The 72,089-nt window shown below is 43.6% G+C and overlaps 2 protein-coding genes across 2 annotated transcripts; one reads left to right on the top strand and one right to left on the bottom strand.

Moving 5' to 3' along the window:
- The first annotated feature begins 33,236 nt into the window (after positions 1–33,236).
- LOC123452448 (malate dehydrogenase, glyoxysomal-like) lies at positions 33,237–36,987 on the top strand. Its single transcript, XM_045129096.1, has 9 exons — positions 33,237–33,550; positions 33,619–33,837; positions 34,841–35,155; positions 35,316–35,405; positions 35,511–35,594; positions 36,200–36,235; positions 36,315–36,404; positions 36,490–36,584; positions 36,670–36,987. Exons 1-9 carry the CDS (start codon positions 33,476–33,478, stop codon positions 36,740–36,742), a joined length of 1,077 nt encoding a protein of 358 aa, XP_044985031.1. The 5' UTR covers positions 33,237–33,475; the 3' UTR covers positions 36,743–36,987.
- Positions 36,988–48,827: 11,840 nt separating this feature from the next.
- LOC123452447 (leucine-rich repeat receptor-like serine/threonine-protein kinase BAM1) lies at positions 48,828–53,081 on the bottom strand. The gene is made up of 2 exons (XM_045129095.1): positions 50,223–53,081; positions 48,828–49,679 (listed from the first exon to the last, which is right to left on the bottom strand). The coding sequence occupies exons 1-2, from the start codon at positions 52,822–52,824 to the stop codon at positions 49,189–49,191; spliced, it is 3,093 nt and encodes a 1,030-aa protein (XP_044985030.1). The 5' UTR covers positions 52,825–53,081; the 3' UTR covers positions 48,828–49,188.
- Between the last annotated feature and the right edge of the window lie 19,008 nt (positions 53,082–72,089).

Raw genomic sequence — 72,089 nt, 5'->3', positions numbered from 1 at the left:
TCCTCAGCTGGATTCCCGTTCGAGACGGGAGAATGCCAGTTGGTCCACTCCTGCACAAAATATAGTCGACAACGCCAGACGTCAGGCGGCGGTACAAGAAAAGCAATAAATCTAAGAAGATTGAAAGCACTCGACAAGTTGCACTCACCTCATTCGGAGGAGGATTGTCGGCGCGGAAGGGCCTCACTCGCCGGGCTCCTTGGGGGTTGTCGCATGCGCCTGTGATGCCGCGGACCCACGCTGTCACCGTCTCCCCGGTCACGCACTCTGGGTGAGTCCGAGTGGAATCCTCAGGCCCCATGTAGTGCCACATGGCGTGGTGTCGGGCTTGCAGCGGCTGGATGCGCCGACCCAGAAAAGTCTCCAGCAAGTCCGTGCCGGTGACTCCCTTGCGGACGACGGCTATCAGCGCGTCGACCAGAGGCTGGATCTGGATCTTTTCCAACTTTGAGAGCGCAAGCTACCTGGGAGGGGCCGGATGGTCCAGGCTAAAGGGTGGCAACCCAGTCGCGGCATTCGGACAAGCTATGTCCTGGCAGTAGAACCAGGTCGACTGCCAGTTCCTAACTGACTCGGACAACTGGAGAGGAGGGTAGCTACTCTTCGTTTTCTTTCGGAAGCCTAAGCCCCCGCAGAGCTGGAGGATATGGGTTTTATCGTCCGACTGGCTAAGCTTTTTGACAGTCTGAGACCTAGCAGAGAAGATGTACTTAAAGAGCCCCCAATGGGGGGGACATCCAATAAAGCACTCGCAAAGAGTGACGAATGCGGCGAGATGGGCTATCGCGTTTGGAGGAAAATGATGGAGCTGCGCCCCGAAGTGGTTCATAATACCTCTAAAGAAGGGGTGGGGAGGCAAGGAGAAGCCCCTGTACACGTGGCTGAGCAGCAAGACGCGCTCTCCCTCCTGTGGCACCGGCTCCGTCTCGCCCTCCGCAGGCAGCCTCCACGACTTGTTGGCAATCATGCCCTGCTCCACCAGCTCCAGCAAGTCGTCCGCCGTCACCGTGGAGGGGAGGAAATCCCCCTGGATCCAACCCGCCGGCAGTGCCCGTTGTCGCCGCTGAGCAGGGGCCTTCTTCTTCTTCTTCTTCTTCTGCGACTCGAGCTTGCTCGTCTGCGCCTTCGTCATGGTGAAGGCAGCAGATCCGCAGGGGAGGAGAGGAAGGAGGAGGCTTGGAACGCGCAGGGAGCTACGGGAGAAGCGAGGCGAGTGCGAGTAACAAGGGCAGCGCAACAAGAAACCCCCGCCGGAGAGGTTTAAATAAGGTTCCGACTGGGTCACTAACAGGTGGCATCGAAATCTTATCCCCCGACCGGCTGCTGCGATATTAGTGGAAAAGATAAAGGTGCGGTAATCGAGGCGGCAAAAACTACTCGATGCCGATGTCGACATCCCCGCTGAGCGCGCGGCAACCGAAATTTGAAGATCCCAGAAAATCCGCCGCTGTCAGTTTGACCGGTCACATCGAAAGATTTCGCGGAAGCACTCGGTCCCTGACGGTTCGTTTCACTGGTATATTCACTCGGATCACTGGTCGAAAGGATAAAATGGATCAAGGCAAACAACGCCAAAGTCACATCCATACCAGTCGGATCCGTACTCCACGCACCACTTCGTCATTCCAACCCCGATCTATTCGGGGACTAATGATGGGGTTATAGTCCCAGGGTAGGGTCATAGGCCTGCCCTATAGGTCCTACCCAAGGACTACCCTTCATAGAGGGCAAGGCCCTTAGACAGTTCCGACTGAACTAAGGACCCCCATCATATAGTCGGTGACGAGCATTCGGAGCATATTTATCGTACCGACTGAATTCCACTCTATACATCATAACCTCCCAGGAGGGCAACGGTCGTACGTTTTCATACACCATTATTAGCATTTAAGGCATACGTTACCTGTAACGTAGGCATTTAATCGCCACTATTCCACCCGTGTCCACCGGGCCGTTGTGGAGGGCAGCGCACTCTATATAAGCCGCTCTTCCCCACTGGTGCAGGGGTTGGCATTTACTGTAATCCCATATTCCACTCGACACTAAGCTCCCAAGAGCACTGATACGTAGGGCTTTTACCTCCACCGTAGAGGGGCCTGAACTCATACAACCTCGCCGTAGCTAAGGCTCTGCCCATCCTTTCGTACCCTACACATCTACTGTCAGACTTATACCCACGACAATGGTTGTCATCCTCGGAAGACCCTTTTTAAACACTGCAGGGGCTTTTATAGATTGCAACAAAGGCAATGTCACTTTCCATGTCAACCGTAATGAGCACACCGTGCACTTTCCGAAGAAACGATATCAAGTACATTGCATCAATGCTATCGAAAAGACTTCATCGATTCTCATTGGGAGTTTTGAATGCCCTATTCCTCGTGTTAAGATGAAGTATGATTTTCTTGTTGGGGAGATACATATCCCCATTGAGGTGACTTGGTGGCTATTAGAAAATTCTCCGTTGAATCGGATTTGACCGAGGAGGTCCTTGGATGAGGTTAAATAGCAATTCATATATCTCCGTTGTGGTGTTTGCGTAAGTAAGATGCGATCCTACTAGATACCCATGGTCACCACGTAAAACATGCAACAACAATTAGAGGACGTCTAACTTGTTTTTGCAGGGTATGCTTGTGATGTGATATGGCCAACGATGTGATGTGATATATTGGATGTATGAGATGATCATGTTGTAATAGTTAATATCGACTTGCACGTCGATGGTACGGCAACCGGCAGGAGCCATAGGGTTGTCTTTAAACTAACGTTTGTGCTTGCAGATGTGTTTACTATATTGCTAGGACGTAACTTTAGTAGTAATAGCATGAGTAGCACGACAACCCCGATGGCGACACATTGATGGAGATCATGATGATGGAGATCATGGTGTGACGCCGGTGACAAGAAGATCGTGCCGGTGCTTTGGTGATGGAGATCAAGAAGCACATGATGATGGCCATATCATGTCACTTATGAATTGCATGTGATGTTAATCCTTTATGCACCTTATCTTGCTTAGAACGACGGTAGCATTATGAGGTGATCTCTCACTAAAATTTCAAGACGAAATTGTGTTCTCCCCGACTGTGCACCGTTGCGACAGTTCTTCGTTTCGAGACACCACGTGATGATCGGGTGTAATAGACTCAACGTTCACATACAACGGGTGCAAAACAGTTGCACACGCGGAACACTCGGGTTAAGCTTGACGAGCCTAGCATGTGCAGACATGGCCTCAGAACACATGAGACCGAAAGGTCGAGCATGAATTGTATAGTTGATATGATTAGCATAGAGATGCTTACCACTGAAACTATTCTCGACTCACGTGATGATCGGAATTGACATAGTGGATTTGGATCATGTACCACTCAAATGACTAGAGAGATGTACTTTTTGAGTGGGAGTTCTTAAGTAATATGATTAATTGAACTAATTGTCATGAACATAGTCTAATGGTCTTTGCGAATTACGATGTAGCTTGCGCTATAGCTCTACTATTTTTTATATGTTCCTAGAGAAAATTTAGTTGAAAGTTGATAGTAGCAAACTTTGCAGAGGATTGTCCTCGTTGCTGCGCAGAAGGCTTATGTCCTTAATGCACCACCCGGTGTGCTGCACCTCGAGTGTCGTCTGTGGATGCTGTGAACATCCGACATACACGTTTCTGATGACTACACGATAGTTCAGTGCAAAATACTTAATGGCTTAGAAGCAAGGCGCCGGACACGTTTTGAAACATCACGGAACATAAGTGATGTTCTAAAGAGATGAAATTGTGATTTCATGCTTGTGCCCTTGTTAAGAGGTACGGGACCTCCGACAATATTCTTTGTCCACAAAGTAAAGGAGAAAAGCTCAATCGTTGAGCGTGTGCTCAGATTGTCTGAGTACGACAATCGCTTGAATCAAGTGGGAGTTAATCTTCCAGATGAGATAGTGATGGTTCTCCAAAGTCACTGCCACCAAGCTGTGAGAGCTTCGTGATGAACTATAACATATCAAGGATAGATACAATGATCCTTGAGCGATTCGTGATGTCTGACACTGCGAAAGTAGAAATCAAGAAGGAGCATCAATAGTTGATGGTTAGTAAAACCACTAAGTTTCAAGAAAGGCAAGGGCTAGAAGGGATACTTCGTGAAACAACAAAACAGTTGCTGCACTAATGAAGAGACCCAAGATTAAACCCAAACCCGAGACTAAGTGCTTCTGTAATGAGGGGAACAGTCACTGAGGCGGAGCAACTCTAGATACTTGGTAGATAAGAAGGCTGGCAAAAGTGGAAAGAAGTATATTTGATATACATGATGTTGATGTGTACTTTACTAGTACTCCTAGTAGCACGAGGGTATTGGATACCGGTTCGGTTGCTAAGTGATTAGTAACACGAAATGAAAGCTACGACATAAACGGAGACTAGCTAAAGGCGAGGTGACGATACGTGTTGGAAGTGTTTCCAAGGTTGATATGATCAAACATCGCACACTCCATCTACCATCGGGATTGGTGTTAAACCTAAATAATTGTTATTTGGTGCTTGCGTTAAGCATGAACATGATTGGATCGTGTTTATTGCAATACGATTATTCATTTAAAGAGAATAATGGTTACTCTATTTGCTTGAATAATCACCTTCAATGGTTTATTGAATCTCGGTCGTAGTGTTACACATGTTCATGATATTGGTGCCAAAAGATACGAGGTAATGATGATAGTACCACTTACTTGTGGCACTGCCGCTTGAGTCATGTTGGTATAAATTGCATGAAGAGGCTCCATGATGATGGATCTTTATACTCACCTGATTTTGAATCACTAGTGACATGCAAATCATACCACATGAGCAAGGCCTTGTTTTCATTGAGATGAAACAAGATAGTAACTTGTTGGAAGTGATACATTTTGATGTATGCAGTCCAATGGGTATTGAGGCACGCAGTGGATATCATTATGTTCTTACTTCAATGACGACTTGAGTGGATACAAGAGTATTTACTTAATGAGTCACAAGTCTGAAATATTGAAAAGTTCAATTCTGTTTCGGAGTGAAGTTCGTCGTAACAAGAGGATAAACTGTCTACGATATGATCATAGAAATGAATATCCGAGTTACGAGTTTTGGTACGCAGTTAAGACAATGTGGAAATTGTTTCGCAGTTCATGCCACCTGGAACATCATAGTGTGATGATGTGTGTGAACATCATAGACACGCACTATTTGGTATGGTGCATGCTATGATGTCTCTTATCGAACTACCACTATCGTTTCTGGGTTATGCATTAGAGACAACCGCATTCACTTTAAATAGGGCACCGCGTATTTTCGTTGAGATGACACAGTATACACTGAGGTTTAGAGAAATCTAAACTGTCGTTTCTTGAAAGTTTGGGGCTTCGACACTTATGTGAAATAGTTTCAGTCTGATAAGCTCGAACCCAAAGCGGATAAATGCATCTTCATAGGATATCCAAAACAGTTGGGTACATCTCCCATCTCAGATCCGAAAGCAAAGTGTTTGTTTCTAGAAACGGATCCTTTCTCGAGGAAAGGTTTCTCTCGAAAGAATTGAGTGGGAGGGTTGTAGAACTTGATAAGGTTAATGAACCATCACTTCAACCAATGTGTAGCAGGGCGCAGGAAGTCGTTCCTGTGGCGCCTACACCAATTGAAGTGAAAGCTGATGATGGTGATCATCGAGCATCGAATCAAGTTACTACAAATCTTGTAGGTTGACAAGGTCGCGTACTACTACAGAGTGGTACGGGAACCCTGTCTTGGAGGTCATGTTGTTGAGCAACAATAAACCTACGAGTTATGGAGAAAGCAATGGTGGGCCCGGATTCCGACAAATGGCTGGAAGCCATGAAAGCCGAGAGAGGATCCATGTATGAAAACAAAGTGTAGACTTTGGAAGAACTACTTGATGGTCATAGGACTATTGAGTAAAGATGGACCTTTAAAAGGAAGACAGACGATGATGGTGATAAGTCCCTATTAAGAAAAGCTCGACTTGTCGCAAAGACGTTTCCGACAAGATCAAACAGTTGACTATGATGAGACTTTCTCACTCGTAGCGATGGTAAAAGTCTGTTAGAATTATGTTAGTAGTTGCTGCATTATTTATGAAATATTGCACATAGGATGTCAAAACATTGTTTCCTCGACGGTTTCCTTGAGCAAACATTGTATGTGATACAACCAGGAGGTTTTGTCGATCCTAAAGATACTAACAAGTATGCAAGCTCCAGCGATCCTTCATTGGACTGGTGCAAGCATCTCGGAGTTGGAATATACACTTTGATGAGATGATCAAAGATTTTGGGTTTGTACAAGGTTTATGAGAAACTTGTATTTCCAAAGAAGTGAGTGGGAGCACTATAGAATTTCTGATAAGTATATGTGGTTGACATATTGTTGATCAGAAGTAATGTAGAATTTCTGTGAAGCATAAAAGGTTGTTTGAAAGGAGTTTTTCAAAGGAATACCTGGATTGAGCTACTTGAACGTTGAGCATAAAGATCTATGGAGATAGATCAAAACGCTTAATAGAAGTTTCAACAAGATGCATGCCTTGACAAGTTTTTGAAGGAATTCGAAATAGATCAGCAAAGAAGGAGTTCTTGACTGTGTTGTAAGGTGTGAATTTGAGTAAGACTCAAAACCCGACCACGGCAAAATAAAGAGAATAGACGAAGGTCGTCTTCTATGCCTTAGCCGTAGACTCTAAAGTATGCCATGCTGAGTACCGCACCTGATGTGTGCCTTGCAGCAAGTCTGTTAAGAGGTACACAGAGTGATCCAGGATTGAATCACTGATCAGCGGTCAAAGTTATCCTTAGTAACTAAATAGACTAAGGAATTTTTCTCGATTATGGAGGTGGTTAAAGAGTTCGTCGTAAAGGGTTACGTCGATGCAAGCTTTGACACTAATCCGAATAACTATGAATAGTGAAACGGATTCGTATAGTAGAGTAGATATTTGGAGCATTTCCGAATAGCACGTAGTAGCAGCATCTATAAGATGACATAAAGATTTCTAAAGAACGCACGGATCTGAAAGTTTCAGAACCGTTGACTAAAACCTCTCTCACGAGCAAGACGTGATCAGACCCGAGAACTATATGGGTGTTGGATTCGTTGAAATGCCCTAGAGGCAATAATAATTAGTTATTGTTATATTTCTTTGTTCATGATAATCGTTTATTATCCATGCTATAATTGTATTGATTGGAAACACAATACTTGTGTGGATACATAGACAAAACACTGTCCCTAGTAAGCCTCTAGTTGACTAGCTCGTTGATCAAAGATGGTCAAGGTTTCCTGGCCATATGCAAGTGTTGTTACTTGATAACGGGATCACATCATTAGGAGAATCATGTGATGGACTAGACCCAAACTAATAGATGTAGCATGTTGATCGTGTCATTTTGTTGCTACTGTTTTCTGCGTGTCAAGTATTTGTTCCTATGACCATGAGATCATATAACTCACTGACACCGGAGGAATGCTTTGTGTGTATCAAACGTCGCAACGTAACTGGGTGACTATAAAGATGCTCTACAGGTGTCTCCGAAGGTGTTCGTTGAGTTAGTATGGATCTTGTATTACGGAACGAGTAAAGAGACTTGCCGGTAAACGAGATTGAAATAGGTATGCGGATACCGACGATCGAATCTCAGGCAAGTAACATACCGAAGGACAAAGGGAATGACATACGAGATTATATGAATCCTTGGCACTGAGGTTCAAAGGATAAGATCTTCGTAGAATATGTAGGATCCAATATGGGCATCCAGGTCCCACTATTGGATATTGACCGAGGAGTCTCTCGGGTCATGTCTACATAGTTCTCGAACCCGCAGGGTCTGCACACTTAAGGTTCAACGTTGTTTTATGCGTATTTGAGTTATATGGTTGGTTACCGAATGTTGTTCGGAGTCCCGGATGAGATCACGGACGTCACGAGGGTTTCCGGAATGGTTCGGAAACAAAGATTGATATATAGGATGACCTCATTTGGTTACCGGAAGGTTTTCGTGCATTACCGGAAAAGTTTCGGGCTCATTGGTAGTGGACTGGGAGTGCCGGGAGGGGTGCCGGGGACCATCAGGAGGGGTGTCACACCCCAAGGGGTCTCGTGGGCTATGGGAAGAGATAAACCAGCCCCTAGTGGGCTGGAATAAGTTCCCACTAAGGCCCATAAGGTTTGAGAAGGAAAAAACACAAGGTGGAAAGAGTTTCCAAGTGGGAAGGTGGAATCCTACTCCAAGTAGGATTGGAGTAGGACTCCTCCACCTCCAATTTCGGCCAAACCTTTAGGTTTTGAGGCTGCCTCCTCCCCTCCCTCCCTCCTATATATAGTGGGGTTTTAGGGTTGATTTGATACGACTTTTGCCATGGTAGCCCGACCACATACCTCCACGGTTTTAACTCTAGATCGCGTTTCTGCGGAGCTCGGGCAGAGCCCTGCCGAGATTAGATCACCACCAACCTTCGGAGTGCCGTCACGCTGCCGGAGAACTCATCTACCTCTCCGTCTCTCTTGCTGGATCAAGAAGGCTGAGATCATCGTCGAGCTGTACGTGTGCTGAACGCGGAGGTGCCGTCCGTTTGGCACTAGATCGGAGCGGATCGTGGGACGGATCGCGGGACGGTTCGTGGGACGGTTCGCGGGGCGGATCGAGGGACGTGAGGACGTTCCACTACATCAACCGCGTTTCTTAACGTTTCTGCTGTGCGATCTTCAAGGGTACGTAGATCGGAAATCCCCTCTCGTAGATGGACATCACCATGATAGGTCTTCGTGCGCGTAGGAAATTTTTTGTTTCCCATGCGACGTTCCCCAACACATCGTCCTCAGGAATATCCAAGATAACAAAGTCTCTTAAGATAGTGGTGTTAGCAACCACAACAGGCACATCCTCGCAAATGCCGATAAGGAAAGCAGTTTATTTGTCGGCCATTTGCAGAGAAATGTTAGTGAGTGTCAACTTGTCCAATTCAAGTCTACGATAAAGAGAGAGCGGCATAACACTAACACCGGCTCCAAGGTCACATAAGGCAGTTCTTACGTAGTTTCCTTTAATAGAGCAAGGTATAGTGGGCACTCCGGGATCACCAAGTTTCTTAGGAGTTCCACCTTTGAAAGTGTAGTTGGCAAGCATGGTGGAGATCTCAAGATCTGGTATCTTTCGTTTATTAGTCACGATATCTTTCATGTACTTGGCATACACAAACATCTTGAGCATATCAGTTAACCGTATCTGCAGAAAGACATGTCTTATCATCTCAACGAAGCGCTCAAAATCCTGATCATCCTTTTTCTTGGATGGCTTAGGAGGAAAGGGCATAGGTCTTTGAACCCATGGCTCCCTTTCTTTACCATGCTTCCTAGCAGTGAAGTCATTCTTATCGTATTTCTTATGTTGGGGGTTATCAGGATTAACCGTAGGTTCAATCTCCACATCCTCATCATTGCTAGGTTGAGCATTATTATGAACATCACTGTCCATATTGTCACCAGGTTCATGTTCATCACCAGATTGTGTTTCTGCATCAGACGTAGAAATATCATTAGGTTCTTCAGGTGTGACAGTATTTGGTGAACTGGCATGCAGGCTTCTATCATCCTTCTTCTTCTTCTTAGGATGACTGGGTGTATCAGCATTGATCCCTTGAGAATCTTGATCAATTCTCTTAGGATGACCTTCAATATACAAAGGTTCCTGAGTCATTTTGCCTCCTCTAGTAATGATCTGATAGAGTTGTCATTTAATTCATTGAGCAAGTCATTCTGAGCTTTAAGTACTTGTTCTACCTGAGTAGTAATCATAGAGGCATGTTTACTCAGAAGCTTCGGATCATTGACATTTCTGTCTACACAAGCATTTAAATGGCTAAGCATATGAGTACTTTGTTCCAAATGTCTGCTAACATAATCATTGAAACTCTGTTGTTTGGCAACAAAGTTGTCAAATTCATCAAAGCATAGGCTAGCAGGTTTATCAAAAGGAATATCACTCTCATCAAACCTACGCAGAGAATTCACTTCTACTACCTGTATCAGGTTATCGAGACCATGGATCTCTTCGATAGGTGGTAGATTTTTGACATCTTTAGATCTAATGCCTTTCTCTTGCATAGATTTCTTGGCTTCTTGCATATCTTCGGGACTGAGGAATAGAATACCTCTTTTCTTTGGAGTTGGCTTAGGAGGTGGTTCGGGAATAGTCCAAGCATTATCGTTGATCAAGATGTTATTCACTAGAGTCTCAGCTTGTTCTACAGATAGTTCCCTAAAAACACAACCGGCACAACTATCTAGGTGGTCTCTAGAGGCATCGGTAAGTCCATTATAGAGGATATCAAGTATCTCGTTCTTCTTAAGAGGGTGATGAGGCAAAGTATTCTGTAGCTGGACGAGCCTCCCCAAGCTTGTGGAAAACTCTCTTCTTGGAGTTGAGCAAAGTTGTATATTTCTTGCAAGGCAGCTTGCTTCTTATGGGCACGGAAATATTTCTCACAGAAGTAATAGACCATCTCCTGGGGACCACTCACACATCCAGGAGGAAGAGAGGTGAACCAGGCTTTAGCATCATCCTTTAGAGAGAAAGGAAATAGCTTAAGGATATAGTAGTGGCGGATCTTCTCCTCATTAGTGAAAAGGTTGGCTATATCGTGTAGTTTGGCAAGATGGGCTATGACCGTCTCAGACTCATAACCGTGAAAAGGATCAGATTCGACTAGAGAGATTATCTCAGGGTTGACAGAGAATTCATAATCCTTATCGGTGATAAAGATAGGCGAAGTGGCAAAACTTCGGGTCATATTTCATCTTAGCTTACCAAGATTTTTCCTTCCACTTGAGAAGTAATTTCTCAGCGTCATAGGCATCCTTACACACAAGAAAATCCTCAGCTATCTCTCCCTCCATAACGTAACCCTCAGGTATATCAGGCAATTCATATCTAGGAGAGCTAGATCTAATAGGAGCAAAAGCAGGTTCTATCTCAATAGTATCGGTAGTTTCAGAAGCATCACGAGCATTGGCAGTAACTCTAGCAATATGAGCATCAAGGAACACTCCTAGTGGAACATCAGGCAAAGTAGTATCTCTAGCCGTATCAAGCATAGCACCATCAGGCAAAATAGCATCTCTAGCATCATCAGGCAAAGCAGTATCAAGCATAGCATCTCTAGCAGTATCAGGCATAGTATCAAGCATAGCATCATCAAGCATAGTATCAAGCATAGCATCTCTAGCAGTAGCATCATAAGCATCATCAAGCACACGCGACATATCAAGATTTCTAGCAGGAGGTGATGTCGCAAACTTACTCATAACTGAAGGTGAATCAAGTGCAGAGCTAGATGGCAATTCCTTACCTCCCCTCGTAGTTGAGGGCAAGACTTTGATCTTCGGATCCTTCAGATTCTTCATAGTAATCAGCAGATATAAATCCCAAGTGACTTAGAGAATATAGCAATACCTCCCTGGCAACGGCGCCATAAAAATGCTTGATGCCAACTGTTCTTCCCCTTTGCAACGGCACTAGAAGATTGCTGCTAGCACTCTCCGACAGTCGAAACTAGAAGAATGTTGTTGATGGCCCACAAGCGCATGGGATCGCAGCCGTTTTCGAGGGTAGAGTATTCAACCCAAATTTGTTGGTTCGCATGACGGGAGGTGAGAGAATACCCTCATGTATTAGCAGCTGAATATGTCAGATTCAACCACACCTGAAAGATTAGTATCTGCAAGCAAAGTAGTAGTAGCAAAGTAGCGAGTAACGGCAGTGGCAAGGAACAGCGGTAGTGACAGCAGTAGCAAGCAACAGTAGTAGCAACAGTAGCACGAGAGCAAGACAAGTAACAGCAGTAGCAACAGTAGTAGCAACAGTAGAGCAAGACAAGTAACAACAGTAGCAACAGTAGTAACAGCAGCAGTAGGACAAACTCGTAGGCAATGGGTCGGTGATTTGTTTGGATGATATTCATCATGCAACAGTTATAACACGGAGAGATATGTGGCTAGCTCCCGTTCGTCAATGTGATGTAGGCATGCATTCCGTGTGTCGTCATACGTGCTTAGGGAAAAGAACTTGCATGACATCTATTGTCCATCCCTCCCGTGGGAGCGGGGTCCAAAAGGAAACTACGGGATATTAAGGTTCTCCTTTTAATAAAGAACCGGACCAACACATTAGCACTTGGTGAACACATTAACTCCTCAAACTATGGTCATCACCGGGAGTGGTTCCGGTTATTGTCACTCCGGGGTTGCTGGATCATAACAGATAGTAGGTAACTACAACTTGCAAGATCGGATCTAAAACACACATATATTGGTGACAACATAATAATTTCAGATCTGAAATCATGGCACTCGGGCCCTAGTGGCAAGCATTAAGCATGGCAAAGTAGTAGCAACATCAATCTCAGAACATAGTGGATATTAGGATCAATCCACATCAAAACTAACTCGATTACATGATAGATCTCATCCTACTCATCACCGCCCAGCGAGCCTACGAATAGATTACTCATGAACGACGAAGAGCTTCATGGAATTGGAGAGGGAAGAAGGTTGATGATGACTGATACGTCTCAAACGTATCTATAATTTTGGATGGTTTCACGCTGTTATCTTGTCTTCTTTGTATGTTTTATGTACCTTTTTATATCTTTTTGGGACTAACTTATTAATTCAGTGCCAAGTGCCAGTTCCTGTTTTTTCCGTGTTTTTCACTCTTTTCAGATGTGATTTTGGAACGGAGTCCAAACAGAAGAAAACCCCTGAAATGATTTTTTCCCGAATGGAAGAAGTCTAGGGGGCTTTTGGGCCAAGCCAGGTGGGCTCCAAGGAGCCCACAAGCCCCCACTCCGCCACCAGGGGGAGGCGGCGGTGGGCAGGCTTGTGGCCTCCCTGGTCGCCCCCTGACCTAGGTCTTTGGCCTATAAATTCCCGAATATTCTGCAAAAAATCAGGGGAGACTCGAAAATACTTTTCCGCCGCCGCAAGCTTCCGTTTCCGCGAGATCTAATCCGGAGACCCTTCCCGGCACCCTGCCGGAGGGGACTTTGGAGTTGGAGGGCTTCTTCATCATCATCATCGCCCCTCCAATGACTCGTGAGTAGTTCACTTCACACCTACAAGTCCGTAGTTAATAGCTAGATGGCTTCTTCTCTCTCTTGGATCTTCAATACAAAGTTCTCCATGATCTTCATGGAGATCTATCCGATGTAATCTTCTTTGGCGGTGTGTTTGTCGAGATCCGATGAATTGTGGACTTGTGATCAGATTATCTATGATATATACTAGCAAAAGGACCCGTGCGTTGCAACGGGAGAAAACAATTATAATCTCCAATGATGCTGATCATATTATGTCTTTAAAATTTTAGGACATTTCTTGAAATGCATGAACATTTTTTGAATTAGCAAACATTTTTTTCAATTGCACTCAAAAAATAACACACAAACTTTTTTTCAAAATCATGGACTTTTATTGTTTTCACCAACATTGTTCTCAAAATTATGAACATTTTTCTGAATATGCGAATATTTTTACAAAAATCCTGAGCATTTTTTGAATTCAAACATTTTATATTTTCTTCAAACTTTTATTTCAAAATTCCCAGCTTCCTAAATTGCAAAAGTTTTTCGAAGTTCTAAATTATTTAAACTAAAAAATGGAACAGAAAAATGAAAATAAAAATGAGACTAAAAACAGAGGCACGAACTGTTTTTAAGATTTTTACACGGACTTTTGTTTTAAATTATTGACTTTTTTATTTTATGGACATTTTCTCAAAGTTTAAACATTTTTTATATGCTAACATTTTTCAAAACTCCTGAGTAGTTTTTGAATTCTCAAAAAAAATAATGTTTTTTTTGAATATTTTATTTCGAAATTCTCAGTTTCTTAAAATTGAGAAAAGTTGTTTGAAGTTCTAAATTATTTAAAGTAGAAAAACAAAATGGAACTAAAAAGAAAAATAAAGAAACTAAACTAAAAAAACAGGCGCCCACGCATGGGCCGGCCCAAACAGGTGTGATGCATCCTTTTCCAACGTCGAGACCGTAATATAGGAGGTGCCTACATGGGCCGGCCCAGTCCGGATATTTTCCTGTTTGAAACGTTTTTTATGACTTATAGGTGGCATTGATGGGTAATTTTAGTCAACTTTAAGGGTAATTTGGATGACGTATGGAAGAAGCACTATTTGCTTTATTAGTAGGTAAAGATTTGAGTCTTTGCTGATTTCTTATATGCACGATTTGATATCCTTGTAAGTCTCTCCGAGTCTTGGGTTTTGTTTGGCCAACTAGATCTGTGATTCTTGCAATGGGAGAAGTGCTTGGTTTTGGGTTCTGCCATGTGGTGACCTTTCCGAGTGACAGTAGGGGCAGCAAGGCACACATCAAGCAGTTGCCATCAAGGGTAAAAAGATGGGGGTTTCATCATTGGTTTGAGATTATCCCTCTACGTCATGTCATCTTGCTTAAGGCGTTACTCTGTTCTTATGGACCTAATACACTAGATGCATGCTGGATAGTGGTCGACGTGTGGAGTAATAGTAGTAGATGCAGAAAATATCGGTCTACTTGTTTCGGACGTGATGCCTATAGAAATAATCATTGCATAGATATCGTCACGACTCTGCACAGTTCTATCAATTGCTCGACAGTAATTTGTTCACCCACCGTCTACTTGCTTTCATGGGAGAAGCCACTAGTAAACACTAGGCCGACGGGTCTATTCACATCCATCGTTTACATCTCCGCTTTTACATTGCTTTGTTACTTTGTTGCTTTCAGTTCTCACTTGGCAAACAATCTATAAGGGATTGACAACCCCTTCATAGCGTTGGGTGCAAGCTTTTGTGTTTGTGCACGATCTTGAGATACTCTTCCGCCGGATTGATACCTTGGTTCTCAAACTGAGGGAAATACTTACCGTCGTTGTGCTACATCACCCTTTCCGCTTCGAGGGAACACCAACGCAAGGCTCCAAGGCCACGGGGGAAATCCTTTGCATACTTGCCTAAGAAGTCCCTTAAGGCGTAGCCGTAGCTGAAGGATTCCTGGTGCCGTCGACACAACTATTTCTGGTGCCGTTGCAAGGGATACACAACAAACATCAATGACGATGGCGACGATTTCCCCTCTCCGGAGCCCAAGACGGACTCGAGATCTGCCCTCCAGATGAAGAACAGGTGGTGGCGGCGCCTCCGTATCATAAACGCGGCGAAAACTTCTCTTTTTTTTCTCGGACGAAAGGGGACTTATAGACCTGAGGTTGGGGCGATAGAGCCGTGTGGGCCCCACAAGCATCTTTGGCCTCCTTTTTTATTACCTCACATGGGACAATGCTCAAATACTGATGATCATCACACTTTTATTTACTTACAACTCGATACTTAGAACAACAATGACTATATATGAAATGCCTCCGGCAGTGTACCGGGATGTGCAACGATCTAGCTTAGCGTATGACGTTGAAACATCTCGCTAGCTATCTTACGATCATGCAATGGCAATATGAAAGTGATGGCACATGTCATGAGACGGAACGGTGGAAGTTGCATGGCAATATATCTCGGAATGGCTATGAAAATGCTATAATAGGTAGGTATGGTGGCTGTTTTGAGGAAGGTATATGGTGGTTTTGTGCACCGGCGAAAGTTGCGCGGCACTAGAGAGGCTAGCAATGGTGGAAGGGTGAGAGTGCATCTATACCATGGACTCACATTAGTCATGAAGAACTCATATACTTATTGCGAAAGTTGTATTAGTAATCGAAACAAAGTGCTAAACACTTACTCCTAGGGGAAGGGTTGGTAGGAGTTAACCATCGCACGATCTCGACCACCACACAAAGGATGACAATCAGTAAATCAATTATGCTCCAACTTCATAACATAGCGGTTCACCATACGTGCTTGCTACAGGAATCACTAACCCCAACACAAGTATTTCTAGATTCACAACACCCTACTATCATAACTTTAATATTACCATATCCATATCTCAAAACTAATTGTGAGGAATCAAACTTCTATTACTAATCAATGCACTTGAATATGAAAGTTTTTATTATATCCTCTTCGGATGCCTATCATATTTAGGACTGATTTCATAATACACGCCAATTACCAAGTTACTTAGAGATAGCGCTCTCAAAATGATATAAGTGAAGATTGAGAGTTTTTATTTCTACAAAATATGAAACCGTCGTGCTCTACAAAGATTTAAGTGAAGCACTAGAGCAAAATTATCTACCTCAAAAGATATAAGTGAAGCTCATGGGAGCAAAATTATCTAGCTCAAAAGATATAAGTGAAGCACATGCTAGCTAAATTGCCTAACTCAAAAGATATAAGTGAAGCTCATTGAGTATTCTAACAAATTCATGATGAGTGCATGTCCCTCTCAAAAGGTGTGCAGAAAGGATGATTGTGATAAAAAAAAAGCAAATACTCCTATAATACACGACGCTCCAAGCAAAACACATATCATGTGGTAAATAAAAATATAGCTCCAAGTAACGTTACCAATGGATTGAAGACGAAAGAGGGGATGCCTTCCCGGGGCATCCCCAAGCTTAGGCTTTTTGGTGTCCTTGAATTTGGCTTGGTATGACTTGGGCATCCCCAAGCTTAGGCTCTTTCCACTCTTTATTCCATTGTCCATAAGAACATCACCCAAAACTTGAAAACTTCACAACATAAAACTTAAACTGAAACTCGTGATATCATTAGCATAAGAAAACAAACCACCAACTTTTTAGGTACTGTAGTAAACTTAATTTCCATTTAGATTGATGTTATATTACTGTATTCTCACTTGTCCATGGCTCGTACCCCCCGATACTAACCATAGTTTCATTAAAATAAGCAATCAACACAACAAAAAACAGAATATGTAAAAAACAGAACAGTCTCTAACAATATGTATATTTCGTATACCTATGCTATCCCAACAATTCTGAAAAAATTATGACAATTAGGTAAATTTGCATATCAATCAGCAGCAAAAATAATCAACTCATAATCTCTTTATGGATAGGAACTAAAAATCATTTCGTGACACAAAGTTTCTGTCTTTTTTCAGCATGATTAAACAACTATCACCAAAACTAATCATAAAGGTTCTACTTGACACAAACACTAATTAAAACATAAAAACACAATCATAACAGAATCATGATGGTGTGGACTCATAAAAATAGAAAGTAAAAAAGCAAAAATAAATTTATTCATTGGGTTGCCTGCCAACAAGCGCTATTGTTTAACGCCCTTAGCTAGGCGTAAGGCAATAGAATCAACTATTGTCATATTTAGTGCTCAAACCACTCATACCATCATCATTACTAGGGAGTTCTTTAATTTTATCAATAATTATACTCCTAGATAGGCAACAAATATAATCATTGGTGATGATAGGTTTTTTTAAGATATCAAGATAGGTAGGGTGAACACTGAGCATTTTAAGATCTTCATCTCTCTTACTAGATGGTTCACCATTGTTTTTAGGAACATAAACAAGATTAGTGGCCTTATTGTGGGCAAAATTTGGAGTGTTCTGAACAGCAACAAAAGCGGAACCCAAGTTGGTTATAACATCCTCTAGTTTGCCAATTCTAGCGGAATCATGATCTAGTTTTTCGTTAACTATGGGTTCCTTCTCCTTTAAATTTTTCAAAGTCATTCCCACCTTGGATCCATATTGAGTGATTTGATTGTGGATCTTTTTATCCAAATTTCCAATGAGTTCTATCGTAGAAACTTTATTTTCAATAATATCCAGCCTACGCATCACATGTTCCAAATTTAAAGTAGTTCCATTAACCATGAGTGGGGATGAGCCTACCAAATTTATTAAAGCACCATAAGAATCAACGGTATGGCTACCCAAGAAATTTCCGCCTACGATGGTGTCAAGAACATACCTATTCCAAGGGGAAATGCCCACATAAAAATTGTGAAGTAGAACGGTAGTAGATTGCTTACGAGTAGATCTATTCTGAGCATTGCAAATTCTATACCAAGCATCTTTTAAGTTTTCTCCCTCATTTTGTTTAAAGTTAAGAACCTCGCTCTCGGGAGTAATGATCATAGCGATAGGACTAGTCATAAGGATAAGTAGCCTAACCCACACAAGCAAACAGAAAGTAAGCGGAAGAAAGGGGCGAACGAAAAAGGCAAAATAAAGAAAGGCAAATATTTTTGTGAATTTTGTTTTAGAAGTGGGGGAGAGGCAAACGAGAGGCAAATGGCAAATAATGTAAATGCAAGAGATGAGTTTGCGATAGGTACTTGGTAGATATGCTTCACTTGAATACTCCCCGGCAACGGTGCCAGAAATTCTTCCTGCTACTTCTTGAGCTTGCGTTGGTTTTTCCCTTGAAGAGGAAAGGGTGATGCAGCAAAGTAGAGATAAGTATTTCCCTCAGTTTAAGAATCAAGGTATCAATCCAATAGGAGTATCAAGATGTGGCACCAAGGCACCTGCGCAAAGACAAACAAACTTGCACCCAACGCGATAAAGGGGTTGTCGATCCCTTTACGATTACTTGCAAAGTGAGGTCTGATAGTGATAATAGGTAAATATAAATAAATAAATAAAAGTGCAGCAAGGTATTTTTGGTATTTTTGTATGTAGATCTGAATGTATAATGTGTAAAATAGACCTGAGGGCCATAGTGTTCACTAGAGGCTTCTCTCATGATAACAAGTATTACGGTCGGTGAACGAATTACTGTCGAGCAATTGATAGAATCGCGCAAAGTCATGACGATATCTAAGGAAATGATCATACATATAGGCATCACGTCTGAGACAAGTAGACTGATACTTTCTGCATCTACTACTATTACTGCACACATCGACCACTATCCAGCATGCATCTAGTGTATTACGTTCATAACAAACAGAGTAACGCCTTAAGCAAGATGACATGATGTAGAGGGATAAATTCATGCAATATGATATAAACCCCATCTTTTTACCCTTGATGGCAACAACACGATGCGTGCCTCGCTACCCCCTTCTCTCACTAGGTGAGGACACCGCACGGTATGAACCCAAAACCAAGCACTTCTCCCATTGCAAGAATTATAGATCAAGTTGGCCAAACGAAACCCATAACTCGAAGAGTATTACAAGGATACAAAATCATGCATATAAGAAATCGGAGGAGACTCAAATAATATTCATAGATAATCTGATCATAAATCCACAATTCATCAGATCTCGACAAACACACCGCAAAAGAAAGTTACATCGGATAGATCTCCATGAAGATCATGGAGAACTTTGTATTGAAGATCCAAGAGAGAGAAGAAGCCATCTAGCTACTAGCTATGGACCCGAAGGTCTGTGGTGAACTACCCATGCATCATCGGAGAGGCAATGGTTTTGATGAAGAAGCCCTCCGTGTCTGAATCCCCCTCCGGCAGGGCACCAGAACGGTCCCCGGATGGGATCTCGCGGAAACAGAAGCTTGCGGCGGCGGAAAAGTATTTTCGTGGCTCTATCTGTTGGTTTGGGGATTTTAGGGAATTTATAGGCGAAAGAGGTAGGGCAAAGGAGGCACGGGGGGGCACGTGCCTGCTAGGCGCCCCCCCTGGGGTGCGCCTAGGGGGCTCGTGGCCTCCTCCGTGGCCCTCTACCTTGGTTCTCAAGTCTTTTGGATCCCTTCTGTTATGAAAAAAATAATGCCGAAGGTTTTATTCCATTTGGACTTCGTTTAATATTCTTATCTGAAAAACGTCAAAAACACGGAAAAAGCAGAAACTAGCACTGGGCACTGAGTTAATAAGTTAGTCACAAAAATGATATAAAATAGCATATAAATGCATATAAAACATCCCAAGTTGATAATATAGTAGCATGGAACAATCAAAAATTATAGATACGTTGGAGATGTATCACCCGACAACTCGACTCGAGAGAGTCGGCGTCATCGATGAGGTGGAAATTCCCGCGTCGGCTATTTTTAAGTCGGCGGGTTACCAACCGCTCCATCCTGGTAGAGATCCCTCCAAGATGACAACCTCCTTGTGCACATGCCCCACGGTGGGCGATGATGGACCACAATATAGGGGGAAATCGTAGTTCTTTCAAAAAGTAAGAGTGTCAAACCCAGCGGGCTAGGAATGGAAGGAAATGACAAACAGTTTTTAGCAAGGTATTCTCTGCAAGTGTTGTGTGTGACAATGATAGATAGGTTCGTCTCGTAGTAAGATAATTTGTAACACGCAACTAGTAAAAATAGTAGCAAAGGTGCAGCAAGGTAGCTCAATCCTTTCTATAGAAAATGATAAGCCTAAGAGTTCTCTTATATAAAGAAAAGTGCTCTCGAGGACACATGGGAATTGTCCTATAGTGACGTTCATCTTGTTGAGTTGACTCGCGTTCGTTATTTTCATAATTTTATGTGTGGATGGACCGTTGCTTGGGTGATATTCTTAACTGAACAAGCAACACACTTATGATTACCCCCTCTCACAAGCATCCACAACTACGAAAGAAAAATTAAAATAATTCTAACCATAGCATGAAACATGTGGATCCAAATTAACGTCTCACGGAATAACGCATAAACTAGGGTTTAAGCTTCTATCACTCTAGCAACCCATCGTCTACTTATTACTCCACAATGATTTCCCTTAGGCCCAAATATGGTGAAGTTTCATGTAGTCGACGTTCACATGGCAACACTAAAGGAAGCAACAACATACATATCACCAAAATATCAAACAAGTGCCAACTTCACATGATTACATATAACTAGACTTGTCCCGCGTCCTCAAGAATAAAAGTAACTACTCACAAATCATCAACATGTTCAAGATCGGAGGTATAATGAATATGATCAAGGATCTGAACATATTATATTCCACCAAGTAAGTCAACTAGCATCAACTACAAGATGTAATCAACACTACTAGCAAACCACATGTACCAATCTGAGGTTTTGACACAAAGATTGAATACAAGAGATGAACTAGGGTTTGAGATGATATGGTGCTGGTGAACATGTTGATGAAGATTGTTCCTCGCACGAAGGAGGAAGCATTGGTGATGACGATGGCTTCAATTTCCCCCTCCCGCGGGGATGTTTCCCGTGCAAAATCGCTCTGCTAGAGAGCAAAAGTGCTTCTGCCCAGGTTCCTGCCTCGAGACGACGACTCCTTGTCCCGAAAGTATCCTATTGATTTTTCTAGGTCAAAACCCTTCATATAGCACACGATGGGCATCGTAAGCCACCTATGGGACCCACAAGGCGTTAGGACGCGCCCTGTTCCCTTGTGGGAAATTGGTGGGCACCCTCGGTAGTTCTTGCTCCAATATTCATCATATATTCCATAAAAATTCTCTGTGAAGTTTTAGGTAATTTGGAGTCCACAAAATTTCCAACCTTTTCCGTAGCCTTACAGGTTGAGAATTCTAGTTTCGGTGATTTCCCTCATTGCGTAAACCTTGTAAAATAAGAGAGAAAAGATATAAGGATTGCATCAAAAAGTGAAATAATGCTTGAAAACACTATAAATATCAATATCAAATCATGATTCAAAATGGACGTATCAACTCCCCCAAGCTTGGACTTCGCCTGTCCTCAAGAAAAAGCCGAACTTGATAATAATGACCACATGATTAGAGAGGTAGAGGTGTCAATAAAACAAAATGCAAACATAACAACATCATGACCATTATCATAGATGCAATATAATATCATTGAACTTCTCATGAACAAGTCATAAGCTATTCACACGGTAAAGTATAAATCACAAACCTTATTGAAAACTAACAAATTATGTTCTTAGTCATTGTGGCAATTGCAATTCATCATGTTTCATAAAGAGTATATGTCGGAGCTTTGTTTAGCAAGTTCACATATTGAACTATCATTCGGTCTTCTTTTGCTCTTGCTTCATTCTGGCGCCTCCTATTGATTGTTTCTTCCTCCATTTTCCTTCATTGCCATTCCTCCACATGATTTCTTCCCTTTTTAACTCGTTTTATGTGTAAAAATATAAAAGAGAGGATTGGCGGAATCCTTTGCATTCATTAGTTATCAGTGGCAATATCAGAGCGGATATCTCTCTTTTAGTGAAATATTTTGATTTAAACAAAGGTGAAATGAGTGTAAAAATATCACTCATCATTGCCAAAACAAGTGTCCTCATGAGAGAACTTAGGTGTGAGGCCATAGCGCCGAAACGAAGCCTTGGATGGGGTTGATCGGGAACAAGAGGCGACTTTACCCATGTTCGGCCCTGCATATGAGGTAAAGGCATACTCCTTCTTGTTTTGCTTACTGGATGTTAAGATTTCGATTGCAAGGGTCCTATTTTGCTACCTAGGGCTTGAGAGCTTCTAACTTGATATGTCCCCTTGGATGAACCGGGAACTCCCTTGTGTTCTGAGTTGTTGGACACTCAAGGACTCTAATAACTGAATCGAGTATGCAGTGCGGTTCAACAAAGTCTTAGTAATCTTCTTTGCTTATGAGTTTGTATTTGGTAGGAGCTGGAGCCGGTTCTCGACAAATCAACCTTGATTGATTGCCCAATCTAAGTTCATTCAACTTACTTGCATTTGATCGGAGCATCTGATTCTAATACACCAACCTAAAATCATAAATTCCTTTGGTATTTAAGTATTGATATTATTCACATGTTCTATAGTCCTATGCCTTGCATTCTATCTTCCACTGATTGAGTACCGATACTCACCTCAGGTCCTTTGTGGACTATCACACCCATTGTTGGGTTATTATCCGACGACATCCTTTACATTCAAAATTTCTTGTGATATTCTTCCCCCGATACATGATGTCATTGGTAAATTGTGTCTTCTCCCTTTTATAAGTTGTATCATATGCTTTTGTCAGACATGTTGTGTTGTCAAGCATGTGTTAATTCCTCTTGAAGTTTGTGGTATATGTTCCTAAGATACCCCAATGGGTTGAACCTATGCCTTCCTAAATCCGTGTGAACCCAAGAGTTTTCACAAGTCTTACTCTTCTGTTGTTTTGCGAGATAATATTTTAAAGCAACAACTCATCAAATGCGAGGAGTAAATGGCAGGTGATGCATTGATGAAGTGGGAGTCAACCTTCAACTTTGTGTTCATGCCCATGGAAACGATGTATGTTTTATCATGCAAACTTCTCGTGACTTTAAAATTCCCTTGGTATAATTTGATGGGACAATTGTTTTTGTGCCCTTAGTTGGGTCTCACTCGACCGGTTTGCCCCTAATTTTTGGAAACACGTGGCCTTGCCCAACTCACGTCCTTCTTCTTGCATTTTTACCCTTCCGGCACGGTTCCGTCCAGTCAGCGTCGTTTGATAACAAACGACGCGGTACTTTGGACAAGTTTGACCCCGTGCTCGCTCACACTCTCTCATTCCCCACTCTTGCTCTCTCTCTCTCTCCCTCTCACGAACCCTAAATTGCGTCGGCGAGCGGCGAGCAGCGGCACAAGGTCCATTGCAAGGCGATGGCGGAGAGTGGAGAAAGAGTCGGCGGTGACGCATGCGGTGGTAGGGACAACACACCTCCATTGTAGCACGGAGAAGGCGACTGCAGCGGCACGAATGGTGACAAGGGAAACTTCTCTTGTACACTCGAGCGTGGAGGAGCAAGCGGTGGCGGATCTGCACGACAAATTCCCGCAGGGTGAGTATCGGACCTTATTTCCCAGATTTTTCACAGGATATTTTCTTGGATTTAGGGTTTACGCTAGATTTTGTGCGTTTTCTCACTGGATATTGTGTGCTGCGTGATAGGATGGATCCAACTACAAAGTTATTTCTTTGAATTAGGATGGAGACCACTGTTCTAGTTTTTGCTGGTACAAAAGGAAAAGACTGTGGATTCACATTTCCTTTAGTTGTGGACAACACTAGTTCACATACTAATTTTATGGCGACCATTTGTGCCAAGTATCCATGGGGATTGTTTGATTCTGTGGAGATCAGATATTGGGATAGTTCCAAACTTTGTTGGGTCCTTGTGCAGTGTGACGAAGAGTTAGGTCTCATGTTTGCAAGTAATGCAACAACTATGTCATGCAATTTGGAAATCACAGTTATAAAAATAACTAGAGTGAAAGATGTGACAAACCATCTAGTTCTAGTCCCTATGCATCTAGAACTAGGGCTAGCAGTAGAACACCAAGTGCTCCTAGAACACCAAGTGCTTATTGAACTGCAAGTGTCAATGAAAGCCAAGAACACCAAAAGAAGACACTTGGTCCTATAGTGGAGGGGGCATTGCCTGATGCACCTGGTGTGTAGGATGAGGTTCTATATCCTGGATATGTCCAGCACAATAATGATGAAGAAGATGCAGTAGATAAAGAGTGCATTCATGCAGAATTTTCAGATGCAAATGATGATGAGAAGCAAGAGGATGTTCATATGGGAGTTTTTGAAGATGCAGGAGAGGACAGACCTGTAAAGATGTATGACAGGTAAAATCCATGTATTGATGAAGGTGAGGTCTTCCCTAGTACAATTGACTACAAAAATACAGTTTCAAGCTTCTCAATCAAGGCTGAAACCGAATGTCTTACTGTGAAAAGTGACCCAACAAGGTTTACTGTCAAATGTGCTTATGAGAGATGCAAGTGGAGACTACATGCCTCTTTAATGAGGAAGAGAACACTATTTAAGGTATTGTATATTTGTTATAGTTTATTTCCATGTATTGTATTTACCTTACTAAGCTCATTGTTTCTTTTTTGGTTTGTTTCAGATTAAAGTCAACCCATACCAACATACATGTCGTACCGTGAATATATCTCAGAGACTGAGAGCTAGAAAAACAAGGTTGATAGCATATGCTTCTATGGCATAGATCAGAGCAAATCCAGGAATTGGACCTAAGGAAACCGAGAGGAAGTTGTTAGAGAAATATGGTGTGGAGGTTCCATATGACATATGCTACCATGGTAAAGAGATGGCACTTGAAAAACAGTATGGAAAGTATAGTGATAGCTTTCAGTTGCTTTATACTTTCAAAGCTAAAGTAGAGAGGGCATCACCAAGCAGTATTGTTGAAATTGACTAGCACACAGTTGAGTTCAAGATAAAAAAGCAAGATGTACTACAAGGAGTGCTTTAGAAGGGTGTTTGTGTGCTTCAAAACATGTCAAAAGGGTTTTCTCGAGGGGTGCAGGCCATACCTAGTTGTAGACGCTATTGCATTGAATGGTAGGTTTAGAGGGCAACTTGTGGTAGCATGTGCCCTATATGGACACAACTGGTTGTTTCCTGTTTGCATATGGTGTTCTAGAAGTGGAGTCAATTGAGAGTTGGGCTTGGTTTTTTAGAAACCTAAAGAAAGTAATAGGTCATCCTGAAGGTTTAATGATACATACTGATGCTTGCAAGGGATTGGAAAGTGTTGTTGAGGATGTTTACCCTGGAGTGGGTCACATAGAGTGCATGAGTCACTTGGCCCAAAAATCCAGCAAGAAATTCAAGGGGAAGTTCTATGATGATAATTTGTGGCCATGCTCAGTAACTTGTAGCATCAAGAAACACAACTACCATTTGAACCACTTGAAAAGCAAGCCCAAAGTAAAGGAATATCTAGAGGAACACCACACAAAAATATGGGCAAGAGCCGATTTCAATGAGATGAGCAAGGTTGACTATGTCAATAACAACCTAGCTGAATCATTCAACTCCAGAATCAAAAAATACAAAGAGCCTGCACATGCTTGATCTGCTAGACAAGTTCAGGAAGTATATCATGGAGAAATTTGACTTAAGAAATAGAACTGCCTCTGACCATTTCATTGGCCACTACATCATACCAGCAGTAATGAAGGTGTTAATGGAGAAATAAAAAGGTTTGCAAATGAGTATAGTGAGGAGAAACCCAACAAAGGTGAGGTGGCTGCTACTGAGAGTGAGAAAAGAGAATGGAGGTATCGTGTTGACTTAGAGCAGTGGTCTTGCAGTTGCTCACAATGGCAGTTCACTAGTAAGCCATGCATCCATGCACTTTTTCTTTTATCACTGCTCTAAGAGGTGAAGCAAGTGGAATAGATCAGTATGTCCATAAATATTACTCACTTGACATGTTTAGAGCTACTTATGCTGAGAACCTACCAGCTCTAGAAGGCAAGCAATAGTGGGACATTGTAGATCTTGGATTCAAACTGTGTGCTCCTATTCAGCACATATCACGAGGCAGACCAAGAAAGCAAAGGATTAGAAATAGCACTACAGAAAATGTTGGGGAACGTTGCATGGGAAACAAAAATTTCCTACGCTCACCAAGATCAATCTAGGAGATGCACATCTACGAGAGGAGAGATTGTATCTACATGCCCTTGTAGATCGCTAAGCAGAATCATAAAAGAAAGCGGTTGATGTAGTGGTACATCTTCGCGATCCAATCACGATCCGTCCCATGAACTCCCGATCGAGCACCGAATGGACGTCACCTCCATGTTTAGCACATGTGCAGCTTGAAGATGTCTCCGCCTCCTTGATCCAGCAACCGAGGGCGGAGTGGTAGATGAGTACCCCGGCATCACGACGGCGTGATGGTGGTGGTGGAGTAGTTGTCCCGGCAGAGCTTCGCCAAGCAATACCGAGAAAACTAGAGGAGGAGACGATCTAGATGGAGAGGGATGGGTTGCGACGTGGCGTGTGTATTGCAGCCCTCCCTCCCCTCTCATATATATAGGAGGATAGGAGGGGTGGCCGCCTTGGCCTAGGGTTCCCCCCTTGGGGGGCAGCGGCCAAGGGGTGGTGCGCGGCAGCCCCTAGGGTGCCTTGCCACCCTAGGCAAGGGTGGTCGGCCCCCTTTGTGGTCTTAGCCCCCACCTCGTGCCGCATGGGCCTTGGTGGGAGGGGTGGCCAACCCATGGGGCGCTCCGGGGGAGGTGGACCCCCCCGGTGGACCCATGGAACACTTCCGTCACTCCCATCACAAAACCGACATGTTCCGAAACTTTTACGGACCCGGAATACCAACTTCTTCTATATCATTATTTATTTCTGGACCATTCCGGAGCTCCCCGTGACGTCAGGGATTTCAACTGGGACTCCGAACAACTTTCGGTTACTATCACACATAACTCATTAATACCAAATCGTCACGGAACCTTAAGTGTGCAGACCCTGCGGGTTCAAGAACTATGCAGACATGACCGAGACACTCTCCGGTCAATAACCAATAGTAGGACCTGGATGTCCATACTAGCTCCTACATATTCTACGAAGATCATTATTGGTCGAACCACGATGTTAAGGATTCAATCAATCCCGTATATTTTTCCCTTTGTCCAGCGGTATGTTACTTGCCCAAGATTCGATCGTCGGTATCCAGATACCTAGTTCAATCTTGTTACCGGCAAGTCTCTTTACTCATTTCGTAATACAAGATCCCGTGGCTAACTCTTTAGTCACATTGCTTGCAAGCTTGTTGTGATATTGTATTACCTAGTGGGCCCTGAGATACCTCTCCGTCACACGGAGTAACAAATTCCAGTCTTGATCCATGCCAACTCAAGAGACACCCTCAGAGATAACAATAGAGCACCTTTATAGTCACCCAGTTACATTGCAACGTTTGATACACACAAGGTACTCCTCCTACGTGAGTGAGTTGCATGATCTCATGGTCAAAGGAACATATACTTGACATGCAGAAAACAATAACAATAAACTGACACGATCATATGCTATGTTTCATACTTTGGGTCTTGTCCATCACATCATTCTCCTAATGATGTGACCCCGTTATCAAATGACAACTCATGTCTATGCCCAGGAAACCTTGACCATCTTTTATCAACGAGCTAGCCCTTTAGAGGCTCACTAGGGACACAGTGTTGTCTAGGTACCCACACATGTATTTAAGTTCCAATCACTACAATTCTAGCATGGATAATAAACGATTATCATGCACAAGGAAATATAATAATAACCACTCTATTATTACCTCTAGGGCATATTTCCAACAGTCCCCCACTTGCACTAGAGTCAATAATCTCACATCACTATGTGATTTACATTGTAATGGATTTAACACCCATACAGTTCTGGTGTTGATCATGTTTCTCTCGTGGAAAGAGGCTTAGTCAATGGGTCTGCAACATTCAGATCCATGTGCACTTTGCAAATATTTATGTCCTCCTCCTTGATGTAATCATGGATGGAACTAGAGCGTCGCTTTATGTGTCAGTACCTCTTGTCAAACCTTGGTTCCTTGGCCAGAGCAATGGCACCAGTGTTGTCACAGAAGAAAGTCATTAAATCCAGTGCACTGGGCACAACTCCAAGATCTGCCATGAACTCCTTCATCCAGACACCTTCTTTAGCCACCTCTAAGGCAGCTATGTACTCCGCTTCGCATATAGAATCAGCTACCACGCTTTGCTTGGAACTGCATCAGCTTAGTGCTCCCCTATTGACAATAAGTACGTTTTCGGTTTGAGACTTAGAGTCATACGGATTAGTGTCAAAGCTTGCATCGACGTAACCCTTTACAACGAGCTCTTGATCACCTCCATAAACGAGAAACATTTCCTTAGTCCTTTTCAGGTACTTCAAGATATTCTTGACAGTTGTCCAGTGTTCCATTACTAGATCACGTTGAAACCTTCTCGTCATACTTATGGCAAGGCTGAAATCAGGTCTTGTGCACAACATTGCATACTTGATAGAGCCTATGGCACAAGCATAGGGGACGACACTCATCTATTCTCTATCTTTTGCACTCACTCGGCATTGAGCCTTACTCAACATCACACCTTGCAATACAGTCAAGAACCCTTTCTTGGACTGTTCCATTTTGAACTTCTTCAAAACTTTGTCAAGGTATGTGCTTTGTGAAAGTCCTATCAAGCGTCTCAATCTATCTCTACAAACCTTGATGCCTAATATGAAAGCAACTTCTCCTAGGTCCTTCATTGAAAAACTCTTATTCAAATATTCTTTTATGCTTCCCAAATATTCTATATTGTTTCCAATCAGCAATATGTCATCCACATATAATATTAGAAACACTATAGAGATCCCACTCACTTTCTTGTAAATACAAACTTCTCCATAATCTTGTATAAACTCAAATGCCTTGATCACATCGTCAAAGCATCGATCCCAACTCCGAGGTGCTTGCACCAGCCCATAAATGGATCGCTGGAGCTTGCACACCTTGTCAGCATTCTCTAGATCGACAAAACCTTTCGGTTGCATCATGTACAACTCTTCCTTAAGGAAACCGCTAAGGAACGTTGTTTTGACATCCATCTGCCAAATTTCATAATCGAAAAATGCACCTATTGCTAACATGATTCTAACAGACTTAAGCATCGCTACGCGTGAGAAAATCTCATCATAGTCAACTCCTTGAACTTGTGAAAAGCCTTTTGCCACAAGTCGAGCTTTATAGACGGTGACATTACCGTCTGCGTCCGTCTTCTTCTTAAAGATCCATTTATTCTGAATGGCCTTTCACCCTTCAGGTAATACTTCCAAAGTCCATACTTTGTTTTCATATATGGATCCTATCTCGGATTTCATGGCCTATAACAATTTGTTGGAATTCGGCCCCACCATCGCTTCTCCATAGCTGGTAGGTTCATTGTTGTCCAACAACAGGACTGTTAAGACAGGGTTACCATACCACTCAGGAGCAGTGCATGCCTTTGTCGACCTACGAAGTTCAATAGCAACTTGATCTAAAGCTCCATGATCATCATCATTAGTTTCCTCTTCAATTGATGTAGGATCCACATAAACATCTATCTGCGTTGCGCTACTCTTTGGTTGAAGTGAAGGTTCAACAACCTCATCAAGTTCTATCTTCCTCCCACTCAATTATTTCGAGAGAAACTCTTTCTCAAGAAATGTTCCGTTCTTGGCGACAAAAACTTTGCCTTCAGATCTAAGATAGAAGGTATACCCAACTGTCTCTTTTGGGTATCCTATGAAGACGCATTTCTCCACTTTGGGATCTAGCTTTTCAGGCTGAAGATTTGTGTCATTGAATTGGATGTTCATGGAGTCGATATGGTCTAATCGGCAAAACATTGCTTCCTGGTATTTCATCTCGTATGCTTTTGGTGATTTTTGGAACGGACAACGAGATGCAAGTTTCATTCAGAATCACATGCTTTGCTTCGTTTACACTTCCCTACATGTGAAGTACTGTACTGCATTGCCATGTTTCCCCTATTGCATAGAGTGTAGTTAGTGAGGCACTAATTATAAAAATCATTGGTACGTATCTATGTCGTTTGTTTATTTTGGCCAAGGTAATCATAAGTTTTTTTAGCATATTCTTCAAAGGGCCATGCCATAGTTTTGATGGTGAGTGTTACAAGCTACAAATATAAGTCTATTTCCAATACAAAATATGACATCGTGTTTTATTTGCTCAAATTGTATCCGGTTATGCATCAACCTATGCTGATAATTAACCTATGATGCCTGCTTTCCGTTACCAATTAAACATATTGGGTTTTACATTTGCTCCTTTTAAGTAAGCAAGAAATGTAAAAGAGATCAGACTAAAAATTCTTGCTTCCTCTTGCTACTATATTTCTTTGTAATCACTATCATGTTTGCTGCTCTTCCATGAACAGTTATAGTTTTTGATTGCTTCTTTGGTGCCACGGTAGCAACCACATGGTTGTCTTCTCGGGCTTTCGAGGCATGTACATGTATTTATAGTTCTAGTTCAAGTTTAGTTCATAATAATCTATACTTGCAATTAACATTGTCTTTCAAGCAAATTCAACATCATGTTATCTCATACGAACATGATACAACCATATTGCATATGAAGCTTCTAACAATTCACGGCAATTTCTTGCGGGTTTTTTTTCGTGTGCAGGCCCTAAGATACATGTGTTATCGAACATGAGACTCCCTAAGGGGTGGAGATAGAAGAGGTGGTGTTGCCAAAGGCAGTGCCAGCTAATGCATGAGTGGCCAACGAAGCTAATGCACGTTTTTTTGTCCTTCGAAAAACAAAGATGTCAAGGCACATCTTGTTGGCGGAGCCAAACATGTTGACAATCGCAATTTGAACGCATATATTTTTGAACATGAGATGATATGTGTAGTTTTATAGCAATACAAACAGGGCTGGTCCTGAGACTTTGAGGGCCCGGGGCAAAACCAAAACCCGAGGGCCCTTAATATAGACAATATAAAAATAATAATGAAAATATGTATATATGAAATATTACTAATAGTCACTTAAATACGCCCAAAACAATATACATGTGAAATAATTGTACATGTTACCTTTAAAAATATCATTCCTTGATGCAAAGTCATTTATAATGAGGTCGATGTCAATCTCATCCAATAATTACTTCTTGATGCACAATGTTGTCAAACCATTTAATCTCTCTTGAATCATCCTTATCTCAAATACTCAATATTTTTAACTCTGAGAACTTATTTCAACCAATGAGATAAATAGACAATTCCAAGAGAAACAAATTGGAAGTAAATAAATTAAAGAAAATATTGATATAATTGGAATTGCGGAAGATTTTTTTTTCCTGGAAAGAAGACTATAACCAATAGAGGCATTCGGATAAAAGGTGACTTCTCTGGCATGCTCATAATCACTATAGTACATTACACCATCTAGCAAAGTGAATTTAAGAATTATTAATTAAGAAAAATGCAAACCTAGATGTTTATCAAGACTAGCAGATTCTCCATATGAACCTATTGAAACAACTGTACTATCAGGATCACTTACATTTTTATCACCGATATTGATATATCATTTTCCTCTTATTTAGATTCAGAATTCCTATCAATTTATTCATCTTCCTCCTAAACAACAACCGCCAATTCACCATTTGGGTTCAGCGAAGCACCATTATTTCTCTTGATTCTATCTATCAAGATAGCCTCTCTGGTTGTATCATCCAGTCATTGTATCATTTTTGACCATGCTGAAAATAAATAAATAAAGAATGACATCAAAAGGTTCATTGATGAGATCTATGCACCATGTATGTTAAGGATAAATTACTTAATCAGTACTAAACGTACCGTGGATAGGTATTTAGGATGAAGGAGTACCTTTGAGCTTGGGCGATCTACTCAGCTTTGGTGGTAAGGCGTTCAGCAATGACCCGTGGACTCGTCTTGCTACAGGAATTAGGAAGGAAATTAGATCGGAGATCGATGAGTGTGTGCATGTCCAGCGCCTGAAGGCCAGAGATCAAAGCGGCAGCACGTACTGAGTATTCTGACTAAGACAAATGACATGATGATAAGTCGGCGAATCGGCGATGAGTGTGTGCATGAGATCAAAGCGGCGCCTCTAGCGACCGGGGGCCTCGGGAATACAAATCGGGAAGAAGGCGACCTGGCGACCGCAGGAGGAAGGAGCATGGGAGTGTGTTGGTTATCGCGAAAAGGATGGCGTAGAATATGGCGTGATGATTTTGTTAGAGCTAATTAGTACGTGATGGAATAGAAAGAATTGCTAGTTTGATACGTTTTCTTTTTTTCTGAGACAAAGTTCGAAACGTTTGCCAGCGGCCACACACTACCTTCCTGGGCAGCAACGTGTAAGTTAGTTGTATACATACCTGGGGAGGGGCTCCTGAATTTCGGGGGCCCGGAGCAGCCACTCCCCTGCCCCCCCCCCCCCTCAGGGTCGGGCCTGAATACAAATGTGTTTTGGAATGTAAATTTTGCAGCATTACAGATGCGCTTTGGAATGTAAATTTTGCAGCATTACAGATGCGCTTTGAAATATAAATTTTACAGCACTACAGATGCGCTTTGGGATTAAATGGATCGGTAAATGAAGAGAGGAAAAAGAAAACTAACGTCCTCAAGTAAAATGATTATCTAGAAAATTATCTTCGTATATTCCATTGTCATCCCATTGCATTGCACGGGCATCTTACTAGTTATCACATGAAAATCAAATGAGCATGACACTGCAGTCATGCGTTCTTCCATGTTTTGTGTTTCCACCCACGCACATTGAGACTGTTGTCACATCCCGTGTTAGTTTGACAAGTGGCAGTTCTAAATGATCCCAATGACTAACTTCTCCACACTAAAAAAACTCACTTTCCAGACTCGCTCAGCCGGGAGCCGGCCTGCTGGCCGGAAACGGGTGCAAAGCCAGGCCACCAACGGTTGTGGCCAGTTCCACTCCACTGCACCAGACCCGAAGTCCCGAACGAGCCCAGCCCCAGGGCAGAGCTTAGCGAGTAGCAGTGGCGGAGAAAAGAGATGAGCTTCTCGGGACTGGTCACCCACCTCGCCTCACCACCGCCTCCCGATCCCTCCGCCCACTCCGAGCCACAGCCCACCGGATAACGCCTCCCGCAACCCTCCAAAGCCCCCCACCGCTCTCTCACCCCCACCCATAAACCCCCGCTGCCCAGATCCTCCTCGCCCCTCCTCCCTCCGCCCCGTCGCCGCGCCGCCGCCATGCATCCCGACGCCACCTCCCCCTCGCACCGCATCGCCCGCGTCGCCGCGCACCTCAACCCCACACGCCCGCAGGTGAGCCCGGTTTCCTCAACCCTCTACAATAGCTGCGCGAGACAGGCCTGACCGGTCCGTGCCTGCAGATGGAGGAGGGCGGCGCGGCGCTGAGGCCCGCGGCGTGCCGCGCCAAGGGCGGCGCCCCGGGGTTCAAGGTGGCCGTGGTGGGCGCGGCCGGGGGGATCGGCCAGTCGCTGTCGCTGCTCATGAAGATGAACCCGCTCGTCTCCGTGCTCCACCTCTACGACGTCGTCAACACGCCCGGGGTCACCGCCGACGTCAGCCACATGGACACCAGCGCCGTGGTAACCAACCCGACCCACTATCTGTTCTCCTCCTCCGTGATGACTGATGAGTCAATCAGCTGCTAGCGACGGGCGTTATGCGCTAATCATAGTGATGTCGATCAGGGCTTAGGAAGATGCCGTAGTGAGCACGGATCGATTTGGTTGGTGGCTTGCCTCCTTGTTAGCTTTCTAGCTGGTGTGTTCCGATGCTTTTGCAGCCACTTGCGGTGACATCTGATGGGGGATTCTTATTCTTAACCGCCCCGCACGCTCCCTACCTAAACTGTGACCGATTGGGGGTATGATTGCAGCTTCAGCAGCCTGGAACTGTTAGATAATGACCTCTCAATCATGTGCAGTTTCTGGAGCGCCAGCAATTTGAGATCTGATACCTTACCGGTTTCTCCTTGTGTGATCAGCCTAGTTAAGTTCCCGAAGTATCTGAAGCCTGACAATAGCTTGTCTTATGTTGAAAGAAAAAAAAAACACCTGTTATTCTTCAGAAAACGCCTGCAAGTGTTAAATAATGGCCTCTCAATCATGTGCAGTTTCTGGTGCACCAGCAATTTGACATCTCATGCTTTACTGATTTCTTCTTGTGCGGTCGGCCTATTGGAGTTCCTAAAATATCCAAATCCTTGACAATAGCAAGCCTTATATGCAAAAAGGAGTACCAACTGTTTATTCTTCAGAAACTCCTTTTATTTGTTCCTTTAGTTCATAGTATATGGCAAATGATAAGTGCAGTCCAAGCTTTCTTATTGTCTTATTAACAGTTGAGACTCTGAAAGAAATGATGCGAAGCATTTTCACACACACAAAAAATAAACTAAATTGGCTGCAAATTGAAAAGAAAAGAGCATGCAATACAATCTCGTTGTCTCTGAAGTTTTTCTATACAAATAACATTTGCAGTCTAGTATTTTCAGACTGTTCAAATCAATTAGAGATTTGTTCTGTGCCTTCTGTCTTTGACCATAGATACTGATGTGATAAATAACCGTGTTAGATATAATTTCAGGTGCGTGGCTTCATTGGCCAACAACAGCTTGAGGCAGCACTTACAGGAATGGATCTTGTCATCATCCCTGCCGGCCTCCCAAGAAAACCAGGAATGACAAGGGATGATCTGTTCAACAAAAATGCTGGGATCGTTCGCTCGATCTGTGAAGGCGTTGCCAAGAGCTGTCCTAATGCAATTGTGAATTTGATCAGCAACCCTGTGAACTCAACCGTCCCCATTGCTGCGGAGGTTTTCAAGAGAGCCGGAACTTACTGTCCCAAGCGTCTCCTTGGAGTGACAACACTTGACGTAGCGAGGGCTAACACCTTTGTGGTATGCAGCCTAAGGAAACTATCTTGAATGTCTTCTCTTAAACAGCTTTTACATGCTTGCATACTCAAGTTCAACATCATGTGCTTAGATATTCTACCACCATCGGTTATGGCTCTTTCTCATTGAACATTGACTGTTGCTCTTTGTTGCTTTCTTGCAGGCGGAAGTGCTTGGAGTTGATCCAAGAGAAGTCAATGTTCCAGTTGTTGGCGGGCATGCAGGGGTCACTATATTACCCCTCCTGTCACAGGTATCTTATGCTGCCACATTGGGAGTGTTAATATTTCTCATTACGAAAATAAATCTCTAGCTTCTATGAATATCAATTGCTAATTTGAAACCAACCTCTCCGCAGGTCAGCCCCCCATGCTCATTCACTCCAGATGAAATCAGCTATTTGACTAACCGCATTCAGAACGGTGGTACAGAAGTTGTGGAGGTATGATGCTATTCACATTTAGTAGGTTGAAACCCTCCCTGTGGGTTCTTCATTTTAGCTTTTTAAATACTCTGGCTATGCATTTCTGACTGATTATTAGGTACTGGAGAAATGGAAGGCCTATTTTACAATTCACAAATTCCGATATTTGTTTTGTGGAGAAATATTTCAGTGCAAAATCCATTTTTCCAGTGGTGTCATAATTTTTTTTTAAATGATACGCCTTGTGCCTGGTTTTCATAGGTAGTTGCTGGGTCCCCACGATTACAGTCCAGAGTTAACAAATGTGTCTGAGCAAAAACAAAAGAAGGCCTAACAAATTTGGCAATCCAATCATACAGCTCAATTATTAGACATTTTTCTGGTCCTACAGTTAGCTGACAAATGAATTGATTTCAGTTGTACACACTTATTGTTGTAATACAAACCCTATTAGCTAAGCATGAATTAAGTTTCTGCAGTACTCAATTATGTAGTACTGCGCACGGTTATATAGTTTCATATCCTTTTGATTTTCTGTGTCTGAAACTTCCACGGTTCCAGTTTCATTTTTTATTTTCTGTTCTCCATTTGAGTTTCACATCCTCTTTTCACTTACGATTCAGGCAAAGGCTGGAGCAGGCTCTGCAACTTTGTCAATGGTAGGTTGTGCTGCCTACTTTGCATGATTAGTACGTGAGTCAAGTTATACCCAACACTAACATATAATAAACCCCTCAGGCTTTTGCTGCTGCAAAATTCGCTGACGCATGCCTGCGAGGAATGCGCGGTGATGCTGGCATCGTGGAGTGTTCATATGTTGCATCTGAGGTATTGTTTAGTCACACCAGATCTTTACATCTCATCCTCCACAGCACCGAGTCTTATGATTTGTGGCCATATTGTCTCGCATTAGGTGACAGAGCTGTCGTTCTTCGCATCGAAAGTGAGGTTAGGTCGCGGTGGAGCCGAGGAGATCCTCCCTCTTGGGCCGCTGAATGACTTCGAGAGGTACATCAGCTCTGCTCAATTATACAGTAGTCGCTTCATAGAAATCAGTCCTGAAGTAATTGCTTTGCCTGATGTCTGCTTGCAGGGCTGGCCTGGAGAAGGCGAAGAAGGAGCTGAGCGAGAGCATTCAGAAGGGCGTGTCGTTCATGAACAAGTGAGACCGTACGAACGAACCGTCCCCGACCTATACAATACAATACATATAGATTTGCAAAGACTAAAGAACGAGTGTGATATAGTGCTCCAATACCTGTGACCTGTAAAGCCACTCTGCATGTGCAAGACAGTACTAGTACTACACCTTTAGCTGCACTGAGCCTTTTCCCCGATCGTGGAATATAAATCATGTAGACAAGAACATATATTCTTGTGAATAGCTGGACCGAACATGTTTACAGCCTCATGACTATGCTACATCTGCACACTAGGAGTGGACGAACCGCAAATTGCTTTTGCCTCCCGTGCTCCTTTGAGCTCAGATCTTTGAAACTACAAACAAAAATCAAAGTCACAAAATTTTCTTTCATCTCAGATTTTGAAAAATACAAAAATATTTACACTTTTGCTTCGGTAGACCCCCCCCCCCCCCCTCCTCCTTCAGATCTTTGAAACTACATTTATGTAAATGTGCACATGCACTATTTAAAAGTCTATTTTTTTGTCGAGCTCATGTCAAAACATATTTCATCATGACAATTTATATAGATTGTAGTATACATCCCTATACACTTGTGTATCTCTTTTTTTTTACGGGAAGGCCTCTATGGCTAGCTTTATTAAAATTAGATAATGGATACATCGGTTGCCAAAAATTTGGCAATGAAACCTAAAGGTGCCTCGGCTTACATCCATAATCAGCTAGCTCATGATCTGTTATATTTGACTCTCTATTACAATGTTCAAGAATAATCTTCCCTAATTCTCTAAGTATCTCTCTGCAATCATCCAGAACCGGAGCAGCTACCATCGATTGCCCTTTATTAAGGTGTAGAGCGTTCACTACAATTATGTTGTTCATCCATATGACAATGTTATTGCACCCCATAATCGTGAGCTAGAAGCCGCTATAAAATTCCCTCTATGATCCCTGATAATGGCACCGCAAGACCCTGTGTTATCCTCTTCATTAAAAGGTACATCAATGTGCAAGACTTGTTGCGCTGCCAGAACTGTTGACCATGTGTTTAGACTTGGACATTCGCAGGCTTGGCCATCGCTCGGGTAAAGTTCTGTATCTTAAAAAAAAAAGAACTAAAAATATGGTTTTTGAATTTTTTAAGTGAGCACGGGAGCAAGAAATCCGCTCTTCGGACGTGCCCGGTCCTCATTGAGTAAATGTTCTCTGGTTGGGTAACCACATAAAAATCACAATAAAACACATAGTCAGAAATAATGCAGAAATAAAGTTCCACATTATTTTCTTTTATTATTCATATCTTTCATAACTTCTACACTGAACTTATGTACTATGATTTAGAACAAGAACAATCTTGAATATGTTTTAAAGTCATTTTAATTTCGTTGTTTCTATATCATTTCGATCAACTAAAATATAGGTTTCTTTTTCTTCTTGAGTGATATAACCGAAATCTAGGTTGACTATTGTTTAAAAATGAGTGCACAATTGAAATATATGTGAAATACTTTCTGAAGTTGAGCGGAATAGATGAAATTTGTGTTAAATATTTTTTGGAACTAGGTGGTAAATATTTTTTGAAGTTGAGTGATGTATGCGAAATTATTTCCGGAAAATAGGTTATTTTTTCTGAAATAGTGAAAAGGTTGATTTTTTTTTTAAATAATGAACTAGTTGAACTCGCTTTTTTGAAATAATGAAAACCTTCCAAAAATAAATCTTTCAAATAATAACATGAAAAATATTTTAAATTAATAACACTAATTTTAAATAACACCTTTTAAGCCATTTTAAAAAACAATTGAGATCACTTATTTTGAAACAACGCAATCTTTTTTAGATAGCTTTTTGAATAATGATAAAGTTGCATTTATTTCCTTCCAAATTATGACAAAGTTGAACACTTTCTCGAAGTAATGAAAAATTGAAATCAAGTTTTTTCAAAAATCATAAAAGTAAAATCACCTTTTGAAGTACATAATGTTTCCTCATAATACTATTTAAAATAGTGAACATATCTCAAATCATTTGTCGAAATAATGATGTTTTAAGCAAATAATGACTATTTCATTAGCGACTATTTCTAAAAATTTATCTACATATACGGCAATAATTCATTAACATGTATTTTGTAATCGCAATACATGTATTTGTATAATTTTATGAAAGAAAGTTGTTACCTCGACATTGGGGTCATAAAAAGTTTTTAATTTTTTGCGGTAGTCCTTGAGCTGGAAAACTACTTCCACCTTGCTTTCAACGGAGTAATGACAAGTCCAGTTATGTGAGGTAGATTTGTTTTAAAAAACAATTACACTTGGGATCCCTATAAAGCTCCACCACAATATAAAAAGTTGTAATATGTTCATGGTGGTGGAGTCTACTTGGTCGTTTTTACACATAATCAAATGGGCTTACAAATGGGAGTACAAAGATACCACCATAGAAATATGAATATACCAGGAAACACTATTGTTGTCAATAGAAGATACCTACTGGAGTTTGTCCTTATAATAGTGATACACAACCATTGTAATTTAAAATAAAATCCAATTACATGTGTCAGCTTATTTCAAACGAACATTTCTTTTCCACTTGGCAAGGCTAATGCTTGGTTGATATAAGAAACTTTTATACTAAATTTTATACCATGTATTTTATTTTATTTTATTGGCACACACTTTCAGTTACATGTTTTCATTAGTTAGCATAATTATACATAATATTTCCTAATGCTAACATATGATGTTTTTTTGTTACAGAAATGTTTTTCATAAAAATGATTTTGCTTAATTTAAACTATAGTTTCTATTAGAAGTTTTGTTTATTTTGATAATTGGTATTGAACATTGATGGGAAAATATGAGACGATAAAAGAAACATAACTAATTGCAAGCTCCACAAAACAATTTATGCCGCTTGTAAATTAGTGTGGGTGTATTGTGTATGTGTTGCATATTAACATCCTTAAATATATTTGTAGAGATCTATACTTTCCAACAAATATCTTAACAAATGTTTTTCTAGTGTATGATTCATGTTAGAAACTTCATAGAACCATTGCTTTGGTTGTCTTACATATTTGTCCACAAATTCCCTCCCTTCTATAGACAAGATTCCCTTTAAGGAAGTTATATCGTAGGCTCCCTCCCCTACTCCTCGGACGTTTAACTCCGTGTGTTTATTCATAAACCTCTAGTCTCCTCCTTCTCACACAAAATAAGGGCTCAACCGCCCCACCCCCACCGCCGCCACTTGTTCTCGCCAAAATCACCGTCTTTGACACCCTAAATCATCATTATTGCTGCAGCACTGCTCAATTCTGCCATGTTTAGGGGCCTTCCGCAGCGTCATCACCAAGATACATATTTTTTCACAAAGTGTCACCTTTTCACCAAAGAATGTGTCTTTTCAACTAAGCACATGGCTATCATAGATCAAACTACCAACATCTATGAACTTTATTGGTTCTTAATATAATCACGTGACTGCTCTTTGGGATTGACACGGCTTAATGTGAATATTGCAGTAGCAGCCATTTTAGAATAAATAAAGAAGGGTTGATTCATTCAACAACATCTTTTCTTGTACTACCTTTGTACAATAATGTAAGATGTCTTCGCAGTTCAAAATGAACTACAAAAACGTCTTATATTGTGGTACAGAGTGAGTAGTTGTTAAAAGAACCATATTTTTTTCGTGTAGTTGACAGGGATGCAGTTGTTTCACTCTGATTTTGTTTGTGCAGCAGATTGATTCAACGTTTTTTTGGTGCAGTCGATTGAATTGCAACTCATGTCAGTCAGCGACACGTATGCCTCGATTGCATCATCTTAGCGGTAACTCGTGTATCCGCTACTAACATGTTGTTCTGGTTACACCACTTACTGGTTACAGAAAAAAAGAGTTCCCTTGCAAATACTCCCTACGTTCTTAAATATAAGTCTTTGTAGAGGAGAATTGTGTTTGGGCTCTCGGCCACTATGAAGGCCGTTTTTTGAAAAAAAAAAAAATTCATAAATTTTCGTTTCAAAAAATCTGAAAAAAATTGTACAACTAAACAAGGATGTGAGCCGTATATGTGTAAAATTTTAGGTTGAAATAGTTTGAAACACGACCTGTACAAAAAAGGCAAAATCATGATTTAAAAAGATGAGTAGTATCATATGTTAAAAAGTCTCAGAATTGTCTTTTTTGCACAGCCCTCATTTCAACGTATTTAGTCCTGAAAATCTACAAGCTTGTGTATTATACCTTCATCTATCTATGTATTTTTCAGAATTTTTTGAAATGTAAAATACGAATTTTCATGGAATTTCAATTTTGCATTTGGAGGCCTCCATGAAGCTCGGCCTCCAAAAGCAAATTTTCATTTATAGAGATTCTCCTAAAGACTACATACAAAGCAAAATGGATGAATCTACACTCTAAAGTATTTTTATATACATCCACATGTAATCTGTAGTTGAATCTCAAAAAATATTTATATTTAGGAACGTATGGAATAGAAGGCAAGAAGATGGAAATGGTCTTGCAAGTTGCAGGTTTGACCAAAGTACTTGTGATTAGGGACAGTGGGCCGCTGCGGGACATGCAAGCAAAATCTGGCAAGTGCCACGGCATGGAGGCTTGTACAATTCGGCCCAACATTGATCTGGAATGTTTTCCCTCCTGTCTGTGTGTGTTACTGTAACACTGCCGCACAGGCACAGCTGTCTCACTCTGCAACGGCACTTGACCCAGAACTACTCATTTGTAGTATCCCCATTTTCCTTCCCTTTTCCTGTGCTACTATGGTATTGCACTTTACGCTCCAGAATCCAGCAAATTATAAGCGCGTGCACTTTGCCTGATCATAGCTTCCACTTGAACGTGTCCGTCTCAAATCCCAACTTGGTATCCTGAGTAGTGAGTACTCTTATAGGTAGGCTCGCCTATGTCGCTCTCGTTCGCCAGCGGCGTGTAGCCAATACCTCGATCTCCGGCCTCCGCGCTCCGGCGGTAACCAATCATGCTCCGCTCCAGATCAGTGGCGCTCGCTGCTGTGCCGGCGACATGAACAGATGAACTGGGTCTTCTTTTTACGTGCGTGCCCAATCATGCAGCATGAGGACGCACGCACGCGCGCGGGGGGCTGCATGCAGAGCCTGCTACCGCCGAAACAGCGGCGTCAGATAGGTGGCCCGGGCCTACAGGGCACGCCACCACGAGCATCAACAGGAAGACGGCGAGCCTGCGCGATCGAGAGCTTGAGCTGATCCGAGCAACGGTTGCTCGCATGCATGCAGACTTGACTGACTGTGCTGCTCCGCCCTTGCTACATTCCACTGCAGAGCCGTGTGCTCCTTTAGGCCCTTGTGGACGGACCTCTTCTTCTTCTTCAGCCAAAGAAGATGCACCACACCACTACAATGGAGCCACCGGCCCTATGGTACCATGGTAGTAGCTACTGCCTACCACCACCCGAGCCGGTCCATTGACCACTAAAGATGACGACGACGTCCTCGGCGGCTCGGCCCCGCGTCTCTGCCCGTCGCTGGACCATTTGCAGCCCCAGACACCGGCGGGTGCACGCTGACTTCCGCTTCAGCTTCGCTTTACCTTGTGATTCACCAACTCCGGTGTTGTGCGGAGAGCGCACTTAGGGTTGGCAGCATCACCATCATTTGTTCCGGGCTGACATTTGTTAGCTCAGAACCTAACCGGCCGGCGTGCTTTGTCTGTCTGCAACTGCAAGAGATGCAATATAGTGCTCGTAGATCATTGGCACATGGACTGAACCACTACCTGCCCGCCTAGCTCATCCTAGGTTCGTCTCGTGCGGGCGCGCACAGCATGGGATCGGATGACACGGACAGATTTGTAAGCTTGCACTGACTGGGTGGCTGTTGTCTCCGGCAGATGAATCAGAGTGAGCTCCAAGGCAGAAACTGTGACCGTGGACCGTGGTGAGAACCAGGAACAGCCACAAAATCAGCAAGCGTTCGGTAGGCTATTAGAAGCTGGTCCTACGAGTGAGCGTTACCATGAGCCAAAACCTCGCCTTGATCAGATGATCTCTGGCCAAGACCCTATGGAATTGAATGTTTAAAGGAGTTGTCCCTAGAACCAATTCCACAAAGGCATCTTTCCTACAAGCCAAATTGTATCAAGTCAAGAATTGTTGTAGAGCCAATTGAATGTCCCCCGACTCTATTAAATACTTAGAGCATCTACACTCAGACCTTGCAAATCCGGCCCCTTAAACGTTCGCGGATGCATCCGGTCAGTGACTGAGCGTATCCCCTATTTGTCCATCCACATAGCCACATTCCTCAAATTCTTCCTCATATATCCGATCACTTGTACATGATTGTAGAGAGGAAGAGACAGAAAGAAAAGAATGAATAAAGAAAAGAAAAGGATAATCCGGTGTGGGGTCGCGTCCTATGTGGCAGACTGACAGGACGCATCCGCGAGTCCTCATATCCTCCCCATATTTGAAATGAATATGAGGGTTCGCGGACAGCCCGGGCATATAAGGACGATACGAGGGGTCTGGTCGGATCATTTTTTTTTCTTTTCTCATGTCCGGTCACTGAGTGGACGTGTCCACAGACGTATGAGGGGTCATTTGAGGGGTCCGGCTGTAGATGCTCTTACTTCGTCCAAAAATAACTCTTTCAAACTTAGTAAAACTTTATACTAGAGCTAGTATAAAGTTAAGACATTTCTTTTGAAACGAGAAACTAGCTTGTTTATTGGCCATCACAAATCACATGCATAAAAAAATTGAAGACTCAACTTTCATCAAACCCTTCTAGAATGGTGTATCAGTTGGGCGTTGGCGCTGTTGGTGCTTGGGACAAAAAAATAAATAAAGTCGTGTCCCTTAGGACCCCAATTCATTAATAAAGGTATAAAAGAGTTGTCCGCTTAATTTACGAAAACTCAAACGAAAACTGATATAAGATGCCGATAAGATAGCGCACCCTGGCCACCCACAAGATCCACACATCCTCGAGAAAAGGGCACCGTCGAGAGGTTGCCTACAATATCATCATCATCACCTCTCGGCAAGCAAGAGACTCCAACTTCACGGTCAAGATAAATTAACCTCCCTGTTCGTTTCTAGTCAGCTTGCATGTTTCACGAGGGACTGACATTTACTCCCTCTGTCCCTAAATATAGTATAAGTTTTTTAAAATGTTTTACTAAAAAATATTATACGGATGTATATAAATATATTTTAGAGTGTAGATTCATTCATTTTACTTCATATATATAGTTAGTTAATGAATTTTTTTAAAAAAACTTATATTTAGAAACTGGGGGAGTAGATCATAATGGTTGGGATACATGATAGCATCTGAAAATAAGAGAAGCGAGCTAGCATTCATACTAACTAGTGCAAAGACTATGCGGGAAAATACTGAAGAATTTTCGGACCTCCCCATTTGCAGCAGCGTTCCGTGGCGTTGCACTTTACCCTCCTGAATCCAGTTATCCAGAAAAGTTTAGGGCTGGCCGTGCTGACTTCGCCCGATCATAGCTTCCACTTGAACGTGTCTGCCCCAGTTCAGCACACTTGGCCACGCTCGCTTTCGTTTCCTGGCACCTCGATCTCCGTCCGGCCTCCGCTCTCCGGCGGCAACCAATGATGCTCCGGTTCAGTTCAGTTGAGTGGTGCTCGCCTCGCCGCGCGCTGCGCCGGCGACCGTCTTTACGTGCGTGTCTAATATAATCATCGAGCAGGAAGACGCACGCGGCTGCAGAGCATGATGCCGCCGAGACAGTGGAGTCGGATAGACGGCCCGGACACGGGCCCGTGCCCACGGCACGCCACCACGGGCACGAACAGGAGCACGGAGAGCGGAGCCGTCGTCGCTGCATCCTGCATGCATGCATGCACAAGTCTGCTACCGCGATCGAGAGCGTGGCCTGGTCCGAGCGAGGGCGGTGGTTCCCCCTTCCCCTGCGACTGAACTGTGCTACACCGCTGTTGCTACACCCCAGATCAGAGCAGCCGTGCCGTGAGCACTGACAGCACTGTACTTTGCTCCTGTACGTAGGCCCTGGCTTGGGCTAAGTGGACGGAGCGTCGTCTTCTTCAGGCAAAGAAGACTGCACCACCACAACAATGGAGAACCCCTACGTGCCATATGTCCATATGCTAACCATACCACGTACACGTGAGCCCACGACAGTTTCTTTCTTTTCTTTTGCCAAACACCGACCGGTAAAGACGACGACGACGACGTCGTCGCCCCGTCTCCGCTGGTCGCTGGACGCTGACTTCCGCATTATCAATTCGCTTTATCTTCTGATCCACCCACTCCGGCGATGTGCTGGCCGCATCATGCTGTTTTGGACCGAACGTGTTAGTTCAGAATCTAACCCGTCTACTTTGTCCAGGTCTCGTCTCGTGCGCGCGCAGCTTGGCTTCAGTTCAGAGTTCAGGCGACACAGATTAACATTAAGCTCGCACTGGCCGTTGTCGACTCCGGCGAGCGAGCGAGAGATAGTAGAGACTTGTGAGTGAGCGACAAAGGCAGAAACTGTGAACGGCGAGAGTTATTCTTTCCTATTTTAGCTAGGCACAGTTGGGGTGAAGAGTGGGAAAGGCAGAGCCCCCGTGTCACCCTCTGATCTCTGACCAGCCACCAACAAGAGAAAGAGAGAGATAAAGCCGTGGTCGGAGTACTGTCGCGTCGCAATAATGGCGGTGCCAATGCTTGCTCGCTCGCTCCACAGGAGACAGAACCACCAATCGACAGGCTACTACTACAAGTCTAGAAGACTAGAACCACAACCAGGATCTTGGAGGAAGCGTTGCCATGGGCCAAAACCTTGCCTTGATCTCGAGTTTTTGGGGTGTCGACGATCAACTAGATTTTTGCACCGGACACGCGGCAGAAATGAAGTTACGTGAGATTAGTTTATTTGGGGCTGAGGCCACGCCAATAATTGGATGGATGGGCCATGCAGGGCAGGAGTGGCCAACACGAACACAGGCTGCGACTGCGATCCAGATTGGAGCGCCGTCGTCTCGTCTCGTCTGCTTGTGGATGTGACCATTCTCTTTGGACGCATGCATCCAACGGGACGGGACCGAACAAAACGGCAACAGTGGCCCGGTACAAACGCACCATCCATCGCACTGTCCGTCCACATAATCTCACGCCCATTTTGCTGCCTCCTGGCACTAGTACTATCTACCATCATCAAGCAATTATCATTTCTATTAACTTGATTGGCCGTGACATTTGTTTATTTTGTGGCAGTAGTAGTATGTATTTGCGTCAGTTGCACACAGCTTGATCCGGAAAACGGCGGCGGACAGGACCGGCTGGGCAAAGGCCATCTCGCCGGCGCAACTACAGCTGCCGAGGAGAAGGGCACGGTATGGAGATCCGTAAAACAGGACATCCGGTAAAATAATCATCGATTTAGGTCATGTTTGAGATCACTCGTATTTTATAAAATCTAGTTTTTTTATAATCTATTATGTCTTCAAATAGAAAAGATTATGATGAACTTCCTTCGTTCTGTAAAGAGTGTACTTTTATCTTTCCAATGCACTTTAATGTAAAAAAAATATTTCTTTCTTATCACACGATAATCAAGACCAATAATATTCTACACATAATCTTCTTAATTTCTACATGCATTTAGCTCATTGGGGGTTGGATAATTAAAGAGGAGAGAGATGATGACTTGCACCTTTTCAATGCATTTTTACTTCATTTCATAATTCGTCCTAAAATGTCTATATGTATACTTTTCACCGGACAGAGGGGGTAAATTATAAAAGTAGATGGGCAGATTATTCAAAACTCACAATCTACTCTACCCAGCTAAAATCAGATTATGGATTGCTAATGACACATTACCCTTGTAAAGTTGAAGATAATTACATTTCTGACACCGTCACCCTCCTCTTTTAAAAAAACAAAGGGCAGACAGGTCATTCTGCAATGTAAAACCTGGATTACAGTTTATATAATCTGTTCTGCAAACATGTCCTCCTAGATTATTTTCATAAATCAGATTATATAATCTATCTTCATAATTCAGATTATCATAATATATTATGGTTTCAAACAAGGCCTTAAGAGAAGAAGACTTTTTTCAACCGGGCTCACGCCCCTTTTCATTAATCGCCGAGTTTTCCCGAACCAACCACCAAGTACTAACGAAAACCAAAATAAAGGATAAAATTAGGATTTGTTGGTCGAAACAAACTCTGTATATTTCATCCATCCTGAATTTTCATTGAGGGGTCTTCCAAACCGCGGCACATCTACGAGATTTTAGCTTCTTTTTTTACAAGGAACCGTAAAACATAGAAATGGTTGGCGGGAACGAAATTTCAGCTCTCGAACTTTCCATCCTCGCCGAGCCCGACACAGTTAGAGCTCGCTTACGACCATCCCCGCCGCACGATCTTCCCCGCGTGTAGCCCGGTATGACGTCCGACGAGGCACGGGCAGAACTCGACGCCCTTCGCCGTCGTGTGCAGCCCGTCACGGCACCCGACGAATTGCGGGTTGTCATGGCGTCCAACAGGGAGCATGGCGGCATGGGGGAGGGGGAGCAGCCGAGCCACCGACCAACAAGGATAAGAGGAGGGGAGCCGCCGCCGCGCACCAGTCTGCTCTAGCGGGCGGGCCAACGACGGAGGTGAGCTGCTTGCCATTGGCGTCTTGAGGACTTGAGCATCTACAGTCGTAATGGGCAAATTTAAGCCTTCAAACGCACACGGATGCGTTTGTGGACACTGATTGATTAGTTCTCAAATTTCATCGTCCGTATTTGGATATTTCATACTACAAATCTTAAATCAATACAAAAGCATGCAAAAATAAAAATTTCACGTGAAATGTGGATCATCTATCCTAGTCCTCGTCGGAGATGTCGATTATCTCCGTGCCCAGCTCCACGCACATGGAGAGCAACGACCACTCATGCTCTGGTGCCTCCTTTGCATCCGCCTCTGCCTTGAGTTCGACGAAAAGAACGTCCATCGCCGCCCGCTTCTGTCGGATGAAGCGTCAGTTAGCCTCCACACGGGTCTCACTCTAGATGCTTCAGGATGATCTGTTGATCCGCCATCTCCTCCGCTTGAGCAATGGAGAACTCTGCCTCCCTCTGCTCATGCTAAAGCTCGGATCCGGCGCCACCTCTTGCTCGAGGTGCTCTGCTTCCATCGGAGCGGGCTGCGGCTCCTCGTCCGCCTGCTCCTCCTTCATCGGAGTGAGCTGTAGCTCCTCCAACTCCTCATCTTCCGTCTGCTCCTCCTTCATCGGAGCGGGTTGCATTTCCTTTTCCTCCTCCACCGCATGTGCCTCATCCTCCTTCTACGGCTCAGCCCGGGAGATTGATGCCGGTTTAGGACGCCGGTCTGGGTCGTCTATTTGTGACCGATCAGTGACTTGGCGGCCAGTTCGGACGTTTAAGACGGATTTAGAAGGTCCCGTTGTAGATGCTTTAACTATAATTTATATTATGTAATTATGGTGTGTTGTGTTATTTTACATGGTTTTATATGATACTTCCTGTGTAAAGAAATATAAGAGTGTTTGGATCATTATTTTAGTGATCTAAACGTGTTTATATTTATTTATGGAGGGAGTATACCCCTACTGGTTTTCCGTTCCAAGCGCACCGTAACAAAAGCAGCAGGGTTGGGGAGCGAGGAAACGAGCGAAGGAGATGGGCCGTCCCGTTTGGTGCCCCCATCCACGCATCATCATCGATCATCATTAGATGGGTCCTCAGGCAGCGAATCGCCTGACATTAGTTTAGACTCTACTTTTGCACTAGTGCTGATCCGATCAGATGCTGCTGCTTGGCGTTACGCCAATGGCAAAGCATCGTTTGACATTCGTGAACCGGCTTCGATCAACAAACAAGAATTCCTTGATCGTCTTCGGATGTCAAACAAAGTCAAAAGGGAAACAGCATCAATCGAACGCCTTTGGCAGCACAAAAGGCGCTCTGCAATTATCAATTCCTTCACAAGGCAGAGAGCGCTTTTCTCTGACGGCAGCAATGGTGCTCAAGTGGTGCTAACTCTTGCTATGAGACCAACCCACTGCAAACGTTTGCAGATCAACAGAAGCCACTTTAAAGTTTAAAGAGGACCATGGTTGGTTCCACAACAAAGATTTAGGTTCTCATTCTGGACTGGACCGAAAGGCACTTGACATTTTAATGGCTACTACTACTACTACTGCCAGTACTACATTGCACAAGGAAAGATCATGAAATGCTCTACTACTAGAGTACCTTGACTACACCACTATAGAAGCCCTACGCTACAAGCAGCAAAGCAAAGTACCAAACACACACACACACACACACCAAACTGGAAGTCTTAGACACCCCACCACGAAAGCAGCTTGGATATGTACAACACAGCAACAAATTCTTTCACTCCACAAACCCTAGATTCAGGCCTAGGCTTGCACCCGCATGTTTGGATGATCAGATGCTGATGAGATCAGGAGGAGGCGACGACTCCGAGCTTGTGTGCTGCTGCTGATGATCTTTTGCATTGCCTGTCGGTGCTTCAGTAGAGGAACTGGTTGGAGCAGGAGGGTTGGATTCAGGACCGTCGCCTGAGAGAGGAAGCTCTTCCTCTCCATCACCTTGGCTGGCAGCTGGCTTTGGGAGCTCGCTCAGGATCTGCACAACCTCCCGCATCGTCGGGCGCTGCACGCTGTGCTCCTCGGTGCAGAGCAAGGCGACGTAGAAGACGTGCATCACCTCGTGCACCGGCACGGTCGACAGCCTCGGGTCCAGGATCTTCATCACTTGTTCCTTGCTTGGGCCAGTCATCATCTTGACCCACTGGACAATGTCGACACCGTCCCCGAACTCGCCTACAGGTTTCCGCCCGGTGACGAGCTCCAGCAGCACCACACCGAAGCTGTAGACATCGCTCTTCTCGTCGACCTTGAGGGTGTATGCATATTCTGGACAGACACAATTGACAAAGCAATAATTATTTTGCCAATTAGAAAGTAATATGTTTATGTTCTTTGACAACTAGAGGAATATCAAGTTAGAATAAAAGACACACAAGTGAAGTAACTGAACCTAACTGTACAGAAGGTGTGGCTGCTTTCTTAAATGAAAAACCTCTTATGGAGTAATTGTAATGAGGTGGTACTAAAAAGAAAACGCTAGGTTTACAGACGTCATCAGGACTAATCAAAGAATGCCTCAATATCTCAATTATTAAAAACTAGTACATCTTGATAGCAATTTGCATGATTGGGCTTGGGAAAGAAACTCTTGTAACTTGATCAATGTCGGTAAGCATTGGAATACTTATCAAAACCACTAAGTGTCTGTAACTAAATCATACTATCAGTAAACAATTGCTCAGTACATACAATACAGTTTTATATAAAGCCTACGTAATAAGGACTGTAAGTATTTATGAAATCAGCATTATATGTGCATGTTAAGCATAGTCCGATTGAACTTAATTAAAGGAATACATGTTTTAATACCTGGAGCAATGTAGCCATATGAACCAGCAATGGCAGACATGCATTCTGATGCACCGGTGTCCTGCAAGAATTTCGCCAGCCCAAAGTCGGCCACATGAGCTTCAAAGTCAGAGTCAAGAAGTATATTGTTCGACTTGACATCACGGTGAAGTATCAGCGGTGAACAATCATGGTGAAGGTAGCACAGCCCCTTGGCAGCTTCAATGGCGATCTTGTACCGAGCGTCCCAGTGCAGGTGTTCGCCCTTCTTGCCATGGAGAAGCTCCCCTAGACTGCCATTGGGCATATACTCATACACCAGCAGGTTAGTCTCGTTGTTTGAGCAGAAGCCTAGCAGGCGCACAATATGGCGATGCCGAATCCTCCCAAGTGTTTGTATCTCCGCTGAGAATCCATGATCATGTGATGAGCCACGGACCATTGCAGAGAGCCTCTTCACGGCCACATGATCACCATTGGGCATTGATCCCTTGTACACAGTTCCAGCCCCGCCTTTGCCAATAATGTTCTCCTCTTTCAGGGAATCCAGCACATCATCACAGGTGAAATCAAGGCGCTGGAATGCAGTGAGTTTCCACATACGTGCATCACTGGCTTTCTTCAACGACCGCGCCTTCAGAATTGCCGCAGCAGCAAATATAATGGAGCAAAGAAGCAAGCCTAACACGATGAGCAGCTTGATGGTGTTAGACAGCCCTCCATGGCCTTTGGCGGGGTGACCACCATCTGCAATGCCAGGGCGGCATGGACCAAGGTATGGTCCACACAGGCTTGGATTGCCAACGAAAGATGTGGCATTGAAGTAGCTGAACTGGCCGGTCCCCGGAACAAGCCCGGACAAGTTGTTGTATGAGAAGTCGACCGCCGTCAAGCTCTGCATTGTGGAGATGGATGGAGGTATCTCTCCATCAAGGTGGTTCCTGGACAAGTTGAGGTAGTTTAGTATCCTCATTCCAGAGATGGCCGGAGGTATCTTCCCGGAGAGGTTGTTCCGGCTCAGGTCCAAGTAAGTGAGCAGCCGGCATTTCCCAACCTCCGGCGGCACACCTCCCTCGATCGCATTGCCGCTAAGGTCAGCCTTTGAGAGCTGCTGTAGCCGGCCAACCTCGGCAGGCAACGCACCAGAGAACGAGTTGCGATCAAGCAGCAGCTTCTGAACGCCAGAGAAGTTTCCAATGGAGGCCGGCAATACACCGGTGAGCTGATTGTTGGACAGGTTGATCTCCCCCAGATTAGGCGCCGCCGCGCCGACCACAGCAGGGAAGTCACCGGTGAGGAGGTTGTCTTGCAGCTCGACCTGAGTGAGCTTCTGCAGCTCGAAGAGACCCTTGGGAATGGAGCCGTTCAAGTAGTTCTCTCCGAGACGGATACGGCTCAAGGACTTGCACTGGCCGAGGGAGTCAGGGATGGCGCCGAACAAGGAGTTGCCGAGGGCGATGAGCGTGTGCAGCTTGCCCCCGGCGCAGAGGTCCGGCGGCAGCGTGCCGGTGAGCCTGTTGGAGGAGAGGTCGACCAGCTGGAGGCGGTTGTTGCCACCGAGGCGGCGGGGCACGCTGCCGGTGAAGTTGTTCTCCCAAAGCTGCAGCACCTCGAGGCTTGGCAGGTCGCCGACGAAGTCGGGGATGTCGCCACGCAGCTTGTTCCGGAACAGGTTGAGCAGCGTCATGTTCTTGAGCTGGGAGAAACTCGGCGGTATCTCGCCGGCGAGCGCATTGTTGGAGAGGTCCAAGGAGCTGAGGCTCTTAAGGCTGCCCAGGTCCGACGGTATGGCCCCGGTGAGGCCGTTCACCTGCAGGAAGAGGGTGTCGAGTTTCTGCAGCCTGCCGAGCTCCGGAGGAATCTTCCCGGACAGGCCGCAGTTGGCGGCGTCGAGGCGCACGAGGTCGGTGAGGTTTCCGAGCTCCGGCGGGACCCCACCGGAGTAGGCGTTGTAGTAGCCAATGTAGAGCTCCCTGAGGCTGGTGAGGTTCCCGAGCTCCGGCGGTATCTTGCCAGACAGCTCGTTGCCGGAGAGCGCGAGGTACTGCAGCCGCGTCCAGCGGCCGTACTCGGGGGGAATCTCGCCGGAGAAGAAGTTGCCGCCGAGGTGGAGGTGGCGGAGCATCGGCATCTGCGCGACCTCGATCGGGAGCGGGCTGGTGAGGTTGTTGTTGTAGAGGTCGAGCACGCGGAGGCCGCGCAGGCGCGCGAGGGCCGGCGGGAGGGAGCCGTTGAAGGCGTTGTTGGAGAGGTTGAGGTGGGTGAGGAAGCGGAGGTGGCCGAGCGCGGCCGGGACGGGGCCCGAGAGCGCGTTGGCGCCGACGTCGAGGCGGAGGAGGCCGCGCAGGCGGGACAGCGCCGGCGGCAGCGCGCCGGAGAGGTTGAGCCCGCCGAGGGCCAGCCCCGCGACGGCCCCGCGCGCGCCGCACGACACGCCCGCCCACGCGCAGTGCGCGTACCCCGTCCCGTTGCTCGCCGCCGCCGGTACCTCCCAGGACGCGAGCGCGCCCGTGGGGTCCGACAGCGCCGCCTTGGCCGCGAGCAGCGCGTCCGCGTCGCCGTCGGCCGCGCCGCCGGCGGAGATGCCGGCGAGGAGGACGAGGAGGAGGAGGGGGAGACGCATTGGGGTTCTTGGTTTGCTTTGCGGAGAAGGGGGTGGGGGGAGGGGGCTCACGCTCCCGGCGAGGCCCGGAGAGTGGAGACAAGGGTGAGAGTGAGGGAGGGGGGGATGGAAGGGTGGTCTCGCCTCGCCTGGCTTTGGACACGAGGGTGCGGCGGGGCTCGTTAAAAATGTGATCTTTTTGGCTTTGGTTTGGTTTGGCAGTGTGTGGGGAGGCGTGGCGTGTGGGGTGGTGTGTGCTCGGTTTCTCCTTCCCTCTGCTTCTTGGTTTTGGGGGATTGGGTTGGGTGGGTTTTATAAACGTGGTGGTCTCGGGCTCGGGTCGGGGCCTCGGACGCCACTTTGACCCAATGCTTGTTTTTCAATACATTTTCTTTGTGTTATTGTAATAATAGTAAAAGTGCACGTGCAACGCACGTCTAGACAAACATACGATGTTTCAAACATCCTGAAATTTGACATTTAGACAAAGTGCATAGTATCCAAATTTGATAGACAAATAATTAGAAATATTATTCTTCATAAATCAGCATGCCTCTATTTTTTAACGTAAATCGGTATGGCACAAAATACAAATATCAAGCCATCTCTTCGTTTTTGTAGCATCAATTATATATTCTCTTACCAATATACAACATTTTTCGATATGTAGTTTCCAAACAAATAGAATCTCCCACAAGTGAATTTCTGTATATGAATGAAGTGTTCAGGCTGACTTCAGACCATCGTATTTTTCATCAGATATATAATGGTCCAAAATTCGCAAGTCATATTATTACAATATAATCCAATAGAAGCTCGAATCCCCTTGTTGGACAATGAATAATTTAAAGGGTTCGTCGTTATTCTCCATTTACGTAGACACGAATGCAAATACAATTTTTGTACCAATAAAATTCAAAAAATGACTATCGTTATGAGAAAACCAAGTCCGTCATCCATAAAGGTGAGAAGCCGTCATTGTCAGACTACAGAGATAACAACCTCAGGGGACTATGAAGACTAAAATCTGAAACAAACTGCATAGCATCTTGTCAATGACATTCTTCAAGAAAAAAACCCTATCATAAATGCTTATGTTAAGGAAACGATAACAGGACCAAAGTAGGGCCAGACAGTCACAGTTGTAAAGATTATACCTCGCATCCACACTTGAATCTTGGAGTTGCTGGTTGTTGATATTGATTTCATGAACACAAATTTAAGTACAACCATGTTGCCCTTCTTACTGTTATGTGGAATCGAAAGATTGAAATCATTCCTGAGCATGGAATTTATGTGCAGTCTTGTCCCCTTTCACTGTTCTGCGGATCAAAAATTCAGAACGAAGAGCAACAAGATCTTGAGATACATCATATAGCATCAGGAGAAAAAAAAATGGCTTAAATTTGAGAAGGAACATAAACAGACATGCAATAATCCTGAAGCAATAACAAATTCAAGGTCCCAGATTATGAGTAACTAAATTCACAAAAAAAGGATTATGAGTAAGTAATTACCTCATGAAAATGGTATCAATGCGGCTAAAGTTCAGGGAAAACAATTCTTACAGTCTACACATATTCTCTGCACTAAGGCTAACTGATGCAGTGAACACACAACATGTTACAACTTGGATCTTGTGGCTCGCTTTTTTTTGTATTTTTACTACATAGTTTGTATATGCGCAATAAGAAGATCCCCTGTCTTTTTGTCCAAACAAATAGTCCAGTTCTAATATTCTCTTAACTAAACAAAAATGCAACTCGGATGACATTAAAAACATAAATCTTCACTTCCGAGGTAAAGAAGTATATAAAGGAGTGTGATCCACATACCTCTGATCACCAAGACAGAAATCAGGGAGGATAACATAGTGTCCTCATAGTTGTGTCAAATGTGTCATTTGTTGCTAAGTTGCAGGCCAGTATTGACATAGAAGTTAATTAGTGGAGTTAGATAGAACTGCGAGCCTTTAGATCTTATCATATACTCCCTCCGTCCTAATATTCTTGTCTTAAATTTGTCTAGATATGAATGTAGCGCGTGCAATTTTTTAATGATCCACGATGAGACTGTAGGAGGAGGTGGAGCACGGCCAGCCTTTGGTGAATTTGGTAACTGCACAACGTCATGGTGCATGGATGGTGGAAGGCCGTTAGATTGCAATTTGTTGACTAATTGTGTGGTGGTGATTGGTGTTTATTTTTTGTGCGTGTAATAGTTGTGTGTACTTAGAGAAGTTCTCGTTTGATCCTTTATTAGTAGTATAGATGTTGTATTGCGCACAATCAGCTGGGATTCGCCACAGTTAGGGTTTTGTTACGACTGGGGTTCCCTCTAGTTAGGAGTTAGGGTTTTGTTCCTCTCGTCGCCGTCGGGGACGTTGAGATACGATCTGAGATCGACTTGTCTGCTTACATGGCGAAGCACATGGACTCTGTGGTGGCTCGCGGGGGTAAGGGGAAGATCAAGGACCTCATGAAGAAGTTGGCTTTGCAGGAGGATGATCTGGATGGTGTCGTCTTTGAAGAAGCTGATGCGTCGCCGGAGGATGATCTTCGTTGGATGGTGCTGGTTCGTGTCCATATGGATAAGGGATTCAGCAACTATTGGTTCTTTCCTAACATGCGATCAGCTTGGGATCTCGCGAGATCCGTCAAGATTAAAACCCTAGAGGGGAACTTGTTCATCATGCAATTCAATTGCCCAGGAGACTGGGAGAAGGTGACCTTGGGAGGGCATTGGCACTTCCGACGGAATCATGTGATCATCGAGCCTTCTGATGGATACACCAAGCCTACAACCATTGAGCTCTTCATGCTTGAGATCTGGGCGCACATCATTGACGTGCCGATAGCGTATCACGACAAGGTTAAAGCGCTAGCATGAAGGTTGGGGGAGTTTGTGGACTCAGAACCTTCTTCTTTCGATTTTGAGGGAAACTCTTGTAGGGTTTGAATTCGCCTAGATGTGCGCAACCAACTCAAGAAGGCAACCTCAATCATCCGAGGCGGAGTGAGGGAGATATTTTCTGTCAAGTATGAACCTCTCCCTAACTGGTGCCAAGTATGTGGAACGATGGGTCCTGAATTTAAAGAGCATGGTGACGGTGTGCACCCCCCCCTTCACCTCTTATTTACAAGAATCTACTAGCACCGGCAACCACTGCTGGGGCACGAGGAGATGTGATAACGGAAAGAAGGAAAAGGGGCAGGAACAACACGGCGAAGTAAAGCCTTCGGATGAACATGATCAATCACACAAGGTTGGTACTGATACGGACGACGCTAATAACAACAGAAAGCGCACATCTGATGATATCATGAGCAGGGGCATCCTTACAAGTGTGACAGGCATGGAACTGGTCGTGGCTGATAAGCAGAGCGTTGGTGCAGTGGTACTTCCTAAGCCACTGCCCAAACAAAACCTGAAGCGCACCAAAGTTACCCTGCAGGTGGAAAAATTAAATGATTTACGGTCGGCGACCTCCCGGGAGGAGGACCGCCGTTCACTATGAATCTTTTAAGCTAGAACTATTGGGGACTCGGCAATGCCCTGAAAGTTCGAGAGCTACGCGAGATAGCGCTAAAGTCTGCCCCTAAGGTGCTCTGCATTGTTGATACTCAAATTGGTAGAGATAGAGCTGAAAGCTTAGCTAGCATCTTAGGTTTTGATTATTCTTTTGTTGTTGGTTCTACCGGAAGAAGTGGTGGACTAGTTCGGTATTGGAACAATTAAATAAAGGTTGAGAATCTTGGTTACTCGCAATATCATATGGGCGTGAAAAATTCAGAACTTGGGGGAACTCCGTGGAGGTTGTCATGTTTTTATGGAGAAGCACAAACCCATCTTCAACAGAGGACATGGGACACATTGAAGAATCTAGCAGCGCTGTATGACATGCCCTGGGCCTGTATCAGAGATTCAGTGAGGTGTTGCGGATTTATGAACAAGATGGAATTGGTGAGAGGAGCGAAACACAGATACAAGGTTTCAAAGAGGTTGTTGATATATGTGGGCTAGCCGATCTTGGTTTTCAGTGTCGTAAGTGGACTTTTGAGAAGAAGGTTGATGGCGGGTCTTTTACTAGGGGTAGACTAGATAGAGCCTTTGGTTCGGTCGAATGGTGCACACAGTTTCCTCTTGCTACAGTCAAACATCTCACTGCTGCAACATGTGATCATTCACCGATTATTCTTCGGATGTGTCCACCAGCAGGAAGAAGAAAGGCTGACAAAATGTTCAGATATGGGTGCATGTGGGATACACATTCGGGTTTGATAGCCACAGTTGAGTCTGTTTGGGAGACTAATGGCCCAAATCTAACTGTTGTAGAGGTAAGGGCTAATTTGCCATCACTATCACAGAACTTATAAGGGGATTGGAGCAAGGCCACGTTTGGTAGTGTACGATCTAAAATACAAATGCTGAACAAGGAGTTGGTGAGACTGAGAAATGACCCACTCTGGTTGGGTCCGAGTCATGCTGAGATTAAGGTGAATGATCGCCTCATTGAACTATATGTGCGTGAGGAGATTATGTGGCGCCAGAGGTCCCGAGTGGAATGGTTATCCACTGGTGATCGGAACACACACTTTTTCATTTGAGAGCTTCTAGGAGGAGGTGCAAACATTTGATAAAAGCTTTGCAAAAGCAAGATGGTCAAGTTACGGAGGACCTCACGATGATGCAACAGTTAGCTGTGGAATCTTACAAGAACTTATATACCTCAGAGAGAGTCGAGGACGTTGATGCGGTGCTCCGGCATGTTCCTTAAAGGTGACACAGGCTATGAATGAACAATTGTTGTCCCCTTACACGGAGGCGGAGGTAAAAACTATGCTTTTTCAGATGTTCCCGACCAAGGCTCCTGGACCCAATGGATTTCCGGCTCATTTCTTCCAACGTCATTGGGATATTTGTGTTGGTTCCATCACAAGAGAGTCCTTCGTATTGTGAGGGGGAAAGAGAGCGTGACATGTGTGAATGACACTATATTAGTGTTAATTCCAAAGGTATCTAGCCCTACTCTTCTATCACAGTTCCGGTCGATAAGGTTGTGCAATGTCTTCTATAAGATTGCTTCAAAACTACTAGTGAATAGGCTTAAGGTGATATTGTGAGAGATCATATCTGAGGAACAATCTGCTTTCGTTCTTGGGAGCCTCATCACTGATAATATAATTTCTACTTATGAGTGCTTACATTTTATGAAGAGAAACCGATCGAAGGAAAAAATGTGCTCTGAAGCTTGATATGATGAAAGCGTATGACAGAGTTGAACGGAATTATTTGGAAGCCATTATGAGGAAACTTGCTTTTGCAGCTCATTGGATTGTGGTAGTGATGAGTATGGTAAGATCGGTTTCTTTTTCCGTTTTGTTCAATGGTAACAGGTTGGAGAGTTTTACTCTAACAAGAGGTATTCGACAAGGAGATCCTATCTCTCCATACCTTTTATTGCTAGCAGCACAGGAACTTTCGTGCCGTTTAAAGTCTCAGAATGATTCATCCCGGTTTTGCGGCATTAAGGTGGCTCCACTCGCTCCGGTGGTGAACCATCTTTTATTCACGGATGATAGCCTTTTGTTTTTCAAGGCAAGTGTCAATGGAGCGAAGGAGGTGTCAAACCTATTGGATATATATTGTAAGGGCCCTCGCCGGCGAATCAACGAACATAAGTCCTCTATTTTCTTCAGCAAGGGATGTCCACAAATTGTGAGAGATGTTGTGTAGGTTTGTTTGCGAGTTCCTAATGAGTCACTCAGCGATAGATACCTTGGCATGCCTACTAATGTTGGACATTCTATGAAGGGCACTTTCAAATATTGGAGTGAGCGAGTTTGGGACAAGGTCAACGGATGGATGGCAAAGTGTTTGTTAGCAGGGGTAAGGAGGTTCTCATAAAATCTGTAGCTTAAGCAATACCAGTTTATTCTGTGTCATGTTTTAAACTACCTGAGGTTTGTGCACTCATATTAGCTCTATCATTCGCAAGTTCTGGTGGGCATGCAAGCAGGGAGGAAGAAAACTCGCATGGGTGTCATGGGAAGTAATGACTAGACCAAAGTACCCCGGTGGCATGGGGATTAGGGATCTTGATCTGTTCAAATTAGCACTGCAAGACAAGCCTTGAGGGTTCTATATGATCCAACTTCGTTGAGTGCAACGATTCTCAGGGCATCTTACTATCTTGATAGAACTTTCCTCGATGCAGAGTTGGGTTCGAGTCCGTCTCAGATTTGAAGGGCTATATTAGATGTCAGAGATATTCTTAAACAGGGCATTATTCGGCGAATTGGTAATGGACAAACTACTAATATTTGGGAACATGATTGGACCCCGAAGGAAGCGTCGCTTCGTCCGATTGTCTCTCTTATTCATAACCCACCTGTGATGGTTTCGGAATTGCTGACTCCTGCAACGGTAGCTTGGAATGAACAACTTCTTCGACGGGTGTTTCTTCCCACGGATCCCGGTCTGTACCAGGGACATGAGCGATTTTTGGGCCTAGCATCCGGATAGTAGGGGATAGTTCACAATCTATTCGGCATACAAATTCATGATTACTACAAAGATCGCCCGTTAGAATTGGCTGGAAGGTAGAGGCGGGTCTTCTCACAATGAGAAGGAGGAGAAGGATTGGACCAGCCCGTGGAACCTGAAGATACCATCGAAGCTACAAGTGTTCTTATGGCGTCTGGCACGCCACTCTTTGCCCATGATGGATGTCCTGAGTAGAAGAAACATGGATACAAAGGGATGTCTGCCCTTTGTGTGTGGTTACAGACTCTTGGCAACATACATTGATTTCATGCTCGATGGCGAGATGTACATAGGCGTTGTCTAAACCTGTCTTAGTCTCAAGGATGGCAGAAAATGTGGAACCAAGAGCTAAGCATTGGACGTTCCAATTGAACAAGAGTCTTGATCAACCTATGTTCACGAGGATGGTGGTGACTCTTTGGGCGATATGGTATGCGCGACGGCAAGCAATCCACGTGGGCATTTTCCAGTCACCAATGCAAACTTCATCTTTTGTTGAATGTTACATTTCTGAGCTGGAGCAAATTGCCTCACCTGTGATGAGTAACAGAACGGGGGCTCGTCAAAATACCACCCAACAGTGGATTGCTCCGTCGGAGGGGTGATGAAAATCAATGTGGATGGTGTTGTTGCGTGCAAGAGGCATGGTGGAGCAGTGGCTGCTATTTTTCGTGATCACACAGGGATGTACCTAGGGGCGTCTGTTGTCGTCTACACAGGAATCACCGATCCAGTTATTTGGAGATGTTTGCATGCCGAGAATCTTTAGCGCTGGCGGATGATCTTCTGCTAACAAATTTGAAAGTGGCATCGGATTGTTTGGGAGTAGTTAATGACATCAATAAGGGATGGGAGGTCCTCATTCGGCTATTATTCATGTAATTATGATTTATAGAGATAGTTTCCCGCTTTGTTCTTTTATACATGAGCTTAGGACTGTTAATTTTGAAGCCCGTAATCTCGCCAAAACTGCTTGTAATATGGTTTTAGGTAGGCATGTCTGGCTGAGCATGCCTCATGACCCAAGACTTGTACCTATGAATATCTTTGATCAATAAAGAGGCGAGAATTCTAAAAAAAAATGTTGTATTTTTTCTCGGAGAATTTTGAACCCGACGTGTTGAGTGGATTTACAGCCCTTTTCTACTAGCCAAAATCTATGAGGAAACTAATAAACATCTTGTTTGTACTTAACATAGCCACGAAGAGAAAGAAACAACTCAAAAATTTAGTTCCTACTACGTGTGTAAAATATTCCCTTCGTACAAAAATATTAAGAGTGTATTAGTGATCTAAATGTTTTTATATTTCTTTAAGAGCATTTAGGGGGGGGGCTCTTATAACAAGTCTCATATTACTTTAGACATAAAATAGAAAATAACACGCTACTTAAAGCATCGAAATCATGTAAGTATTGTTATTTGCCAACTAAAATTGATTACTATGACAATATGGCTGCCGTTTGGCACACACAATAATCTAGCGAGCACAAAAAAAAGTTCAGTAACGTTAGGAGAAGAGTAGATTTTTTGTGCAACTTGCAATTTGTAGCAAATAAAAAAGCCCAACATTGCAAAAATAATTAGGAAAAAAGTAAAATTCTGTTTGGAAATAAAAAATGTACTTAAATAGTAATTTATTTTGTTCTTAACGTTACAATTCGTTCGTGTAAGCTTCACAAAAACTACTAGGTATATATTTCTCGGGTCCTAAACGTTCCATGAAGTCCTATTTCTAAAAATTATTGTAATTTCTTTTGTTTGAGATTATTTAAAAAATAAAATTTTGTTTTCTTAGGCACAACTTATCTATTCTTTTAAACATCGTTAATTTTATATATGATTTTGTTCATTCTTCTTCTTATTGTTTTTTTTACAAGATTTTGCCTATTTTTTGTTTTGATAAATATGCTAATTGGGACACCCCCGGAAGAAAACCGCCACCACATTATCATTATGCAACTCCCAATAGGGAAAATAAGGAAATCTACATCATGGACCAAAAGTCTCTTGTATTGAAGTTGGGTAGCCAATTTAGAGCATGGTAGTTGTTAAGTGATTGAAATAACAACTTGTCATTCTGGATATTTTTAGATTAAAATATATTGGAAAGTTTTGAGCCCAACTATATGCCTTTCCAAAATCCAACTTCATCCAATAAGGCATGAAACTTGTTTTAGGTTGAACATATATTGTGTTTTGTAAATAGCGACAACGATGGAAAAATATTTCCATACTGGTGTACCACGATGCGCACCCCCGAAATCTACGAAGTCCGTCCCATTGGGGCCAAGTCAACATGTTGAGCACCTCCTGGATAAAAACTTGTTGCGACCTTGGTCAAAACAGGTCACCCGATGTCCGCAAGTGTTGTGACCTTTTTAAGAACATTTGTCGTGTATCGTGCTTCTCTTGTCCTCCTATGGTAGACTCGATGGCAGCGGGCCGAGATCCAAGATTGGATGATGGGGGTGTTGCTATGTCTTTCTTCTTGTTTGGGGCATCATCTCAGAGTCTACTACGGCAAGAGGGAGTAGTGGATGGTGGTTGCTTGTTGCAGCAGTTATTTGATGATGATGGCTTTACACATAGTTTGGGTCACGACTAGTGGCGGAGCTAGACGGAATATGCAGGGGGGTGAAATAGAAAATACGAGTGTTTAGGGTGGTCAAATACTAAAAAAGTTATCATCTAAGTTCTTCCAATATTTTTTTTCACAAATTGGTCCAAAGCTGCCCCCCCCCGCAGTACACATAGCTCCGCCATTGGTCACGACTCACGTTTGGGTAGTCATCTTGTCAGCATGTCCGATTGGTTATTTTGTGCTTCATCATGTCACTCTCAAGTTTGAGTTCCCCTTGTCATAAAGTGAGTCCGGCGAGGACAATGGCGGGACTTTGGCGGTATGTTGTGAAGTACTCGGTGAGTGTAAGACTAACATATTGCTCTTGCAAAGCTCGTCCCAAAGTCGAAGTCGCCCATGTGGTTGTAGGGTGTTGTTAGCAATGGGATATCATGGACTCCGTGCAGAAGTTGGAGATACGAGTCCCTTTGTGGTGGCCCGTGATGAAGCTAGAGTTACTTGTTAAGGCAGTGAGTGATGCCCATAACATTTGTGGTTGTGGAAAATTAATAAATTGAATGGAAATATAGTATTTGTGTGTTCGCGCCAACGCCTTCATCATTCACAAACTCTAGCAAATACAGGAGATTTGTGCGCGTGGAAAATCACATGAACATTTTGGTTGTGAGGAGGGTTTCTTTTTGCGAGGAATCAGGGAATTTTATTAAATGTCAACAAGGTTACATTCGGCTAATATAAGATCACGGATGAAATCCGGTCCACGCTACAACCAACAAGCGGTGACATGGACCGTGCGGGCATAATTAGCCGAACAATGTGCTATCCCATTTTGATCTCTTAAAAGCTTAAGAGCTTTAAGTTTCCTAGCTACCGTTAAATTCTTTATTTCCTTCACGAAATTACTGAAATTTGATTTAAGGAGAGAGGTGTCCAACATGGACGGAAGTGCGATCATGGAATCAGATTGCATCAAAATTAGGAGAGTGGAACATTCAAGAGCAAGGTTCATTCCTAGCATGATAGCTTATATTTTGGTTTCCCATTCTTGCGGTAGAAAATTACTTGACACGCAGTAAAGATCACTCCTTCGTTTTCATCTCTAAAGATCATGTTGCTTCAGCTGAGCCATCACTAGTGTTAAAAGAACAGTGCACGGTTGCATGCATTATCGGCCATAACTAAGTGCGTGTATCTTTGTGTTTTTTAAATATCGTATGTCATACTCCCTCCTTTTCGGTTTATAGGGCTCAAATCTGAAATCTCATCAACCAAGGTGTATTGTGAGTGGATGACACTAGTTTTAACTAGCCAATAAAATATTTCTTACATATTCAATTTCCAAGGCAATAAATGTAGCATCCTCCTTTTCATTGGACTTGCATGGTGGATGTAAAAAACGATGCATGCATAGCCACTCATTTCCTTTCTCTAAACTCTATGAATTAAATATGACGTGGGACTCAAAGCATTTTAACTCAATTAGACTCAAAATGAGCCTAATATAATGGAAATCTGAAAATTTTGAGATGAGCCCTATAAACCGGAAAGAAGGGAGTATGTCGCTTTGTATTTTAGCGCTTTGCCTTCTTCAAGACGGATTTAATAAATCAGATGGGGCATCAACAACGCCTCCATTATTTATAAACTCTAATAAATACATTAGATTTATGCATGAGGAAAATCAACTCGTAAATTTTTTGGTTGGGAGGAGATTTACACTACAACACTAAGCCCATACCTATGTGCATGTATCCTTGCATTTGTGAAATGTCGTAAGCCATACGTCGATTCGGATTTCGGCTGGCTGTATTCATGAAGAATTTAATAAATCAGGGAATAAAATAAATTTGTGCGTTCGCACCAACGCCTCCGTCATTTATAAACTCTACAAATACAGTCGATTTTTGCATAAAATAATTATCATGTGGTTAACATTTTTATTGGGAGTAAGTTAACACTACGACATTAACGGGCACAACTACGTACATGTAACATTGGATTCTTGGAATGCCGTATGTTATACGTCGATTCAGATTTTGGTTGGTTGGCCGTATTCATGGTGAATTTAAGAAATCTAATGTGCGTTCGCACCAACACCTCCATTATTTACAAACTCTTGCAAATACAGGAAATTCGTGCGTGGGGAAAATCACCTAATGAACATTTTGGTTGGGAGGAGTTTTTTTTGTGTGCTAGGAACAAGAAAGCTTTATTAAATATCAACAAGGTTACAGTGGGCTAATACAAGATCAGAAATGAAATTCGGTCCACATTGCAACCAACAAGCGGTAATGTGGACCATGCGGGCATAATTAGCCAAACAATGTGCTATCCCATTTTGATCTTTTAAAAGCTTAAGAGGTTTAAGTTCCCTAGCCAGCATTAAATTCTTTATCTCCTTCACTAAATTACTGAATTCTGATTTGAGGAGGTGTCCAACATGGACATAATGGCTACCATGAAATCAGATTGCATCAAGATTGAAAGATTGGAATATTGAAGAGCAAGGTTCATCCCTAGCATAATACTCCCTCAGTTCCTAAATATAAGTCTTTTAAGATATTTTACCAGGGGTCTAATACGGAGCAAAATGAGTGGATCTATACTCTAAATTATGTCTATATACATCCGTATGTTGTTCACTAATGAAACCTCTTTAAAGACTTATATTTAGAAACAGAGGGAGTAGCTTATATTTTGGCTTCCTAACCATACTTTTTCATTAGCAAAGACCGCTCCTCCTTTTTCATCTTTAAAGATCATGCTGCTTCAGCCGGGCCATTGATAGTGTTAAAAGAACCATGCATGGCTGCGTGCATTAACAGCCATATCTACGTGCATGTATCTTTGGATTTTTGGAATGTCATATGTTACGTCGCTTTGTATTTCAGTTGTTTGCCTTACTCAAAGCGAATTTAATACTACATTAGATGGGGCACCAACAACGCCTCCATCATTTATAAACTCTAACAAATACACTAGATTTGTGCACAAGAAAAGTCAACTCGTAAACATTCCGGTTGGAAGGAGACTTAGGCTGCTCATATTGTATGATTTTACCTTTAGAGCAAGTACAATAAGGTACAGTCAGTAGGCTGTAACAATTAAAATATTATATTTTTGCTGAGCTGGATGAGCGAGAAGAGGAGAGAAAAAGGAAGCAGACTCTTCGTGAAGAGCTAACTCTAGCACGTGCTCCTATGTGCTTTGTGAGAATGAAAGGTGGACCATATATGATAAAAGTAGTACTTTTATATAGCTAACTATTGTACAAGCTACCTATAAGATAGACTATAAGATGGCTTATAGCCAGCAATTGGCTATACTATTAACCATGTTGTGCATAGTATCATAAACTAGTATCGTAGGTGATCTCATTTATTGACATGCATGACACATAGTAGCATAGCATTTAACATGTTACGGTATCTACCTATGTTATTCTAATCCTCTCTCTTTTATTTAATTATTTGCCACATCACCATATTTGCTAGTCCCAAGACTATGTTACTAGCTATGATACCCCACTATGGCCAGCCTTACACTATATCATTAACGGTCACATCTACGTGCACGTATCCTTGTATTCTTGGAATGCTATAAGTGGTGTGTTGATTCGGATTTAGGCTGACTCGTGTTTTTTTTAAACTGGAACATAAGATTTGCCTCATCCATTAAATAAGAGAGAAGAGTTATAAAGTGTTTTTTTTTTGCGGGAAAGTTATAAAGTGCTACAAAGCCTTTCAAAAACAGCATGTCAATTACTCGCGGATTAAAATAGACCCTTTTTTTTTGCGTCTGCGGTGACCCAAAGTTTAGCCTCTCGACGATAGCTCTTAGGAGAATTGGGGACGGTGCACTCTTATTACGAAAAATATGAGCACTTCTTTCGTTTCAAATCGTCCAAGAGACGAGCATGATAAGGAAGGACTTGCTTTGCAGAATCTTATCTGGACGGTCGATCACCTCGAGAAACGAGGATGTACAAACTGTACGTTATGCCCTCTTTGTAAAAGAAAAATGAAAATGGATGCAAAACCTTTCTACAAGCGTCGCTTCATCACTCAGCTCTGAAGCCTCGGCATTCAAAAGTACGATCTACACCATATGAACATTGAGTTCTGGCACAGGAGAGGACTATCATAGAATGTTGGAACAGGCGTACTGACATGCATAACTTCAACAGGCTGACTGTATTTTGAAGAATTTAATAAATCAAAACATAATAGATTTATGTGTTCCCGACAATGCTTCCATCAATTACAAACTCTAGCAAATACAGTATATTTATGCATAATAAAAGCATATGGTGAACATTATACTTGAGAGGAGATTAACACTACGGTATTAACGGAGACAGCTACGTACATGTATCATTGGATTCTTGAAATGCCGTATGTTATACGTCGATTCGGATTTCGGCTGGCTGACCATATTCAGTGTGAATTTAATAAATCGGATGGGAAATCTCACCTGCAACTCTGACCCGAGGAATCATCGGAGTCAATGGCGGCCGATCAATGCCTCCGGTACAGTATTTCCTTGTCCTACTCTCTGTATCTTTTCTTTGTGGTATACAGCTTCAGCGTCCTATACTAACTGCTACACAGTTTACTGTACGTAATACCCCCCCCCCCCCCCCCCCCCCCCCCTGCATTTAGAGCAGCTTCATAAATTCACCAACCCCGCTGCACGAACCTGTTTTTGTCTCTCCATTCCGTAACGTACTGATGCATACGATTTATTTATTTTGCAAACTTTGACCCGTTTACAAAAAATATATATTTGTATTCATTATATCGTGATGTATCTAATGATGTGTAGTTAGCGTGTAAATACTTTTTCCCACACACTTGGCCTAAGTTTGTAAAGTTTTTATTTAAAAAAAATTTATATACAATGCATCAAGAAACGAGAGACCTTAGTCCCGCATGTAAATACCTTGTAAAGCTGTGGATCCTGGGATTCTCCCCCCTCCCTTTCTTTAATGAATGATACACATACTCGTGCGTATTCGAGAAAAAGAAACCAGAGAGTACTTATCAAACACAACAAGTTGCATAGAAAAAAAAACTAGATGAAAATACATGATTTGAGCGAAAATAAAAAGATGAACACAGTTCCATGCACATCCATGTGAATAGTAAATCCAGAAGAAAGAAACTAGAAAACTCTTTTCTAAAAATAAATTGGGGTATGAAACTTGGTCAACCATTCAACTCACGTGCGGAATTTGATGAAGTATTGCCACCCGTGGCATTCTTAGTGAAGAAAATACAATTAAGACCTTACTATTTATTAACAATGTTTTTAATAAATTTTCCATCTTCTCAAAAAAATCTCAGAGTACCATGACTGTTATTTCTTCAGGAAACTACATACATGAGTTTACTAGTCCACAATGTAAAATTAGGTTACTATTTTCTTGTAATTTTTACTACTCATAAGGGTTGTGAAACCAAATTCATCAAATCAGCATCAATGGTTTGAGTATCTAATTTCAAAATTACTACCTTCGAAAAGAAACATAAGAGCGTTTACAAAAAAAAAAATACTCCCTCCGAGTCAACCACTGCCCTCTCCCCATACTTGTGATGCCTCCTCTCTTCCCGCGCTTTCACGTACTTGTGTGGTCTTCCTGCAAGGCATAAGAAATAAGAAAACTAAAAATCATAAAACAACAAACCATTTGAAAACATAATAGAGATTAATGCCTTCACGAGGAAAGTTTGAAACCACCAATGTCCGTTTCCTTCGGCGGGGTGCGTAGGTATTTACCAAATTGCACAGCCATATGTTGTTGTACGTGCCACTCGACAGCGTAAACACATATTAACGAGAAGATAGCCCGTCAGATAAGTCTGTCCCAAGTGCACATCTCATTCAGCTCAAAACCCCGTTTTGTGTCCTCATATGGCCAATAGTTAATCCCCAGAAAGATTGTTAAGCACCCGTGAAATGGCTACAAGAAAACACTAGCAAGGGCTTTACATGATGATATGTCAAGGTGCCCAGCTTGTTTGGTGAAGACCTTGTACAACGAAATGACCTTGTGTGTGAAAACCCTAACCCTGCCCCAAGAGCACGTAATGGTGGGGTATCGAGAAGCTTCCCCTTCATCACAATACTTCATTCATGGATGCCAGCTATCTTTCTCACGACGATCCACCGGCCTCTCCCACATCGAAATCGAGAGGTTCCACGCACATCCACACATACGAGACATATCATATGTCCTCTCACATATATCCTGCGACTACAAATGCCAATTCATGATGAGATGACACTATTCAAAAAAGAATACATAAATCCACACACGAATATTGAGATAGCTTCTTACCGAACGATATAGGTACGCAGGTCGACAGACCCCTAGTTGCTAGTTGTACCCTGCCTCCCAATCGGCCAGGAAGTCCACATGCATCCATAGGGTTATGCCCCCCCCCAAGCAGTCTGAAAACACGACCTATGTCGGGAGATACCACAAGAAGTCCCTCGCGTACCACTCCACGGTCCACGTGTCGGCACCTTGCGGGCATCCACACCGGTTCTTAGCAAGCTAAATTAGTGGTATATCGTATATTCGGTTATCCACCACACAATCGACCTCATTGCGGAAGAGGCGGGCAATCACCGACGAGGGCAACAACCCTCTGATATCAGTTTCTCATCTCCACTCGCCCAATGAGAACCCGACCCTGGAGCGGTAGGGTTGTGTTCATGCCGAAGTCCTCAAGGGTCACGGTCATCCCACCACATGGGAGATGAAAATTGTGTGTCCCGGGCCATCCATGGATGAGCGTCCACAACAGCCCGGCTCTCGTGAAGTACGACCCAAAGCGATGGTTGTATTGCATCCGCCAGGCCTTCGTGTGACCCCTCATACGCAATGGTGGTAGCATCTATGAGTTCAAAATAGACAGTAACTTACTTTTGCAAAGCCAAAAAATTATTGCAAGAACTTGATCATGGTCATTACCATTCCATTCTGGATAAAACGTGTCGGTGACCCTTTTTCGAACGCAGATTCAAGTATGGTGTACTTAGAGCCAATGTTTGAATCAAGGGTCGTCGTAAAACAATTGCCAATTCAAGTTAATTTTTTTGATAACAACATTAGTTCATCAACTCGAACTCTATATGCATACATTCCATTCATACAATACTATCTAAAAAAACTAGGCAACCAATATCAACAACATTCATTCATCAAATCAACAACGTTCATTCGACATCATTAATTCATCAACATCAACTCTGTATGCAAACAATCTACTAATATAGTATTAACTAGGAGAAAAATCATCAACTAATATCATCAACATTCATATATCTAATATCAACAACATTAATTCGTCAATATCAATCATATTCAACAAACATTCAACCAACATCAATCTTATGAACTAAGTTCATCTTCAAACTAGATAGAATCCTTAAAGCTTCTAACCAGAATATGAACTAGGATTCATGTACAACATATACATCATATTGAGTCATTAAAAATAAAGCTATATTCTACTCCCTCCGTAAACTAATATAAGAGCATTTAGAACACTATTTTTGTAATCTAAACGCTCTTATATTAGTTTACAGAGGGAGTACAAAACTTCAAAATACAACATGAACTAGTATCCATCTTGTGGCACAAAATGCATCAAAACAAACACGTTTCGACTAAATCTAATTGAAGGGATCGAAGGAGCTCACCTTTCTCGTCGTGGAGGCATCTCGATCCGACGAAATGATGGAAAAAAACGAAGGAGATCGAAGCAGGGAGGGGGGGGGGGAGATTGTTTCTCGGACGGTAGGGGACGAACTGGGTGCTGGCTTGGTGGAGTGGGACCCGCCAGACGGCCCCGTGGCTTTTATCTGTTCAAACCCTACCGACAGGGTCGTTGGTGATAGGGTATAACTACCTACCATTCGAGCCGTTGCCGGTACAGTTAACCGCAGAGCTCACGAGCGTCTGGACGGTGCTTGCGTGGATAAGTTATGTAACGTCAGGGACCTCGACGGTAATAAAAGGATTAAATCCCGATTCTTTTTTAACACGGGATATGTCTTGCTAAACTTTTGAAAAAGATGGTCAAAACACTGAAATTTGCTTCCATGGGTGCAAAGTCGGCGACGGCAAACCCGGCGCGATGGGTGCCACGGTTAGGGTTGGTTGCGCCGCGAGCTTTACCCCTCGGAGCAGGTACGCGGGGCGCGGCCGGAGTGGAGCTGCGAATCTTGTCGCCTGGACCGCCCGCCCGCATGCCTTGCCTTCAATGGAGCATCCCGTCCCAAACCCCGTCCCCCCGTTGCGTTCGCATCAGCAAACTCGTCCTCGTCTACTGTATTTTGGAGGCTCACACATTAACAGCTGCGTGTCGGCCGTATCCTCGGATTCCTGGGGTCGATGCCCTCGGTCGTACGTCGCCGACTCGGATTTCGGCTGCGAATTCAATCGGTTCGGATCGGAAGGCTCACCGGTAACCATGACCCGGGGGATGGTCGGAGTCAATGGCGACCGGCGCAGCACTCCCTTTGTCCTGCTCTCTGTAGTATCCTTGTACAGGTTCGTATGTACCAGCTGCTATACTGTGTACCGTACCGCGTACGCAATATACTCCCCCCTGCATTGAGAGCAGCTTTATAACTTCACCAACAACGCTGACTCGCCAGTCGCCACGCGAGGGTGAAGAGCACTGCACAGTAGACTAAACCGTGCCATCAATTCCCCTCTCAGGAAACCGCAGGAGCAGCTAATCCTGCAGGCAGAGGCTGCGCGAATTAACCCCGCGGTGTCAGCCATCCAGCCGACTCAGTACTACCACAGTGGAACGCATCAACAGTTATCTAGGAGTATTTATTTACCGCACGGAGTCGCAGCGGCAGCACTCAACAAAACCACATGCTTGACAGTAAGTACTCATTCGCCTTCACTGCAGATCATTCATCCGTGAAGGTACGCCGCATAATCACCCACATCTCATCAACGTGAAGGTACTTTTGCGAGCGCCAGCGTTACAGGCAGTTTACCAATCGTACTAGTAGTACTTGGGCTTCACTTTCCTTCCCTTTTATTACTGCGGACCATTCACGGTGGTGGTGGTACTTGAGCGAGCAGGCAGGCTCGCCGTCATTGTTTTCTACCGCGCGGCCCCGGTCCCGTGTCTGACGGCGCGGGACCCACACCGGCCCACCCTTTGCTCGGCGCTAGATGCCAGGCCGGTCAAATTCTTGCGATTGTCTTTGCACTGGCCCCCAACACAGCACATCACCACCACCCACTGCTTTCGCTCGCGTGATTCCGAGGAAATTTCCAGCCTCCCCCGCTCCCGCTCTCTTCCACTCCTCGTCACAGTTTCGCCATTGGCTGGCCGGAGACGGGGGACTGGGGCACCGCCGGAGAAGAAAGAAAAAACTACTACTCCACCTCTTTGACTGCGTGACGCAATGCATGCCGTGTGCTGTGCTGCGTGCTGCATGCAGCAGTTTGGAGCCCAGTGTTTACAGGGCAGGCATGGCATGCCGTAGTTACTGCGAGGTTAATTAAGGGCCACTGAAACAAACTGGCAGCAGTGACAGCTGATGAACGAACCTGACCTGAATGCTTGATGACGGGGGTGGCACGTGGTTTTCTCGTCAGCACTGACTGTCCCGTCCTGCCTGCTTGTATTTGAATGAATGGATGCAGGCAAGAATGATTAAGCTGCTAAGCACAAACAGTCACTTTCGCACAAAGTCACTGGCATGGCAAAAGGGAGGGCTAGAGATAAGTTAAAGCTTTGGCTTTCTTTATTCAGCAATCACCACCAGCTTTTATCGTTCGCTGGCTGAGGTTAAGAGCAGACACCAATGATGATGCTGATGAATTTGCTCATGGCCCTCCCCAAACTGCATGTGTCGAGGTGAAAGCGGGATCTTAATTAACAAAGGCCCTACAAAATCATGCGCGTGGTAGGATCTGTAAACTAACCATGGCAGATAAGATCAAAATGCTGTAGTGCTATACTAGTGTGATCAGTCAGTCAACAATGCAAGTAATTTTCAAGGGCCCAAGCTTGGTAAAAAGAAGAAAGAAAGGCGGGGGGGCCATCGCGCATGTGAGCCAGTAGTATAGACGCTTTGGAGCAGGTGAAAAGAAACAAAGGGTGGACGTAGATTCT

This window comes from Hordeum vulgare, chromosome 5H (genome assembly GCF_904849725.1).
Source record: "Hordeum vulgare subsp. vulgare chromosome 5H, MorexV3_pseudomolecules_assembly, whole genome shotgun sequence".
NCBI lineage: Eukaryota > Viridiplantae > Streptophyta > Magnoliopsida > Poales > Poaceae > Hordeum > Hordeum vulgare.
Note: the sequence above shows the minus strand (reverse complement) of the source record. Positions and strands in the feature narration are given on the sequence as shown.

What these genes read in the sequence shown, in the direction of transcription:
- LOC123452448 (XM_045129096.1), top strand. Translation starts at nt 33,476, where the DNA reads ATGCATCCCGACGCCACCTCCCCCTCGCACCGCATCGCCCGCGTCGCC. An exon ending in CGAGGGCTAACACCTTTGTG is followed by an intron (nt 35,156 to 35,315) that starts GTATGCAGCCTA and finishes GCTTTCTTGCAG; the next exon opens with GCGGAAGTGCTTGGAGTTGA. An exon ending in GTGGTACAGAAGTTGTGGAG is followed by an intron (nt 35,595 to 36,199) that starts GTATGATGCTAT and finishes CTTACGATTCAG; the next exon opens with GCAAAGGCTGGAGCAGGCTC.
- LOC123452447 (XM_045129095.1), bottom strand. Translation starts at nt 52,824, where the DNA reads ATGCGTCTCCCCCTCCTCCTCCTCGTCCTCCTCGCCGGCATCTCCGCC. An exon ending in ATATGGCTACATTGCTCCAG is followed by an intron (nt 49,680 to 50,222) that starts GTATTAAAACAT and finishes GTGTCTGTCCAG; the next exon opens with AATATGCATACACCCTCAAG.